Source organism: Chenopodium quinoa, unplaced genomic scaffold (genome assembly GCF_001683475.1).
Source record: "Chenopodium quinoa cultivar QQ74 unplaced genomic scaffold, ASM168347v1, whole genome shotgun sequence".
Lineage (NCBI taxonomy): Eukaryota > Viridiplantae > Streptophyta > Magnoliopsida > Caryophyllales > Amaranthaceae > Chenopodium > Chenopodium quinoa.
Window position 1 is genome coordinate 581315 of NW_018744143.1, and position 72089 is coordinate 653403.

The 72089-nt window shown below is 34.6% G+C and overlaps 5 protein-coding genes and 1 non-coding gene across 6 annotated transcripts; 3 read left to right on the top strand and 3 right to left on the bottom strand.

The window, feature by feature from the left end:
• Window positions 1–1955: 1955 nt before the first annotated feature.
• LOC110693289 (zinc finger MYM-type protein 1-like) lies at window positions 1956–5506 on the bottom strand. Its single transcript, XM_021870447.1, has 2 exons — window positions 4958–5506; window positions 1956–4443 (listed from the first exon to the last, which is right to left on the bottom strand). Exon 2 carries the CDS (start codon window positions 4413–4415, stop codon window positions 1956–1958), a length of 2460 nt encoding a protein of 819 aa, XP_021726139.1. The 5' UTR covers window positions 4416–4443; window positions 4958–5506.
• Window positions 5507–23020: 17514 nt separating this feature from the next.
• On the top strand, window positions 23021–28096 carry LOC110693163 (putative beta-glucosidase 41). The gene is made up of 13 exons (XM_021870286.1): window positions 23021–23432; window positions 23541–23607; window positions 23771–23829; window positions 25112–25187; window positions 25392–25463; window positions 25647–25734; window positions 25839–26094; window positions 26385–26500; window positions 26594–26817; window positions 26907–26938; window positions 27040–27142; window positions 27250–27358; window positions 27440–28096. The coding sequence occupies exons 1-13, from the start codon at window positions 23289–23291 to the stop codon at window positions 27636–27638; spliced, it is 1545 nt and encodes a 514-aa protein (XP_021725978.1). The 5' UTR covers window positions 23021–23288; the 3' UTR covers window positions 27639–28096.
• Window positions 28097–28450: 354 nt separating this feature from the next.
• On the bottom strand, window positions 28451–28523 carry TRNAA-UGC. The gene has a single exon. It is a non-coding gene; the product is annotated as a tRNA-Ala (tRNA).
• Window positions 28524–30187: 1664 nt separating this feature from the next.
• On the top strand, window positions 30188–39229 carry LOC110693164 (mRNA cap guanine-N7 methyltransferase 1-like). The gene is made up of 13 exons (XM_021870287.1): window positions 30188–30669; window positions 31372–31511; window positions 31593–31661; window positions 31755–31826; window positions 31934–32035; window positions 32197–32253; window positions 32664–32802; window positions 34477–34541; window positions 34674–34724; window positions 35182–35244; window positions 37503–37623; window positions 37842–37903; window positions 38409–39229. Exons 1-13 carry the CDS (start codon window positions 30603–30605, stop codon window positions 38502–38504), a joined length of 1104 nt encoding a protein of 367 aa, XP_021725979.1. The 5' UTR covers window positions 30188–30602; the 3' UTR covers window positions 38505–39229.
• A 2823-nt stretch (window positions 39230–42052) lies between these two features.
• LOC110693165 lies at window positions 42053–46569 on the top strand. Its single transcript, XM_021870288.1, has 4 exons — window positions 42053–42664; window positions 44472–44619; window positions 45781–45874; window positions 45985–46569. Exons 1-4 carry the CDS (start codon window positions 42318–42320, stop codon window positions 46284–46286), a joined length of 891 nt encoding a protein of 296 aa, XP_021725980.1. The 5' UTR covers window positions 42053–42317; the 3' UTR covers window positions 46287–46569.
• Window positions 46570–51603: 5034 nt separating this feature from the next.
• Window positions 51604–53083, bottom strand: LOC110693166 (uncharacterized protein At5g01610-like). The gene is made up of 2 exons (XM_021870289.1): window positions 52455–53083; window positions 51604–51878 (listed from the first exon to the last, which is right to left on the bottom strand). Exons 1-2 carry the CDS (start codon window positions 52894–52896, stop codon window positions 51826–51828), a joined length of 495 nt encoding a protein of 164 aa, XP_021725981.1. The 5' UTR covers window positions 52897–53083; the 3' UTR covers window positions 51604–51825.
• Window positions 53084–72089: the final 19006 nt, after the last annotated feature.

Sequence of the window (72089 nt, forward strand, 5' to 3'; positions counted from 1 at the left end):
CCGGCGACCCCACCCCAATCCTTTTCCCCACCAACGCAACCCACCCCCCTCCCTAATCCCTTTCTCGCTGCCCCAACCCCCACCCGGAACCGGAAAACCCAAAATCTTCATCATTTTCTTCACTCTCGCTGCCCCAACTTGCCTTCATCTCTCCCTCCTCACAACTCAAAAGCCACACTTCCTGCATTTTTACTCTCCTTGATGCCCTCCTGCAAGCCACCACCACCCTCTACTGCTGAAGTCACCGCTGTTGCCACAAAGAGCCGACAGTCACTCATTCCATCTCCTCTCATATCATAATTGATGTGTTCTTAATCATATACGCATCAAATTCAGCATCACCCACACAAATGTGGCAAATGAAAATATACTAATAAATAATTGATTCGTGCTACTGTGATTCATGCTCTTGAATTTCAACTCTTTCTTGTGTAATTTGCATACTTGTTCATCATTATTATGAATGCTTCATACCAATTCGCATTTGCGTTGATCAAATTTGCTGCATTGTCTAATTTTTCGCGAAGAACCCTAGAAAAATCGAATTGGGGGGTTTTTGTTTAACAAATGTATTCGCGCAATTCTTGATCCCAAATGATAGTGTGTTGCATTATGAGCGTTTTGGTACTAATTTTGTGCGTTTTGGTGAAGAAATGAACATGTTACCCCTTTCCCTTAAGCTTTGTGCGTGAGTATCAATGGAGTTAGGGGTGGTGACTGCGTTGGTGGGGGAAAGGGATTGGGGTAGGGTCGTCGGCGCCGGCCAAAGCATTGGGCGCTGGTCGCCGGCAGGGGGGAGGGGGGATGGTGGCTGACGGGAGGGGGCTGGCTTGGCAGTTGAGGGTGGTGGGCTGTAAAGGTGGAGGAAAGGGAGGGGGGAGGATGGCAGTTGAGGGTGGTGGGTTTTCTTTTTTTTTTTTTTTTTAATAAACTTAACAGAAACCTAACCCATTCTGTTAAGTGGTAGTAATTTTTAACAACTGTAATTTAGGTGATAGCAAAATAAAATAAAAAATTTAAGGGGTAGCAAAACTGAGATGCATGCCTTTTGGTGGTAGTAAAAGTGAAATTGGCCTTTTTATAATACAGTACTTATCAAGTTTTTATACGAGTAATTATTAATTATTTGTACATGATTAAAGTTATGGAATATATGATAAATTAGACATTAGCAAATGTGCCAACTCAATATGGTACAAAATATAAAAGGTAAGGATTGTGTTAAAAGGAGTGTGGTATGAGAAAAATAAGCAAGAATTCAAAAATATGGGTGTTTAGGTTTTAACAGAAAATCTATGTTTCTAACATTGATAAACATGATATGTTTATCTAGGGATAGCATAGTACTTTCAATTGAGTTGTAAGGGGCAATTTTTAGAACGAAAAAGTAGACACCGTTTTACTTTGTTGAAATCAAGAAAGATAGAGAAAATCCATTAAGCTTTTTGCCAAGTTTGGCTTCAATGGAGAAGAAGGAAAGCTTATCTACAATGGAGAAAACACAATGGAGGAGTGAAACACCTACCCTTTGAAGTTAACCATACCCTTAATTTCTCCATTTTTCTTACAGATTTCGTTAAATTTCGCCGACCACGATAGTGTACAAGTGTTTGCGAGTATTGAAACTACCACCTTATTGTTTGAGTATCATGGTAGTGTACTAGTGTTTGAGAGTATTGAAACTACCACCTTATTGTTTGAGTATCATGGTAGTGTACTAGTGTTTGAGAGTATTGAGACTACCACCTTGTTGTTTGAGTATCATGGTAGTGTACTAGCAGTGGCGTCACCAGGATTTTCGAAGTGTGGGTTCGAAACTTCCGAAATTTGAAATCATAATTAACAAAGGAATAAAAATACAATAATTAAATATTCAGTACATAAATAATTTCAAACTATGGATTACAAATAGATTACACATAGAAAAATGAAAAAAAAAAAAAAAAAAAAAAAGACTACAGAAGCATTCTTCGAGTCTTCATACTTTGGAAGCGTTCCAATACATCATCATCACTAACTCTTGAAAATAAATCTCTTTCAAGAAAAGTGACTAAATTATCATTCAATAGTTGATCACCCATACTATTTCGCAACTTATTTTTTACGTATGTCATTGAGGAAAACACTCGTTCCACGCTTGCAGTTGCAACCGGAAGGATCAATGCTAGTCTTATAAGCAAGTAAACTAAGTTGTAAGTAGTATGCTTATTTGTTTCAACAAGCATCATAGAAAGCTCATGAATACCCTTCAAGTCTCCAAACCTTGCATCTTGGCGCACATCATTAATATAAAATTGAAGCTCATGACGAAGTGCAGTCATCGTCATATCATTAGTTGGAAACTCTTTGGGATATAACTCAGCAAGTCTCAACAACTTTTGCATATCAAATGCCGCAAATGAATTGATCGGGTTTAAGCATGACACACAAATAAGTAACTCCATATTTTCTTCATCAAATCTACTATTGAGCTCTTGGAGTTGTAAATCAATAACACTTATAAACATTTCTACCCGAAATCGATGAAGATTTGAAACTTTGGCAAAGAAGCGTCTTGACCTTCCACGAGGAACATACATATCATCCATAGTAGGAACTTCTACATCATGTTTAACACAAAAACAAACCACAAGATGTAAAAAGTCTTCCCACCCATGGTCCCTCATTTGTTGTAATCCCTCCTTAGTCAATTTAACATATGTCATGGCATTAACAATATCTTGGTCCCCCTTTTGCAGAGCTTGACACAATTTATCAGTAATCCCAAATATTTCGGACATCAAATGTATCATAAATACAAATTCAAATGATTCAAATGTAGACATGACAGTGATAGCCTTCACGCGATCATCCTTATAAATCTTATTTGATCCAATCTTCTCAAGAACTTTAACAATAGTAGCATACAATGCGGTAACATTTGAAACAGTTTTGTAATGTGATCCCCACCTAGTATCACCAGGCCTACCTAAGCCATGTTCTTGGTTTAAACCTTGCCCACTTTCAATTTCTCCTAGTTCTAATGCTTGTAGAATATGTTGAGATTGTATTTCTCTTATCATTTCCCTTCGCTTACAAGAAACACCAATAATATTCAACAAAATAGCAAGTTGATCAAACAACCAAATACAATCATCATTATCCTTAGCAACAGCAACAAGGGTTAATTGAAGTTGGTGAGCAAAACAATGAATATAATAGGCTTGTTTTGTTTCATTCATGATCAAAGTCTTGAGACCATTTATCTCCCCCCTCATATTACTAGCACCGTCATAACCTTGTCCACGAACTCTAGACAAACTCAATGAATATTCCATAAGCAAAGACTCAATTGCACTCTTTAGTGACAAAGCAGTAGTATCCTTAACATGTACAATTCCAAGAAACCTCTCATTTATCTTCCCTTTATTATTGACATAACGCAAGCAAAGGGCCATTTGTTCCTTTTGAGATACATCACTAGATTCATCAGCCAGTATTCCAAAATAGTCATCCCCAATATCATCAATAAGAAGTCTAGTGGTTTCTTTGGCACAACAATTAATAAGTTCTTTTTGAATTAAAGGACTAGTCATTCGATTATTTCCCGGGGCATTACCTAGAACAACCTTTGCTACCTCACTATTATTTTCTGAAAACCATGTTAAGAGTGCAAGAAAATTACCCCTATTCCAAGATTCTTCACTTTCATTATGCCCACGACAAGCTAAACCTTGATTTAAAAGAAATCTAATACATTTCAATGAATAAGTCAAGCGAGATTTGTATTGTAGTTTAGCTTCCTTAGAATAAGTGCAAAGAGATTCAGCAACTGATGTCTTTGGGTTGATAAACATACTATATTTCTCATTAGCCTGATTATGGAAACTACCAATACCACCCACATGAACATCAAATCTACCAGTCTTATTCCATCCTCTAAATCCCCCTTTAATAAAGGAATCATTAACAACCAAAGAATAATCAACTTTATCAGTGAACAAATAGCACACAAAACAAAAAGCCGCATCTTTCTCAACACTATATTCAAGCCACTCATATTTATCAAACCAAGTAACATTAAAACGGCGCATACCTCCAACTTTTCTTTGAGGAAAATTATGTGTGCGTGGATCACAACGTTTCTTTGTAATATAGCCTCTCCTTACGGCATCTCGATCATTAGGAGGATACTCCATAACTGGAATTCTTTTTCCAGGGTCATGTGGAAGAAGATCAACATCATAAATGCGAGTATCATCGGAGTCAACAGTAGTATTAGTGTTCTCAGGTGGTGGAATTGTTGCAGCAATAGGAACCTCATCATCATTAGGAGACACATGTTCTTCTATTGGAGGATCCCTTGAACTAGGTGAAGAACAAGTTGAAGACTTTTGTGACTTCCCGGCACGTTTCCAAAATGACTCTAAACTCATGGTATAATAGGTATATGCTGCTAGTCTGCTGCACACACATGATAAATGCAGAATGAAATCAATGAAATAATGAATGAATGATATATCTAGAAGGCTAATTAAAACTATCGTAATTAAAGATTACAGTCAATTACTCAATTAGTAAACGAAATCTAGACGGCATAAAACGAAATAGCAATTGCAAATGAAATTATGAAAACTAGAAGGCAGAAACGAAATACAGAAAATAGCATATGAATTGGCAGAAACGAAAGGCAGAAAATAGCATAGCATATGAAAATCAGAAAATAGCATACGAAATACAAAAAAATCCCCAAATTGAGAACTTGAGAAGTAAATTAGATAATTATAACCAATTAACCAAACTTCAGCAATTTACAAAAAATTGGCAATTCGTAAATCGTAATGTATATTAGCAATTGAATTTAGCATATGAATTTCAATTTTCAAGTATTCAATGATTTAGCAAAAAAAATCCCCAAATTGAGAAGTAAATTACATTTGCAAAAAAAAAAAATCCCCAAATTGACAAATTCACTTACCCCTACATACACCGATACACCATACACGGCTGTGAGGCTGGGACGCTGGGTCTGGGTGAGTGGCTGGTGCGCTGCCGGCCTGCCGCTGCCGCCGTGTTCTGCTGACTCTGCTAGTCTGCTGCCGTGCTGCGCCGGGAAGAGAAGGAGGAAGAACGGGAAGAGAAGGACTGAAGGAGGAAGAACGGGAACTCGGGAAGAGATTAAGAGAAGGAGGATTGGAGGAAGAAGTTAGGGTTTTGCAATTTGGGGGAATGACTGAATGAGGAAGAGGAAAGCGAACTCTGGAAGCACGAAGCAGGAAAGCTCAGTGCTCAGGAAACAAAATTAAAAAAAAAAAATGTGAGTTATGGGTTTTGAACCCACAACCTCTTGTGTGATGGGAGGTAAAAATAACCACTGGGCTACAACTTTACTTGTTGCCATATAATACACAAATATTCTATTTAAACCTATTTTGATTTTTTTTTTTTTTTAAAAAAAAAAAAAATTTAAATTTTTTTCAAAAAATCAGTGGGTTCAATGAACCCACTTGAACCCACCCTAGTTCCGCCCCTGTGTACTAGTGTTTGAGAGTATTGAGACTGCCACCTTGTTGTTTGAGTATCATGGTAGTGTACTAGTGTTTGAGAGTATTGAGACTGCCACCTTGTTGTTTAATTTGAGTATGGAAGTGGGTTGGGCCGGTGGGTCTGACGGTGGAAGTTAATGAGACAAAGGAGAGAGAATGCTTGTAAACTGGAGTTAATGGAGGGTGGCGGTTAAAAAGGATTTCTCTTTTTGCTTCGTTCCACCATTGTTAATGGGAGAAGGTGGGTCTTCACTTTCTCATTCTTCTGTTTAGAGGGAGAAGCTATACGAAGAAATTAATGGACGTTAATAAAAATCGTCAATGAAAATTGGCGAAAAAGGAGAAATATTATTATTATAAACTGCAGCACAATATTTAAGGCAAAATATTTACCAAAGTGCTATTTGATAAACAAGAAAGAGAAATTACAAGTTAATAAGTCTGAGAAACAGACTTTGTCAATGGTTATTTATTTGGGGATAATTTAGTAATTTCATCTCCTTTTACCTCCATTCTCCCTTCTTTCATTACCGCAAACCACCTTCTTCCTCACCCGACCTCAACTGTATGTAGACCACCACCACCACCACCACCTATGGTGGTTAAAATTTCTACTACGAAGGAGATCCTTCCCCGAAGGGATTGATATGGCCCTACTTGACTCTCTTTGTTACTAGGGTATCGTTTTGTTTCGCCGCAAAGCGGCGTTGAGGGCTTGAGGTCATTGTTGTCGAGAAAGGAAGAAGAAAAGGGAGACGACGGGAAGACAAATAGATCGTCGGTGGGAAGGGTTTCGGGTGGTTGAGGTGGCTGTGATGACGATGGTGGCTAGCTGTGATGGTGGTGTTGTAATTGGGTTGTTTTTAAAATAAAATTGTAAAAAGTAGACTGATTAATAAGTTTTGTTAATCAGACTGATAAATTGGGGCTGCCACAACAAGAAATGTTCAACATTGTTAGAAACCTAAGCTCCCTCAGGTTTTAATGGGGTAGAAATTCAAAGTTATGTTGCTACAAAAGAACAAAGGTCACATATTCTAATTTATATCTCTCTTCTTGTATGTTTTATATAGGGCAAGGGCGTGTGACAAAACACATTCATAGGTGTGCGATAACATTTTGTCGTAATTTTCACTTCCTTCTTAAAAATACATCTCTTAACCTATATTAATTATCCAAAGTTCCAAACCACGACATTCTCTTATAAGTCGTTTTAAAGCCCTATACTCTACGAGTATTTTTGTTGAACTGAAATTATTTATTTTCACTGTTTTGAAATTATTTTTATCGATTAAAAATTATTTGTGCTAATAAAACACATTTTTACTGAGCTAAAATTATTTTTTAGAATTTTTTTAACTTAACTTAATTTATTTTTGCTGAAATTAACTTATATTTATTGTGTCGCGTTAATGAGATATAGTTTTTTTTTAGTCCAAAATTTATAATTTATATGCTATTTTTCTTCATTTTGGAATACAAACCAACTAGTACATTGTATACAGTAGATGAAGCCCGTGTGACGCACAGTTTGTTTGTATTTTGTAAAATAACTATTTTTTTTATTTATATGATAAAATTTGTTATTTTATTAGTGTATCATTTAATATTTTTATTTAAAATAAATTGTGATTTTCCTCTCATCCGTTGTATATTTAGATAAAATTCCTAATCTCAAAAGATAATATAAAGATAATACTTTATGTTTAATTAATTTAAACTTTAAAATCTCATTCACCAATTTTGCTTATGTGGCATTTGAATTATTTAATTCTAAAAGAATTTACAAATCTCTTACGAAGTATTTAATTGGCTATAACTAAAATTTATAATCCTACGTGGCGCGTTAAGAAAATTTAATTCTACGTGGCTTTCTAAAAACTCGGGAAAAAACTCCTCTTTATATATATACTAGTTTTGTGCTCGCGCGATGCCCAGATTGTTTCATATAATCCATTTTGATAATGCAAGATATTTAGATATACGGTATCATACTTTTTGTAGCCAATTGACCAGATTGGTAAATAAAAAAGACCCCTAGCGACAATTTGGTAAAACAAATAACTCCGGCGACAATATGATAAAATAAAAAAAATAAAAAAGTTAACTCCAAGCGACAATTTGGTAAAAAAAAATTAATCTCAGGTGACATTTGGACCAAAATATCTAATTTTTTTCCGACAAAGTCATCAAATTTCCTAATTCAATTCGTTATTGTATTTTTTAAAATTATTTTTTCCATTTTAAAATTTAAATTAATATGTCATCTCCTTTTATTTTGCTATATCCCGATATAAAATTTATTCCCAACCCCTTTTTTAAAAAAAAAATCGATAATACGGGGTAGGAAAATTACGTGAAAATTAATATTTAAACAATAATTTTTCTTCAAATGGTTAATTCCGAAAAAGGGGTTGGAGATTTAGGTAAAAAAACCACGAAAAACGAACTAAATTAAGCATTTGCGAGTAGTTTGTCGGAAATTTTTGTATATTTTGGGTTAATTGTCGCCTGAGATGATTTTTTTTTTTATCAAATTGTCGCTTGAGGTTAGCTTTTCTAACCAAATTGTCGCCGGAGCTATTTTATTTACCAAATTGTCACTGGGGGTCTTTTTCATTTACCAACTTGCCCAATTGGCCTACTTTTTGTTGTTTTGTTTGTAAATAGAAATATATGTTATTATTGAAATAAAAATATTTTTATTGCACTTAAATTATTTTTACTAATTAAAACTTATTTTTACTAATTCCCATATTTTTAAAATAAATTAAATATATTATAAATTGATCTTATTTTAAATAACTTTTTAAACGAATTTTATAATGGAAATATAACCGAGTTATAGGATATTTATTAAAAGTTATGATTAATTTTTTATAAAATATTAGAAGTATATCAATAATAAAACTTTATACAATATTTTATCTTAAAAAAAAATCTATCTATTAGCATCATATGTGTCACAATAATACCTAATTTTTGCCTACGTGGCGCGGCACTTGGCGAAAAACTGGAATGCCAAGTGTCGCTGTCTCGCGGCCTGTCTGCGAGACCGGCTCTATTTATTAGTGATATATGATATGATATGACATGATATGATATTAGATTTGTCATTTTAAGCATGAAAATGAATGATATTACAAAATGTTATAAAATAATTCTTCAATCAACTTATAATCTCTTTATGAAGAATTGGACTTTTGTTATGTATTTAAAGGTCCTTTGAACAAATCTAATATATATAAATAAAGTAGGCATTTTTGGAGAGCATTTGGAGCGTCACGTAAGAAATATACTTATTTCGACCAATAAGAAGAAAGATTTATATTTTATTTCTGAATTAAAAAATTATGTCGCCACCTAGATAAAAGTAACGAATTAGATTTGATATATCTAAAATTTTAATGCCACGTAGATTATAATCCACGAATTAAATTATTTTAATGAAAATAAAAAAGTAAAAATATAGGAAAAGATAAATTTATTAATTCAATACTACGAGTATAAAAAATCCAAAAAAAATATACTAAACACAAATATTATTTAGTATCAATACAAAACCCCATCAAGCGAATTTTGTGTTAGTTTTCAGTCATCAATGTCCGGGTAATTTATAAAACTTATGTTTAAATTTATATTTGTAATTATTAGTTACATTGTATTTATTTAGGATACTTAACGATTATTTGTTTATGTAATGGTATACGATTAGATATTGTATACTTAATATATGGATGGCTTTGGTTATTTTTGGCGATGATGAAAAAATTCCAATGCATAGATTTGATTTTATATCGCAACAATTTTTCATTTATCGGTAAATATATTGATTTATTTTATATAAATGTAAAGATTTAATTTATATCAATTTCAGTTTGGCTAACATTTCACGGTTCAATTTATCCATTGATGTAGTAGGTTGGTTGTGGACGAGTTTGGTGATTCGATCGAAATAAAAGATATGGTAAAACAATGAATAATGATTTAGGATTTATTATTAAAAATTTATCATTTCACATTAAAGATTTTATGTAACGGAAAAAATATCATATTTACAATTTATTTATATTTAATAAATTCATTATAAATTATAGTAAAAAAAAAATATTAAACTTTTGTAATTTTGTCCGAAATTATTAAATACAATAAATCAAATAATTAAAAATCTTAGATGAAAAACCGTACATCACACGGACTTCCGGCTATCTAGTTAAAATATATTTGTGAGTTGAAAGTGTAACACAAATTTTTTAATGCACTTATATTAGAATAAACAACTTGATATCAACTCTATTTTTCTATTTGACAGCACATGATAATAAGAAAATAAAGATATTAACACAGTTGATATTGATTAGCTTGTTGGATGAGTCAGAGACAAACCTCATCTAATCATTTTGAAGGTTTGGATGGCGATTAATAAACAAAGTTTTTAGCAAGTAACATCAAAATCCTTATTTTGGCGATAACCACGACTTTGACAGGTCATTTGAAAATGGAGGGAGGAATTCCTATCAAGTTTATAGTCTTAAATTTGATGTGGTTGATGTATATAAAACAACGGAATTTGAAGAATTTGTAGCTTATCTTTCTCATTAGCTCATGAAAGAATATATAAATATTGGTACAATATTTCTAATCATAGAATAAATAATATACTAGGAAACAAGGATAATCACCAAAATACATAATATAATAATATCTCGAATATATCCTAAAAAATATACCACAAGATATTCTCAAAATATATTATACGATATTATCTCAATACCCGCTAAAGTTGGAGTAGAGGTGTCAAATCGGGTATTCAAGTTAGGTTCAAGTCGGGTCATGCTAGGTTTCAGGTCAAATTCAATTCAGATCATGTCGTTTTTTTTTTTACTTACAAGTCGGTTCAGGTCGGGTTGGGTCAAGTTTGTTTCGGATTACGACAGGTTTTATATCCTTTCAGTTTTGTGTGGGTTTGATTCGAGTCAATTTTGGGTCGGGTAATGTTTTGGGTTCGGTTTGTGTCAAGTCGGTTTATAGACAAGTTTGAAGCAGGTAAATTTCGGTCGGATGAACTTCAAGTCGGGTCAATCTTCGGGTCAAATTTTAGTTAAGTCAGGTCATTTTCAGAATCGGGTATAATACAAAATAGAATTATATAGGTCAAATAAAAAGTATAATATTCCGTTATTTTTATCTATGATAAATTTGATAACATTTTCAACTTAACTTTTAATTAAAAATTGAAATCCACGTCAATTTTGAGTCAAAACAATATCAATGCGAGTCAATATAAGTTGGTTTAACGAGTTGGATAAAATTGGATCGTGGGTCACTGAATTGATCATTATGATTCAGGTAAGTAGCGAGTTATGTTAGTTGTATATTTTTTTTTTAGAATTTAATCAAGTTAAGTGCTATTTCAGGTTCAAATCATTGTCAGGTCGAGTCAAATTGGTTGTCAATCAATATCCATTCGGGTTGGTAACAAGTTGTGACAGGTTATAATCGATTTCAGGTTCTAAACAAGTTGAGTACTAATCGGGTTCAGATCATAATCAAGTCGGGTCAAATCGGTTTTCGGTTAATATCACGTTAATTACAGGTTTGGGTTCAGGTCATAAAGTATCAGGTTTATTTGGTTATCAGTTAGTATTGGGTCTGTTTTGATTCAGGTGTCACTATTTTCATGTATTCTTCAGGTACGGTTCGGATACAGATCATTGCCGGTTCAGGTCGGTTTTTTCGGGTCGGGTCAGATTTTGACACCTCTAAGTTGGAGCATGTGGTTCAAATATGCTCAACTCAGAAAGAAGAAAATCAAATTGTGTTTTTCCTAGAGCTTTTGTAAAAATGTCCACAAGTTAAGAAGAAGTCAAAACATGAGATGAAGAAATCAAGCCTTCATTTATCGCATCACGAATAAAGTGACAGTCAACCTCAATGTGCTTTGTTCGTTCATGAAAAACAGGATTCTCTGCAATGTGTAACGTAGACTACTCACCTTTGGATGTTGCACACCCAAACTCAACAACAAGCCCTTAAGCCACTTAAGTTCACAGGTAACTGCGACCATAGATATGTATTCGGCCTCTGCAGAGGACCCTGACACTGTGTGTTGCATCTTTGTCTTCAACGAAATGGGTGATTAGCCTAGGAACACAAGCCAACCTGTCAAGGATCGCCGAGTGAGAGGACGACATGCCGTCCAATCTAAGTCACACCAATCCTGCAAATTCAAATCACAATCAGCACGCAATAAAATACCCTGACTTGGAGTACTTTTTAAATAACAAACCACTCTTAATGCCGCATCCTAATGCTTAGTTTGAGGTTCTTGCATGAACTAAGATAATATATGAACAGAATATGCCAAATCAGGTCGAGTGACTCCAAGATAAATCAAACGATCCACAAGACGATGGTAGGACTCTGAGTCCACAAGAAACTCGATCTCCATTAGCTAAACCGAGTTTGTGGTTTTGCTCAATAGGAAAGCCACTCGGTTTAGCTCCCAACAAACCGGCTTCAGACACGATGTCTAGAGTATATTTTCTCTGACACAGAAATAAACCTCTTGAACTTCGAGCAACTTCTATGCCCAAAAAAATATTTCAATGGACCAAGATCCTTATTTTGAAACAATCACTAAGATAGGCTTTGAAAGTAGCAAGTGCAGCGGAATCGTTCCCAGATATAATAGTATCATTAACATATACTAAGACATGAATTTGAATATCGACCTTAGTAAATGTAAACAAAGAATAATTAGAATAAGACTGAAGAAACCCATACTCTTTCAAAGCTGTCACAAGTTTAGCAAACCAAAATCTCAGAGCTTGCTTCAAACCGTACAATGACTAACGCAATCGACAAACCAAAGAAGGATCCAACTTTCAAAGCCGGGAGGAAGTTTCATGTAAACTTCCTCATCAAGATCACCATGAAAAGAAACATTGTGAACGTCCATTTGATGAAGCTCCCAAATTTTGGACGTCGCAATAGAAAGAAAAGCCTGAATAGTAGTCATTTTTGAACCTAGAGCAAAAGTTTCATTATAATCAATGCCATCTTGTTGATGATTACCAAAAATGACCATACGAGATTTGAGACGTTCCACATATCCATTTAACATAAACTTAGTCTTGTAAACCCATTGACTACCAATTAAGAGTTCGTTTACCGGGAGGTAAATTCTCCAAGGTCCACGTGCCATTATCCTTCAATGCTCGAATTTCTTCTTTCATTGATTGTCACCAACCATCATATTTCATCACCTCTTCGAACGATTTTGGATCCTTACTCTTAACAATAGCTGCAAGAAATCTCCGATAATTCATAAAAAAAATTGTCACAATTTATATAGTGTGCCAAAGGATAAGGAGTACCTGAAGGATGATCGGAAGACGGAGTAAGAGATGGACTATTAGCAAAGACTGTGGCATCACAAAATCCTGAAGCAAAACTAACGGAAATTTCTGCCGAAATCCACGCCCCAATTCATTCTTATCATTGGGGTGTTGTTCATGATGCTTTTGCTGGGCTGCTGAGCCCGTATAAGTTGCAGAGTACATATGGGCCCGCTGACCATGCTAGGCCTGCTGCTGTCCCAACCGAGCGGACGCAGGAATCCCAGCGGTCTGGGCAGAGAGTTCCTCTCGCTATACACTCGGCTGTCCAGCGTTCGCTGTTTGTAGCTCGTCAATCACCAAAGTGTTATGATGATAATTTATTTCATCATTTGCATTAAATATCTCATCTTCCCCAAAATCAAATCAGTAAAATCATGGTGAACATCTTCAAAATTCTCATTAGTATGCGGTAAAATGTTAACATCTTCCGGGCAAATAAATGGGAAGACATCCTCAACGAACTTAACATCAGGGGAAACAAATTATAAAATTCTTTTGCATCAAGATCATACACCTTCCAACCTTTTTTCCAAACAGTATCCCAAAAACACACATTTTCGGCTTCGACTAGCAAACTTGTCTCCTTTCGTCTTTTGATTGTGAATGAAACACAAACATCCAAAAGTAAGAATAGCATCAAAGGATGGTGGTTTATTGACTAGAATTTCAAAAGGGGTTTTATTTTTTAGCAAAGGAGTAGGGGTACGATTTATTAAGTGAACCGCGGCTAAAACCACACTGCCCCCCCCCCCAAAAAAAAAAAAAAATAGGCAATTTGGCTTGAAATCTCAACGTTCTCCCAACATTCAAAATGTATTTGTGTTTTCTCTCAACTCTTCCATTTTGTTGGGGTGTATCCACACGAGAAGTTTGAAACTAAATTCCAGTTGCAAGGAATCAAGCAAACAATTAAATTATGTACCATTGTCACTTTGCACAATTTTAATTGATTGAGAGAATTGCCTATCGACCATAGCAACAAAAGCCATGAACATTTGAAACACTTCGGTTTTATCAACCAACAAATAAATCCACACAGTTCGGGAGAAGTCATCAACAATTGTTCAATTATAACGAGCCTCACATGACGAAACATGACGATATGAACCCCACAAATCACAATGTATTTCTCAAAAATTCTAGAAGTCTTATTATCACTCAAGGGAAATTTATCTCTATGATGTTTAGCACGAAAACACACTTCACACCCTTTATGTAAACTACCCTTAGTACTACTAACATGAGGAAGTAACCTAACCACTTTCTCGGATGGATGTCCCATTCGTCTGTGCCACAGTTCCAAGCTTGTTGTTGATTCATCTACTAACACATGTTGCACCAATACCGCTTTGCTAAAGTAATATAGTCCGTCTTTCCGAACTCCTGTTCCAATCAACTCCTTCGTTTGGTCCTGTATAGCACACGTATAAGAATCAAATTAGACAATTGTATTTAATGTATCATTAAGTTGAGAGACAGAAAGCAAATTGCAACTCGAGTTAGGAACATAAAGAACTCGAGTTAGTACAATCTTATCTGATGTGGTTGATGTATATAAAACAACCGAATATGAAGAATTTGTATAAACTTTGGCGGCTTATCTTTCTCATTAGCTCATGAAAGAATATATAATTAATAACTTAATACTAAACAGACACCGGGACTGACACGTGCCACATCATGATATCGTTTTTTCCCTCCAAAAATCCCCTTTCCCTTTTTAACCATTTTTTTATTGTTAATATTTGATTCTGAAGAAAAAGAATATTATTCCAACTTTTTTACATTGTTTTTATGACAAATATATTCCTTTTTACTTGGTGTTCATAATTTTTCTATACATACATTTACCTAAATAATTATTCCAACTCCTTTTTAATTATCTTTTAAATGGAGTAAGATTTTGCCAAAAAAAGTAATGATAAATTGATTCATATATTAGATGTTAAAGAAATTACTTTAAAACATCACTTAATTTTATTTTATTTTCAAATACCTCTAGCTAATATTATACTTCCTCCGTTTCTTTTTAGTTGACACATTTCTTTAGTCACGTTTGTCAATGCACAAATTCAACCATTAATATCTTTAATTACCGATTACCAAAAATTATAAAAAGTTGATATTTTGAAAATATACGTCGTGACGAATCTAACAAGACCCCACATGACTATATTTTTCATTACACATAAATCACAAAACACGGTCAAAGGGAAGTGTGTGAATAGTGCTAAAGTCAAAACGTGTCAACTAAAAAAAACGGAGGTAGTATTTCAATTTCAGTACAACTAAGTACTCAAATTAATTAGTATTTTGTTTCTGAAATTTTACTACTGCGTATATATAATCACAAATTAAGGATTTATACAGTATAGCATAACTATAAAATAAATGTTGTGTTTGACAATTATATCATATGTCTAATTATAGGAAAAGCTAAAATATCAATTAATTTTTTTTTGTAAATAACGTAATTAAAAAATCAATATCTTAGTTAAAGCAAAAAAAAATATTATCTTTTGCCGAGATACTTGATTGAGATGATAAATTTATTACGTTCGACATTCATAAATAATCTGCATACTAAAAGACACGTCAGACGTAGTGACAATTGACATCTCCTTTTGTATTTTTTTTTTTTTTTTGATATATATCCATTATCTACAATTAAACTTCTAAGACAATAAACAAAAATGATTAAACTAGAATTATTGGTTAGCTTCAAACACATTTTTTATAGCAACAAAGAATGACAATATCGTATATGTAGAGCATCAATCCATAAACTAAAAATGTAATAATATAGATTAGTGTTGCCCAATTATTGATTGTTCTTGATTGCCTTCAATGATCTGAGTTGTTGTTGTTGTTGTTGTTGTTGTTGTTGTTGTTGTTGTTGTTGTTGTTGTTGTTGTGTGTGTGTGTGCACTTTTGCTAAAAGTTTTAGTGGAGATTTTAGTCTGTTGTTAGATTAATTTTTGATGTTTATTTAAAGGCATTTATAAATAAGTATTTACTAATATTTCCACTAGACCAGATCAAACCAAGCCCACTTGAAAAAATTCTCAAGTTTGGGCAGCCCCAAAAATCCATTTTTGTTTAATTTTTTGCTTTGCCTATTAATATAGATTATGTCGTTATAATTTTTATATATTTGATCTGTATGTTTTCTTAAATTTTATTTGTTGGATATAATTAATTTTCTTTTAAAATATTAGACTTAATGTGCATGGCCCGAGCCTTAAACTAGTGGTACAATATTCTTAACCCTAGAATAAATGATATACTAGGAAACTAGGATAATCACCAAAATACATAATAATATCACGAATATATCCTAAAAAATATACCACAAGATATTCTCAAAATATATTATTCGATATTATCTCAATAGAATCATTAACGGTTCGTTAGTCTTCATTTTTTGTTTTCTAATTACGAAGTTTTTTTTTTTTTTTTTTTTTTTGAAAACTAAAAAAAAAAAAAAAAAAAAAAGAAACCACAAAAAGTGATTAGGACTTTTTTATACGTAGTAATTAGTTTTCAAAACAATAATGAATCAGTTCGTACAAGATAAATTAAGTTTAGATAAGTAAAAATCAAATAGATTACACCCTAAAATTGACTAGTTTCACTCTTAACTTGTACTTTGAAGTATCAACTTATTTAAATTTCTAATTATTGTAGGATATGTGTCTAAATCATTCTAATGTGTGAGTTTCCAAAAATTAAAGTTAGAGTCAAATATTTATTATTTTCTTTGTGATTTTATATACAAGTAATACTTATTTACAAATATAAATGGTTAAAACATGCATTATAAAAAAGGACAAATAAGAAACACATTTTAGAAACGAGTGGTAAGTATAACTAGTTGTAGACTTGTACTACTTTATTTTTAAAAAAAATAATATAAAAAAAATAAAATAATTAATTAATTAACTCTTTCACTCTATTCCTTTTTTGGTGAAAATTTTTTCCTACCTATAGGGAATTTTTCACCTCCACCGGTCCACCCTACATGTGGGTCATGTTTTTAGGCATGGTGGCGCTTCAAGGAAAAGAAGCTAGAGAAAAAGAGTCGCCAACAACTTTTAGGAACTTGTAAACCGTTCACGATTGAGAAGGTTACACCCCATTCACAATCACATAGATTGCTAATTCCATAGTGGTTCGGAACCATGACTGGATGTTCGGGGATGATAGTACGAACTTAATCTTAAAGAGGTTAAACCCGCCCTAAATAGGCCTCTGCTTGATTCTTATTAATATTTTCATGCGCGATTTTCGATTAATATACACACATCAAATTAATCCTAAACCTGTTTAATCCATGTTGGTTGATTATTAATGCACAATTAAATCTAATATTGGTGATCACTTGAATTAAAATCATGTTAAACCTAAATCCAATTATTAATTATCTTACTAGGCGTGATTTCAATTACAAATTCCCTTTAAACCTGCAAAAAGGGCGTGATCAAGCAATAGCAACAAATCATTGATAATCAAGCAACATATAATCATCATAACAATCATCATTATAAGAATATTATCAAAACATCATTAGTAGTAAGATCCTAAGCATGATACTAAACAGAATCAACACGTTATCCTAAACATGATACTAGAAATCAAAATCAAAGTGTTATCCTAAACATGATTTCTATTCAAAATTAAAGAGTAATTAAATAATCAAATTACTTACTTGATGCCTCGACCGTCTTGCTATTAAAACAATACACACGTTAGTAAACTTCAAGAAAACAAAATCAATAAAGTAAATAATTAACTAAACTAATTAAGAATTAAAATATAGATTTGGGACCAAACCCTCAAAAATATCAATCTTTCACGTCGAGGTCGAAGACAACGTCGAGTATGGTTTGGAGTATTCGAATCCGGCAAAGGAAGTATGGTGTATGATTTGGATGAATTAAGGACGTGTTTAGGCTAAAGCTAAGAACATGGGTGTTTTAAGGAATTTGTGTGTAGATGGTGATGGTAATTCTTGATGATTGTTGATGATCTGAAAACGGGAAAAACGACCTCTATTTATAAGGAAAAGAGAGAGTCAGAACGATCAAAAAAAGATCAGAAGTTCTGGACGAAATAGAACTTCTCCATCGCGGCTCGACAGGTTTGTCGCGACGCGTGGGCCTTTGTTGCGGCGCAACAGGGCTGACGCGACGCGTTGGACCTGTCGCTGTGCAATTGTTCTAAAAGATAGCAAAGTCCGTACGGAGTTTAGTTCCTGATGGATTTTCTATGCGAAATATATCCGAACGTCTTTGAATTTGAATAGGATAAGGACTATCATACGAGAAATTTTATTCAATCTCGAATTTCTTTGATCTTTATCTTTTCGGAAAGGATAGATTAGAACCTTCTAGAGGATTCTAGAGGATCCTAACTAATTTAGGATTAGGAATATGATCATATAAGGCCTAAATAAAATATTTGGACTCCATAAAATCATTAGGTAGTACTAAAGGTGGACCTAGGCTCGGATTGGGCTCGGTTTAGTATTTTGGCCATAACTTATTCGTTTTAAGTCGGATTTAGCTTATAATATATCGTTGGAAAGCTCTTTTCAAACCCCATCCAACTAAACAATAATGGAACTGGGAATATGCACTGAAATAATCAAGTTTGGACGTTTTTACAATTTGGGCACGAAATGAATGATTTTAAGGACATGAAATAAATGGTTTTGGATTTGAAGACACGAAATGGATGATTTGGATTAAAAACATTTTAGGTAAGGTTAGAAATATGTTCAAGGCTCAAGGACACTTTGCGCGACTCTTCAACTCTTTGCCGGATTTGTCAATCAAAACGTGAAAGGTACTCATCACTGGGTTTGGTGTTTGGGGAGATACAATCAGGTGTCTACACTACCCTTCACCTAACAATATTTATACATTTTCACTTAAAGTCACCTTCGGCAAAATGTAGTTATAGATAGAGGTGGTTGTTAGTCATGGTACTAATTGTTACTCTAGCTACTTAGCTATCAATGCACTGTAGCTATTACCTCTAAAAATAAATACTTCCTATATTTTTCCCTCTCAAGCTATAGAATTATATTCCATCGATCGACTACCTTTGATTTTCAAAAGCAAATAATTTTAGCTTTAACCACTAAACGTTACCTTCATTACTACATTGCCAAACATTTTAAATTTTTATCATGGAAAATTTGTAAATTGCAGCCACTTAAAGTTCATGTTTTGCAAATTGCAGCCCAAAAGTACTAATAAGTTGTTAATTTCCACCCAATCTAATTTTTTCCTAGATTTACGTGCCGAAAAATGTTCTATTAAGGTTTATATGGGTCATTTTAGTCCATAAGGATCCAAATTAAGCTTGGAATTAGCAAAAAATTAACGAAAGTGCCTCGTTTTCGCGGCAAAAAAAAACAATTGCACATAAATCACTACATTTTTTTATACACAAAACGAGGCACTTACGTTAATTTTTTGCCAATTTCGAAATCAATTTGGTCTCTTAAAATTAACTGAAATGACCCCCTAAAACCTTAACAAAACATTTCTCGGCACACAAATCGAGGAAATAATTGAATTAGGTGGCAATTATTAAGTTATCAATACTTTGGAATGGTTTGCAATTTTTTTTTTAAATGGCTGCAATTTGCAAAACATAAACGAACTTTAAACGGTTACAATTGGCAAATTGTCCTTTTATTAGACATTGATTTGACTAAATCAAACCACTAAAAGCTAGTATTCAAAAGCTATTCTCGAACATCTTTTTGTAATACCCCGTATTTTTGAAACGTATTTTCTAATTAATTAATTAATTATTATTTTCTAAAAAATGTATTTTAGTAATTTATTTTACTATTTGAATTTTGGAGCCAAAATGATATTTGAATTTTGGAGCCAAAAGTATTTTAAACTTAATTATTATTTTTGGATTTTGGATAAGATTTATTATCCATTCGTTTATTTTAAAAAACCGGATTATTTATATATATTTCGGATATTTTAATTAAGCAAAATTATATAATTTTTTAATTAGGAGGTCCGAAAGTTTCTAATGATTGGCTAATAATTTCTAATTTTCCTAGCGTGGAAAATCCGATTTTCTTAGTTAATTTATTTAGTGAATAATTGGTATTCTCTTAATTAATTATTTTGTACAATATATATTATTTATACAATCATTTTTAATCCCTTAAATCTAGCAAAATAATTTCCTAAATTCTACATAAGGGGTCCAAAAATTTGAGCTATGGAAGCTCAAAATTTTCGATCATCTTGGTTGATTTTTGGGTGATTTATTTTGGTAATTTGTATTTTTAATTAACTCCCCTAAATCTATTATTTTTCCTTAATTCTTATTTCCCTTCTCCTAAATATTTGATCATCTTATTTCCCTACCTTATATCATCCTTGATTATTTCCCAAGCAAAGCCATTTGCCATATTATTTTTCATGACAACATACTTTCCATAAATTAATTATTTCTTAGTCACCTTAATGTTAAACTTTCCATAATTCTTTAGCTCTCTTCTCCAAGTAATTTCCTTAATTCTTTTTACCATAATTCTTCCTACATTCTCCTACCATAATTCTTGCATGAACTAGCCTATAAATACCCCTTAAATCATAGCTAAACACTCACACCAAATTCTCTAATTTCTCTCTAATTCTCTTCTCTTCTTCTTGTTTCCTTGCGCCACCACCTCCACAAATCACCACCTCCACCGCCGGCTGCCACCTGCCGCTGATGCCGACCACCACAGCCGCCGGTAGCCACCAGCTGCCGCCTCTTGCCGCCACCTCTCTTCTCCTTTTTCCTTGGTTTTCTACCTCTTCTTCTTTTATCTCTTAATTAATTAATTATTATTATTATGGGGGTTTTATAAAAATTATTATGAGTGTTTTTATTCAAATAAAATCAGATTTTTATTCAAATTTATGACAAATAATTTATAAGGTTCATGTACATACAGTTAGGGGTTTTATTTTAATTGTTGTGATTATTTGTTAGTCTTATATTAATAAAGGTTATATCTATTTGTAGGGTGTGTTTGATCAACGTTCTTGAAGTTCCTTTTTGTGTTGCTAGCAAGGATCAAAGGTACATTTAGGTGGCTAGATACCTTTGATATTGATTGGATTGAATGAGCATGTTTTATACGATTTTTATGATGATTGAATTAAATTGAATTGAATTATGAAATTAAAGCATGTTTAAGGAATTGATTTTGATAAATAAATTGAGGATTGATTTTTATATCATGTTTGAATGATTAAATTATTTATCATGTTTTAAAAGGTTTGATTTTGAAAGCATGTTGAATTTAATAAAAAGAAGTTTGAGTTGTAATTATTGAATTAAAGAGGTTTATTGAATTATTTATTGAAAAGCTTTACAAGCATGTTTATTATATTAATCCCATTATGCGGATTCATTAAAGACTATGGACTTTGTATGACCTAGTCTTTCCTCAAGAATAGTCTTTCCATATAAAGATAGTAGCTTCGGGAGTGTGCACACTTAGAGAGGAATTGGGTTTTTGAAAAGAATTGATTTTTAATAATCACTATTATTGAGTTATTGAGTATTGGAATTATATTTGAGTATATTGAGAATTGATTTTTAAATCATGAGTTGGAATTATTGAATTAATTATTGGAATTGGTTTTAAAAGCATGTTTGCTAATAAATTGAATTTACTTATCTTGCACTTATCGCACTTAGCATATTTTGCTAATTCGTATTTCCTATTTGTTTTGGTTCGCCCTGTTTACCTTAATGGTAAGCAGTGTTGACTATTTTCAGGTGGAGTCAATAAATGAGCACTTGGGAGTCCCGGAATATTCTTCACCTAGTTTAGAACTGTTGGTCTTTGTCTCTATTTTTAAGTACTCATAACATTGGTTACTATTTTTATTAAGTATTAATAAAGAAAGAGATTGAATTTCCACTGCGAAGTTGTAGTTTTAATTAGAAGTTTGAGTAGCCTTACGTAATCACGCGGCGGTAATACGCCTAAGTCTATCTCTATAGTATAATTATACGTATTATACTGGTATTTCCGTAGAGGGAGATTTGGGGGTGTTACACTTTCACTCAATAACTTTATCAAAATTGTTTTTTAAATCCACTGGTCTTTTAAAAATTATACATAGGTGTTGTTCTCTTTACCTTATTATTAAAGTAATACCTATATTGAGTAAAGTTAATTTCAGTTTAGTTCAATTCAGCAAAAATAATTTCGTTAAGTAAAAATAATTCTTAATCAAGTAAAATCAGTAACTTCAAAGAATAAGAATAATAGAGAATTAATAGAAATAATTTCAATTCAATAAAAATAATTTCAGCTTAACAAAAATAATTGTTAATTTGAGTTAGATATTTTCAATCTATTTAACAAAAAGATAAACATATATAACTAACTCGGGAGTTTAAAAATCAGTTCGGACCGAAAAAAATGGTTTGGACAGGACCAAATTAACCGGTCTAGTCTCCAAGTCGAGAAGTTAATTTTTCCGGTCTTTGGTCCAATGCGATCTAAAACACTTTAGAAATGGGTCTTGGATCATATCAATTTTTTATATAAAGTTATGCATTTAAAAAGGTTAAGATTATCCTTAACAAGTTAGGAAAACTTTAATTTTATGAGTGTTTTGTACTTTGTATTAGGGCCTGTTTTGTTTACCTGATAAGTTCAGTTCAGTAAAATAAGTTTTAATAAGTTCTAAAAAGTTAAAGATAAGTTCAAGTAAGTTCAGATAAGATAAGACAAATTCAGATAAGTGAAAATCAGGTGAATAAAACACACCTACAATCCTACATACTTATTGTTTTTCTTATTAATCAATCCGATCTTCGATTCTTGAAACTAAAAATCCAATTTTTGATTTGGTCTAGCCAGATCGTAGACGGGTGAATGACTCTATTAATATAATCATACATTAAATATAAGTTACGTTAAGATCATTCCCAACCCGAAAATAACTCCAACCATTCGAGTTCCGACCCTCTTTCGATTCTTCCCTTCCATGTTGCACCCTTGCACCTCCGTAAAGATAGACCATCACAACTTTAGTAACGTGTACTCAAAGCACACCTCCTCACACATATACGTATATAAAAACCACATGTCCACGTTTTTAAACATTATAGCTTTACCTCCAACCCCCATTTTATACATTTTTTCAAGCAACCCAGAAAATAATTTCCAAACTCTAGTCACTTTTCATTTTATTTTATATTTTCTCATCTTTAAAGCTAAGACAATAAATAAGAAAAAATAAAAACACATTAATTTCTAATATAGTTACATATTTTAGGATTTATGAAAATATCATTTAATACTTAGAAAATGACGCCTTCATCAAAATTTGCTCTGTTTTATGCGGCAAATTGCTTATTTTTCTTCTGTGTAATTCCAATTAATTCTCAAATTATTAGTAGAGCTGATTTTCCAGATGGGTTTATCTTTGGCACCGCTTCTTCAGCTTTCCAGGTTTATATTTATTTTCCTTTATAAAATTTTTTTTACTATATGTTTTCAATTTTTAGTTGACCTTATTTTAATATATTTTATTTAATTTTTGGTACGTTTTTTCTGCAGTTTGAAGGAGCTGTAAATGAAGGGAATCGAGGGCAGAGTATATGGGACACTTTCTCAAGGCTCCCAGGTTTTTTTTATTTTATTTTTATTTTTATTTCAGTAATTTTCAAAATTGATTAGTTGTAAATTTCTAGTTTATATTAAGAAGTTTTTGTTGTTTTGACGATGATTGCCTTACGAATTAATGAGCATTATGTTTATTTGCTCTAATTGCTTCATTTATTTGCTAGGGAGGATTTTGGATTTCAGTGATGCAGATGTAGCTGTTGATCAATACCATAGATTTAAGGTAAGTTTTGTCAAATTTGGGAATTTTTTTGTTGATTTAATTTGAGAGATATAAAATATTCCAAAGTTGCATATAAAAGTAATCGGAGGTAGTATGTATTAAAGTCAAATGTTTATGTGCACTAATTGCTTCATTTATTTTTTACGTTTGACGGAGTAATTAGAAACTTGAAAGAATTGCAAGGTTGTAACTGTTTAGGATATGAGAGAATCTTCTAAATTATTTTTTGATATAAGAAAATGCAGTCAAGTAGGTGTTAGGTTGATTTGTTTGTATTAATCGTAAACAAACATGTACAGTCAAAATGAGAATGTCAAACACAGATACGAGGGAGTAGTGTTAAAGGTGAATGTTATACTCTGCATAGTACTCCGTAACTTACAAGTATACCAATTTTATGCAACTTTACAACTAAATTGGAAATATCAAGATAAAAAAAATAAAAAATAAAAAAAAAGTGTCTTTGTTTTGATGGTAGACTCTGTGTGGATATTATTAGTGACGTTAAAGAGAGAACAATTATTATCATGATAGATGGATAATTTGATAGTGATTTATTTAGAAGTCCAAGTATTTGACATTGTTTTTGTACTTACTCTACGTTGATTGTGATTTTTGGAAGGAAATGTTGGCTAGTCGTTTCTCAAGATAGTAACATGACTTATTTAAAAATATGATATATATCGTAAGAAAGTTTATTATCAACGATCAATATCTTGGTGCATTTAAATATGATGACCAATCACTACAATATAATCTGCTACTCAGTTTGCTTCCCAATAGACATAAGGCGCATAACTAGAGTCCATAAAAGAGAATGCAAAAGTGTGTATTTTGGTAGATAGCCTTCGCTAAATGTCCTTAAAAAACAAATTCTTAGGTTCTTTTATTTAAATAATTTTTAGCAATATTAAATTAATTTTTTATGTATTAATAACTTGTGTTTAGCAAAAATAAGTTCAATTAAGCACATTCATTCCCCCATCCGATAATAATGTATAGTATTGGCTACCTAATTTGAATGATTTTTAAATGAATTCAAGTTAATCATAAGGCTTTATGATTAATAAAATTGTAACAGTCAAGTAGTGGTTTGTTTCATGATAATATAAATAAATATTCAAATGTAGTAGTCCTTTTGTTAAATAAAATTCATGTGTTTTCTTTTCATATATGCTGTACTCATTAATCAAAATTAAAATGAATAAGTACAATTCAAAATTATTAACAGCTTTTTTCCTTTGTTTTTATTCCCTGTTAATGGGCTTATAATAATAAACAGAGCGATGTAGAGTTGATGAAGGATTTGGGAATGGATTCTTACAGATTTTCGATTTCATGGCCAAGAATTTTTCCTAGTAAGATTTCTGTAAAAAGTCTATACCAAAAAAATAAAATTTTGGTTTAGGAGTCCATCATCATACTATACCTTTCTCTTCTTCATTCTTTATGTTTTGTTGATGATTTTGATAGTAAGTCAAATATTTTCTAAAGCATTGAAAAATATAGTCTGACAACTCTTAACAACAAAAGTTAATCAATTTCTTCCTTTTACATCACAGATGGGACAGGAGAACCAAACCCGGAAGGAATAAATTACTACAACAATCTTATTGATACTTTGCTTGAGAAAGGTGACTAAGTTATAATAATGAGCATGTACTCTCTCCATTCGGAATTAGTTGTCAAACTTGTAGTCTAATAAACTAGCTTTGTGACAACTAAATCCGGACAGAGATAATATGTAGTAGTAGATTGTGAAAAAAAAGTTATTACTCTATAACGAAAATGGCATTAACAAAATATCTGTCAATCAGGAATTCAGCCCTATGTAACCTTGTACCATTGGGATCTTCCACAGGCTCTTGAAGACCGTTATGAAGGATGGTTGGACAATCAAGTAATGTGAGTACCATTTATCTAATAAGTATTAATTCACTTGTTGTAATCGTATGGTATTAGAATTCCAACTAATGTGCTTGATGGACCCAATCAAATTGCTTCTCCAGTAAAGACTTCGAGAATTTTGCATCAACATGCTTTGAAGCTTTTGGGGATAGAGTGAAACATTGGATCACGTTCAACGAGCCCCATGGTTTCTCTATCAGTGGCTATGATTCTGGTGTACAAGCTCCTGGAAGATGCTCATTTCTTGGTCATTTGGTTTGTAAGAAGGGAAAATCATCCGTTGAGCCTTATGTGGCAGCTCACAATATCCTCCTCTCTCATGCTGTTGTCTACCATACTTATCAAAAAAAATTCAAGGTAATCAATTACTCCATACATTCTTTTCATAGTAAGTATGTCCTTTTTACTTCATTCCTCTCTTGAAATTAACTTTTTTTATGGCCTACTATACTTTTAAGTTTTGAGCCATACTCCCATTTAAATTTTTCTCTTCCTTTTTGGCTCTCCTAGTTTCCATACAGATTTGAAATTTCTGAGGTATAGATTAATATAAGACGGAAGGAGTTATAATGTACTCCTAGTATATGTCTCATTAGTTAGGATTCATGAGGCAAATACATTAAAGGAAATGCTGTTCATTTTGCTAGGAAAGACAAGGAGGGTTAATTGGGATTGCATTAGATGCAAAATGGTATGAGCCAATAACAAGTAAAAAAGAAGACACAGATGCTGCACAACGGGCTATGGATTTCTCGCTTGGATGGTGATTGCTTTAACTCTGTATATTGTTTTTTAGTAAGATTGTACTGATATAAATTGTATTGTCTGTATAACACTAAGAATGTAAAATGATCAGGTTCCTTGATCCACTGTTCTTTGGTCACTATCCAAATTCGATGCAGGAGCTTGTGGGAGGCAGGCTTCCTGAGATCACACCTGAGATATCCATACTACTGACTAAGTCATTGGATTTTGTTGGCATTAACCATTACACAACATTGTATGCTCGAAATGACAGAACACGATTCAGAAAATTTGTGCTTCAAGATGCCTCAACTGATTCTGCAGTCATCACTTCTCGTAAGTCCCTTTAACATCTATTTCTAGTGATGCTAATTTGCTAACAATGATTTTGAATATGATAAATTTTTTACTATCTTTGAATGCAGATTATAGGTTTGGTGTGCCAATCGGAGAAAGGGTAAGCTCCCTATATATTTCTGGCATATGTACTGCATTATTCTCCAATCATAATCTATACCAATGGTTTTGGCAATTTACACTGTAATGTTCTTCTCTTAGGCTGCTTCAAGGTGGCTAGCCATCGTGCCATGGGGACTGCGTTCATTGACAAAGTATGTGCGGGATAGGTATAGCAACCTACCAATGTTCATTACTGAAAATGGTAAACTTTCTGCTACTCTAGTTTTAGCTCATAGTATAGCATCAACTCTGATAATGTTTCATGTTTACTGTAAACAATTAGACTAATAAAAGTTTAAATTGTGCCAGGCATGGATGAACAGGATGGGCCACATGTAGCCTTAAATGATGCTTTGCAAGATGATAAAAGAATAGGTTTCCATAGAGACTACCTCTCAAATCTCTCTGCTGCAATAAGGTATACGCGAAACTTAGTTCTATGCTTATTTTTAATTTCTATTTTTTGTAGAAGATGTGCTAATTTGATATAAATGTCCAGGCAAGATAACTGTGATGTACGAGGATACTTTGTATGGTCTTTGCTAGATAATTGGGAGTGGAATCTTGGCTATACACATCGGTTTGGACTATACTATGTGGATTACAAGAACAACCTTACGAGAATACCTAAGCATTCTGTCAAGTGGTTCAAAAATTTCCTGAGGCACGATGGTAATAATCTTCACAAAGATTCCTAACTTAATTTGCTTTGTTTCTTCTTCTATTATGTACATCTTTCGTTCTTCAACTTGTATATACATTGGCTCAATGTACATAACAAGACAGAGAGAATACTACAAAAAAGAAAGAAATTCTCAAATGGTCAAGATTGGTACCAATTTTAGGGTCACAAGATGCCATTGACAGTTGATATCTTATCTTCATGAATTATATATGTGATTGTACAAAACCAAATCATTTTGAAGTTGTAACAAATAATGTACATATACTATACACTTGAAAAAAAGTCATCAGACTTTACTTAAATTCATGTTTGGTTGTAACAGGCAATGATTGATGATTTAATGATCATATTTGGCGTTTCTGTATTTTAGTTTCGAAGTAGACGTCTACTCCAAAATTCCTCTAGAGTTATCAATAATCATGCTTCGATGAGTATGGACTTCTCGGGTTTTGTGTTGTTAATCAAACGAACACTTGTACTTGATAATCAATTATGTCCCATAATATTCGAAAGAAGTCAATATATATTCTGGCCTTTTGTTCTTCTAAAAGGTTCTTCGTCAATACACATATACAAATATATCAGTATACAACTGCTGACATACAGACAGTTGTGTTAAAATGGTGTTTTACAAGATTATTCTGCCAACACAACTGAAACAATAGCAACTTAATTAACAAAATGACAATCTTTGCATACATCCAATTACTTTTTTCTCAAGATGCATGAAGAAGATTTTAGACAAAATAATACTAAGTGCCAAACATTGTCTCTATATGCAAAATATTGGATTTAATTTAATAATTTTTATACACGCGCCAAAAATGGAGATGCGGGGGATCGAACCCCGTGCCTCTCGCATGCAAAGCGAGCGCTCTACCATTTGAGCTACATCCCCAATTGCTGATGTAGATTTCAATAAGTATATTTATATCAAGCTTCTGCCACAGCATTCGCATGATTGGGTTGCTTTTTATGAATATAATCATGGATCTCCATATCAATTGGGTTTATCTAAAGGAGTGAATTTGTGAGGATCTTATTGGAAAACTGCAATTCTCAAATGCAGGATTCTTAAATCTATCTCGAAAAGTCGAAATGACCTAGTATGATCTAATATATGTAGTACGGAGTAGAGTCTAAGTATCTAACACATGTACATAAGCATAATTCTTTTGGTTTTTTTACTTGATTTATTTCATTTATCACATACCAATGCATAATTTTATGAATCAATATCTTCGAGATATTATGATTATATCTATCGAGACGATCAATACAAGATTATTGCACATGCTATGTTTTCATAATGTATAATCACAAGAAATGGTTAAAAGAGAGTATGTGAATATTACAAAAGCTATACCAATGGTGTGTTCGATGATAGCATTTTAGGTAGGTAACATTTTAATTAGGTCAAAGCACAATACTTGGAGTGTTGGCAACATATTTTTTTGAGTACTGGTTATTGTTAGAGGTAATTGTGTACTGTTTCAGTAGCATTTCTCAAGCGTTATTGTAAACCAGAAAAATTCAAACTTGCATATACAAATAAAGAGGTAGAAAAATATACGGAAACAATAATTTCATTAATAAATTGTGGGATACAACTCTCATAGATCTCTTGATTCCTCTCTCCAATGGGCTAGGGTTTTGATATTTGTTTGTAGTACAGGGCCTTGTCGGCTTATTACATACTATGGACCTACAATGGACTTATTCCATTTGAGCCTAATTAAACCCTAGAAACGACTCTCTTTATATAGAATGTCGTAGAGTAGTAAACAAGATAGCTATAAAATATTTTACGAGATCTTGAAGATAAATATCTTATATTTTTTGATATTATCTCCTTATTTACATATATCTGACACCTAATAATTAACAAGATTTCGGTGTCAACAGTTATACTTCGTATATATTAGCGTTTTAAAGGAAAACGAATAACATTAGATAAATTGATTTACTTTTTATTAGTATGCCAACTATTGCTTTGCCAAAATATACTATGAACGGATACTTTGACATCTAACATTAGATGACAACTAACATCTACTTGTAAAAGCTACCCACTATCGCTAATTTTGGCGAACAAAGTGTACTTTTATATAGAAGAAAGATGGGAGTGACTAGACGTGATTAAAGCTAGCCCAATCCACTGGCTCGACTCAACCTTGCCCGAAAAAATGGTAGGTTTAATTTTTGGCATAATTTTTTGGCCCGACCTGATTTAAATTTTTTTTTTTTTTGGGGTTTAGGCAACTTAAAATTCACTTTGGTTAAAATTTTGGCTTTGGGCTTGGACACGATTTTTGGGTACGTTCGGCTCGAAGTTTGGGCCGGCTCGACCAAAGCATTGAATTAAAATGGGCCAACTTTTGGGCAAAACTTAGCTCGGCCCGTGATTACCTCTAAAAGTGACTAACTAGTTAGGGGCTAACTCCTTTACCTCCTTGTGGAAAAAAAAAACTACTCCCTCCTTGTTTAAATAAATAAAACGTTTTGACTTTTACGAAGTTTTAGAAATGTTAGTTAAATTTATTAAAATAATAGGTGGTGGGGTATAAGTTTGAAGAGAGAGAAGAAAATAAGGGGTTTTGTGGGGAGAGTAATTTTTTTTAAAATGTATAAGAAGGAAAATTAATTTCGTTTTTGTTAAGTGGACTTTTTTAAAAAAAAATTAATAAAATTGTGAAGTGGAAAAATCAAGTTTCTTTGAATTTCTACGTAATTCGTAAGTCGTAACCGTGGATTGTTCCACAAAACACATTCGGAGTATCCGTAATCAGTTTGTTTCTCTCTCTAGTCTCTATTGTTTGTTGTTTCCCTCCAACTAAACACTCTTTCTCTCTCTGTCACACACACCTGAGCTTAATTATTCCAGGGTTTTTATTATTCTCAATTTCCCACATTCAATTATAATTGAATTAAATACCCCCTTTTTTTTTTTTTTTTTTTTTTTTTTTTTTTTGCCATCATGAAACGTGGCTACGAAGGTTCATCTTCTGGCCCTCCTCAATCTCGATTTAAACACAACCCACAAGGTATTTGTGCATTTTCTGTAACAAAGTTTTGATTTTTATTATTTGATTTTCTTTTTAATTTTATTTAGGGTTATGTATAACATCTTAATTTATAAATTCTTCTGTTAATTCTGTTGTTCTTGTTTTCTTGCTTTACAATTGATTGAATGTTATCTCTGCTACACTTAGTTTGAAAAGTGTTGAGTATAATCAATCTAGAATACTCCAGAAGCTGTGGAAATTACAACTGCAGTTTTTAATTTTTATTTTTTAAGAGAAAGATTTTGCTTTTGCGCACAATTTCCATTATACACTTGGGTGTAACCTTATAACTATAAGGTGTATTAGAATATCTGGAAATCGGAATTATTGTGGTTTTTTTTTTGTTTTGAGGGAACAATTCGTTGTGGCTAATTTCATCCTACACTTGGGTGTAATTTACGTCCTGTAGATGAGAAAGCTATGTTATTCGGACCGTATATTTTACCTAAAGTACCCGTGTCGAACCCTCTCAACACTTAGACATGGGTAGGACACTATTTTTAGTTCAAATTGATGGAAATTTCACGAAATAGCCGAGTTGGACATTTAGACACGTACCCATGTCGGACATGGGTATCCGAGTCTGAGGAAAATAGTGAGAAAGGGTGTAACTTAATACTTTTATATGGTAAGGCTTTGTATATTGGTCCATGGAATAATATCTTGTTAGTGATATTTTAGGAGATGGGGAATTCCTTGAGGATGAGAGTACAAGAATTTCTGCTCGGAATGTAGCTGATCATTACAGTTCAAGAACTAACCAGACATTGGAAGAACGAGAAGCGAGCCCAATTATCCATTTGAAGAAACTTAACAACTGGGTACTCTTTGTAAAGAATGTATAAATGAGATTTTCTGTAGTGTTTGTGATGAAAGTTTCTTACATTTGTTCTGATTTGCAGATAAAAAGTGTGTTAATTCAGCTTTATGCCCGTCCTGGGAATGCTGTTCTTGATCTTGCATGTGGAAAGGTAGCATTGGTTTTATCTTTGTTAGTGATTAAAATTTAATCGTGTGATCGTTCAGCAAAGTTCTAATTGTTTCTATACCTCACCGTGTGTTAGGGTGGGGATCTTATAAAATGGGACAAGGCTAAGATTGGATATTATGTTGGAATCGATATTGCTGAAGGCTCAGTATGTCATAACTTTTACTTCTTCTTTGATCACTATCTAGTCTGACAACTATGTTCAAGCAATTTTTCAATGAATTGCAATGTAGCTTACTTTTAGAGACTGTGCAGATTGAAGATTGCCGTACAAGGTATAATGGTGATGCGGATAAGAATTCGCGTCGTAAAAAGTTTAAGTTCCCTGCACGCCTCTTATGTGGTGATTGCTTTGAGGTAGTTTTGACTGGCAATTTTTTAATTGTGAAGTTCTGTTTGATTACAAGTTATATTTATCTAACTTAAATGTGTCTTTTAGCAGCTCATTATATCATCAACTACTGAATCTTTAATGGACATAGCTAATTATGCTTCTTATTATATGCTGATAATTTCAGGTTCAGCTTGACAGAGTATTGGCAGAGGATGGCCCCTTTGACCTTTGCAGTTGTCAGGTGGGTTATATTTCACAGCTGAGTCACAGTTTATTCTATCTTGTCAAATTTAGACTTCACCAGTCTGAGGGTTTTCTCTGTTAGTAACCTAACTCAGCGTAAGTTATTGCTATTGAATAGACCTGTTAGCAGATTGGCTGCTCTCTTTTCTTTTCCTTTCTCTTTTTTTTTTTCTTTTTTTTTTTCCCCGTAATTCCATCATGAATTTCTCAATTTCATGTAACTTTGGACCTAGGCTAATCTTAATTAAGGGTGAACATTTTGACAGTAAATTGCATATCCCTTAGATTTAGAGTCTGGTCCTTGTCTATTTCCTTATGGATCATGAGTACTTAGGTTCTTAGTTATAGAAGATGCTTTTGTATTGGTAAACTGAACTCCTTTCATTTGAAACTCTTTGATATCTGCAGTTTGCCTTGCATTATTCATGGTCTACTGAGGCACGTGCACGGCGAGCTTTGGCTAATATTACAGCATTGCTTCGACCAGGTGGCATCTTAATTGGAACAATGCCTGATGCCAATGTTATTGTCAAGAAGTTCAGAGAAGGTTTCTTCTTTCTTTTAGTTTTTGCTTCTGTTTGTGACTCTGTGTTCGTGGGAAATAGTGAAATTTTCAAGCAAATGTATTGATTTTCAATATTTTAGCATTTCTCACACTAAACATCACACGCAAAGGTGATCCTATATTCCAAGATAAGATAATACTGTGCAGTCCTTTTTAGCATTTCTGAAGCTAAAATCGTATGTAAAAGTGGTCCTTGACCCTTCTGTAGTTCTATTTCTGTCTGAAATTCACAAAACTTCATTTTACATAATTCTTGCTTTGTCCGAACAATTGTTTGCTTACATGAACTGACTAATAGACTGACTGTGATACTATTTTTTGGTAGAAGTTGGTGTTATGAATATATTTGCTGATGGGTGAGGCTATCAGTTTTTCTGTACTTCTGCCACTACTCTAATAAATTTTTGCTTGATTGATACTAAAGTGCATGGGCAGTGGAAGTTCATGGAAATTGGAAGATTGTAGAGTTGTTTGGTTGAGTAAAACATAGGAATTTCTAGTTCCCACTTAATGGAGGATATTCTTACTTGGTCTTCCCTAAGTAAGTCGAACTTTATATGGGAAATTTACTTCCCATGATCAACTAAAAAACTTTGATCACCTCCTAGGAATTGGAACATGGGAAAATAAGTTCCTATGTTAAACCAAACAACCACTTAGAAACATATAAAGGCAACCAAATTTAATGGAGAGCACAGAGATTGAGCATTGATTCCTACAAACTCTTGTGTATGGCATTATCCACCTCCACCTGGCTCTCAGGATTATCTTTTCTTTACTCCCTTACATCCTAACTGTATATTGATGATAGTGTTTTAAGTTTACACTGCTTGAGTGTTTGGTATGCATAAGCTAATTACTGTTATAAAATTTATTAACTTTTTTGATTAAGGTTTTTATGTTTATAATTTACAAAAATGTTTTTTAATTGGCTGGTAGCCTGGTAATAGCTCCTTTGTTTAAGTTTTATGTTTGAAAATTGAGACTAATAGTTTTGCATTTCTCAATGTTAGTGGTTTTAAAAGATGTTCTGATGAACAATTTTGCTTACTATATTGTGACAAGCTTGACTTGGATGCTTATATGTTTTTATGTCCTTATTTATCCAATATATTGTCAGAACATATATTTATGATGATACATCATACCAAAAGATGTCTAAAATTGTCTATTCCATGACATTTTTCTAGTAGTTGGGCTAATGCATGACATGGAGTTTAGATTATAGTTAGAAAACGAAATCATCTCCGGGGTCCCTACTAATTCAATATTTGCATTTCTTGATTATAAATAATTGATCATGTAATGGTTTTCATGTGGTCAAGTGATACAATTTCTAGGCTTTAGGGATCTACTATATCTGCATATGTGTGTGATCATATGCTGATTTGTTCTCTATTCTTTGAGTTGTACCTTTCAGCCGTCCTTCATGCTGTTGTGGTTGATAAGTTTGCACTGAATTGAAGTATAACAATCCAACTTGTAATGGAAGTTGGAGTAGTTGTACACAGCTGAAACAGGAAGTTATATTAGCAGTGTTGCACTATTTTAGGATGAGGTGTCTTTGTTTAAAGAGTGTTTCATGTTATGCTTCTATTTCGTCCCAAATTATTACTCTGCTTCAGGAGATCCTAATTTTCCTTGAATAACATGCAGCGGAAGGTTTACAATTTGGAAATAGTGTGTACTGGATACGTTTTGATGAGGATTATGCTGATAAGGTGCTTTTCTCTCTTTCTCTCTCTCTTTTTTTTATTTTCTTTTCTATTGCCAATGCTCTTTTTTCATGATTCTTCTATGATGGTTGCTTGAAATCGTCACTTTATATGACTAATAACTTTTTTTGGCTTCAGAAATTTAAAGCAACCAGTCCTTTTGGTATCCGATACAAGTTTCACTTAGAGGTATTGATTTGTCAATTTTTCATTTGACATTGCTATCTTGTGAGAACTCTGCTTGCATGATTATATAACCTGTTTGGGAAATGCTCCATATAATTTCATTAAAATTGTTATGTATTCAAATTCATCTTCACAATTAATACTATCCATTTTCAGAGATAGGTGGCCTCTATCTAACCAAGGTTTGAGCATTCTAAATGACTGGTCTGCTGCAAAGTTTGTTGGGGTTCTTGGGAAACCTATCTTTGACCTCATGAAATAATTTTAGATCTTTATCGATCCAAAAGTTTCCCAAATAGGAGTGGTGTAATCATTTAGGCTTTGTAAGAAAAAGAAGTGCTTTTCTCTGGGTTTGGGTTTTGTAGAAATCTACAGGTTTCAAGGCTTTATCACAACCAATATCTATTTTCTTGCCTTTCTCAGAATTGTGTCTTATGGAATTCCTAATATCCCTTTGCAGGATGCTGTTGATTGTCCTGAATGGGTTGTCCCTTTCCCTGTCTTTAAGTCACTGGCAGAAGAGGTATTGATTACATTATGGCATTCTTTCAGTCAGCATAACATTTTTGTCTCCTTCTAGCCATTCGTTCAAATTCAGAAATGTGCTGGGTTGTTAGACCAATAGCAAGCTTGCTTGTTTGAACAGTTTGTTATTAGGAATCATCTATGGTCTACCCAGTAGCTTTGTTTGCCGACCGCTCAGTATTGAATAAACAACGGTGTAAAGGATATGATGTAAATTGTTTAAAAAAACTTGTTAGCATGTAGAATAAGCTCCAAATGATATTCACATGCCTTCATGTCGTTTTCATGCAAGATCCTAAACCTTTTTTCATTGTCAAACTGTGTGAGCAATTGAGCATGAACCATTTTTCTGAAACCGTCAATTAAAGTGTAGAAGAACCAATCTCACCCCTTTTATGCATCAGAATATCCTCCATGGATGCTGTCTTATTATCTTACTAGGTTAGTACGGTTTTAATGATAAAAAAAAAAAAAAAAAAAAAAAAAAAAAAAAATTACTTGTAAGTGTGTTATATAAATATTTTAAGCAAAACATAATAAATTGTGATCCCTCTCGTTAGATTAATGGAGGTAAAATGAAAGACATGATAATGTTAATTATTCTAATTAACTTCATAGCTATAATAAAAATATTAAAATGTTAGCATTAGTTTTTGATTTAGGAAAAATTGCCCGAAATAATTCCACCTTTGGGGCGTCCGCTAAAAATAATCCCACCTTTGAGTTATTTTTAAATAATCCCACCTTTACCCCCGATCTTTTTTAATGGTCCCAACCGGTCAGTTAACTTGTTATAGCAAGTTACTTGACACGTGTCAGCAACCGATTAGTCCAAAAAATAAAATTAAATTTTTTTAAAAAAAAGTTAAAAAAAAAAACAATTAATTAATTTTAGAAACCACACACCAGCCAAACCACCTCCCCTGCCACCGATCCTGGCGCGCCGACCTCCCCTGCCACCCCTCCCCGGAACCACCCTCGAACCCCCTCCCTCTCTCATGAAACCAGAATCCCCTCCCCCTGAACCACCCTCGAATCCCGTCCCTCCCTCACGAAACCAGGCGTGCCTGAACCCCCTCTCCTGAACCACCCTCGAACCTCCTCCCTCCGTCACGAAACCTGGCGTGGCTGAACCTCCTCCCTCTGTCACGAAACCACGATTTCGGCCTCCCATCACTCTCCCTTGCCTCGATTTCGGCCGCTCAGACCACCTCTCTCCTTCCCCCATCACGCGAGCTCCGATCTAATGGTCTGGTAGAGTATTGCGGTGGCTGGGGCTGGTGGTCTGGTGGAGGGGGTGGCTGGCTGCTCCCTATTTTTTTTTTTTTTTTTTTAAATTCATTTTTTTTTAATTTAAAATTTTAGACAAATTGTATGGTGACACGTGCACTCTAAACCCAAAATAAAAAATTACCTTTTTAATAGGTAACCGGTCACTTTGGGACCATTGGGAGTAGATTGGGGGTAAAGGTGGGATTATTTTTAGCGGACGCCCCAAAGGTGGGATTATTCCGGGCAATTTTTCCTTTGATTTATTATAGAAAATTTGAAGAATTAACGAAGAGTGCAAAATCCAAAATTTACAATCACTACTACAGTAAAATGTAGGAGATTGTTTTTTTAAGGAAAAAACTACGTAGGAGAAAAAAAAAATGTGAAAGAGACCAACCGTCAATTATTTAATTTTAATTCATTTGAATAGAAATTGTATATTTAGTCTATTTAGTCCTAAAAGCTTGTAGAAAAATATATAATTAGTCAATCATTTCCAAACATTAGTTTTACCGTGAAAAAAAATAAATAAATAAAGAGAATGATGTCAATAATAGTTTTGGAGGGAAATTTTTTTATAAGAAGCTGTCACGTGGATAGTTATGATGTCAGTGGTAATTACTTTAATATTAGTTATTATAGATTCATACATCGTAGCTTACACCTTTCCGTAATAGTTCTTTTCCTGCAAACTTGCTTTTACAGATCTTATGGTTATTTTACTTTTATTTCCATTTTCTTAACTATGCAATTAACCTATACGGATGCTCTCAATGGAAAAATTCATGGTTAATCTGGCTTTTTTCAACTCTTACATGTTGAGAAGTAGCATATGTTGCCAGTTGGCACTACCTTATTTTTCTCCAATTTTTATCCACATTTTGGAGATTCTGATACTGTTAGAATGCTTGATCTTGAAATATATATCTTGCCTTGTGGTTGTGGAGGAACAAGTTTCATTGATGCTACTGGTTCTATGTGCAGTATGACTTTGAGCTAGTGTTTGCAAAAAACAATCATCAATTTGTTGAAGAATATTTGAAAAAGCCTGAGTTTGTTGAGCTTATGAGGAGGCTGGGTGCTTTGGGTGATTCCCATGATAATAGTGAGTTCTGTACTTCGTGATCATCTTCCCTCCCGCCCAGTCAGTAGTAATAACTTGTAAGATTGTAACAAAGAAAAATAAACAAAATGCTTGTTGGACATTGAATGGTTTCTTTTCTGTATGCCTCTCCTGTTATGCACAAATTTGGTAACTTAAGGTCTTCTTTTACATGTGCCACTTTCCATAATATTGATTTCTCTAACTGTCTCTGATTTCAGGCACATTATCACCAGATGAGTGGGAAGTAGCTTACTTATATTTGGCTTTTGTGCTGAAAAAGGTAAACCATGTTGTGTTGATTCAGCATTACTATCATACTATGAAATATCTCTCAGATAGATTGCTATAAGACTCTCTACTCTAGCGTAAAAGCGTAAAGTACATGTTTCTTAAACTTTCTATCCACTTTAAGGAAACTGGGGTGTGGTACTACTAATTTTACTTCATACTCCAAATACTTCGTAATTAACAATCGAGATTTAAAAGTGGCCAGGCAGCCTTACCCGAATAGTCGTATACACTCCCCCCCCCCCCCCCCCCCCCTCTTCTAGATATTGGCAGTGTCTCTAGGAGGTTATACCAGAGTACGTTCTGAATATTTCCTCACAGCCTTTTTCCCTTTATGCCTCTAGCTCTAAAAAAAAGTCTCAATTGTCAATTTATCTTTCTTTGGTCTAATCTATGCACCTGCTTTAATCTTTATTATGAAATGCTACTACTACTTTTTGATTAATCAAGTGATATATTTAATAATATTCTGAGATTCTTTTTCTGTTTCATCTTAGCGAGGCCAACCAGACCAAAAGCAAAAGCGAATTGTGAAAAAGGGCGACAGCGATAAGCCCATTCAAAAGGAGGACATCATGTACATTACTAGTTGATTATAACAGGATAGTATTTCGGCTTAAATTCAACTGCGACAGCAATTGCGCCAGGTCCTAGTCAAGATGCCAATATACTGGCAGTAGTTCAGACCTGAAACTTGGGACGTGCTTCAGTTACACGCTTTTCTAATCAGAGATTACACATCAGCTCAGTCCAGTTTAGTATCATGAGCTTCTTCTTGCAGAGGCAGCAGAGCAGGACTTGACAAAATACAGTTCTCCCTGATTTGAGGCAAAATTAGTCAGGTTTATATGTCTGCACATTACAAGAAGACAATAAACTATACTCCACCGATCTCATGGCTCTTTTCTTCGAAAGCTGGTATATTGGTGATAATGTAGCTCTGATAATCTGATTAATTTTTAGGTAATAAAACATAATCATAAGAGTGTTTCGGGTTGAAGCTTAAAAACAAGTGTAATCCTTTAGAGTAGCTGATCTGCTAATAGTCAGGTAGCTTGGTTGCCATACCCCCTCTTTCCTTACTTCCGAGTTGGTGTGTCACTTGTTAGTGTCGGCATAAGCACTTTCTCGGTTATAACAGTTAGTCCTTATAGCATAACCAGGGCGTTGGATAGAAATAGTAGAGCCAAGCCTTCTCTAAAAGAAGCAAGTGCAAGTCCCTGGAAAGCAGCTACTCGTACGGGTACTAGCTAATGTTAGAGGATCTTCTTTTCATGACAAAGGATTAAAACACAATTATGAGGGTGTTTTCTTGTTTTTCTTAAGCTCGTGCCAGTTATAGTTGCCCAACAGGTTGTTTACACAACAGAAACGTGCTATGTTACTCGCTTATATTATTTCCATTTTTTTTATGATAGGGCATATATAAAGGATGAATTTTCTATTATATAAAACACACCACATAAAGTTATCATATCACAAGTTAAATTTAAAATTACACAAAAAAAAAAAAAAAAAAAAAAGGCTTATGATAAAAGTTAAAAAATAATAATTAAAGTTTTGTAGGCAATAAATTATTAATGTGAATTGATTTATTTGTACATTAAAATCAATTATCTTTAAATTCAAACACACTTTTGAATTAATGCAATTAGCATCATAGGAAGTTCAGTTCAAGTACGTGGAATGAGAAATCTGAAGGTATTATCTCAATTAATCTACCAAAGTACAACCTACACTAATACACTATCTAACCACTACCCTTTTTCAGTTTAAAGTGTGACTTTGAGGAAGTCTATGTCTATAATTACTTTTGTCATGAATGACAATAACAAGTGTCTGTTGGAACACTTATACTTCATGTTGGCATAGTAATTGTACCAACATAAAGTCTAAAAATACCAATAATCATGTTAGTATATTTAAACCTCATATTGGGGAAATGATTTTGGCACACCTTTATGTGAGAGCACAGTTTTCTATGCTCTTCTCACATAAGGTGTGTCAAAATCATTTTCCCTATTGGTATAGTAATTATACCAACGGGACTTTATTATTGTCATTAAAGACATGAACAATTATTGATTCAGACAACCAACTCATCGTATCATCTCCGCATCAAAAGCATCATACACATAAAAAAATAATAATAATAAATAAAACTTCGTAAATATACATTAGCATAAGCTTCATATTTAACACCAAACATAGTTTGGTCTAGTGGTAAGGTCCCCCCTCCCCCACTCTCAAAGTGCCTAACCCGCTAATTCGGGTCGGGAGAACCGGGGAGAGGTTTCGGCTTGATAGGGTCTTTTTCCTTACCAACCAAAAACGAAAAAATAAGTTTCATATTTAACAAAATCAATTGATTCATTTGTTATAAATTATTTAACTATTACACTCATTTTTCAAATAATATACTTTCTCTGTTTTTTTTAGTTGCATCACTTTCTTTTTAGTGAATAAATTTTCACTATCTCTCCCCTTTTACATGGGTTCATATTTTATTGTCTACAAGTCCGCAACTTAGAAAATAAACTTTCTCTATCTCTCCCCTTTTACACGGGTTCTTTTTTCATTGTCTACGAGTCCGCAATTTGCAAAATGATGCAAGTAAAAAAAAAACGGAGGAAATGTTATTTTACGTGTATCAAATCCTAAAGTATTTTATAACTCTAAATCGTAAAAATTGTCATTTTTTTGGAAAAATTGCCAAAAATAATCCCAACTTTGCTCCGTCCGTCCAAAATAATCCCAACTTTCGATTATTTTTTTAATAATCCCAACTTTATACTCCATCCGCCCAAAACAGTCCCAACCGATCATCCAACTTGTTATTACAAGTTATCAGACACGTGTCATTTTATTTTTGTTTAGAAAAAATTTAAAGCAAAAAAAAAAAATTAATCAAAATAAACTCAAAAAAATAATAAAATAAAAAAAATAATATATATATATATATATATATATATATATATATATAAATAAATAAATAAAAAAACAACAGAGCCTTGAACCCAGCCACCCTCACTACCACACACCCAACCCAACCCCCTGCCTCCAAGCGCCGGCCACCGCCCAGACACCCTCCCCCTCCCTCGGCGCCGGCACCACCCCGACCACTCTCCTGAAATGTAAGCCTTTACTATTTGATCTCGTTTTGGTCATAGTTACCCATTGTTCGTATAATCGATTAATTTCATAATTTCACTCACATTCTGAACTGGTGTAGAAAAGTCTGAACACCATGTTGCTGCCATATATTTTTCCTTCATATCACTTGATTAATCTGGAATTGTATGACATCAATTGAGCATTTGAGCTTCAATTTACTTGAGCAATTAAGATATCTTGACCAATTGCGCTTCTATATATTACTTCAGAAAGCTTCGACCAATTGAACTCTCAAGTCGACATACGCTCTCCTATTAGGTGGTCATGCGCCGGAAAGGGGAGGGGGATGGAGTGGCGTCGGCTGGAGGGGAGGGCCTAAGGGCGGTGCTAAGGGATTGGTTTTTTTAAAAATTAATTAGTTAATAATAATAATACTAATAGTATTTTTTTTTTTTTTGAAGCAATAATACTAATAGTATTAATATTTTTTTTTTTGTTTTTGGGCCAATCACATGGTGACATTTGTACATTAAACCTAAAAAAACAAAATTACTTATTTGACAAGTCACCGGTCACTTGGGATTGTTTTGAGCGGTTTAAGTATAAAGTTGGGATTATTAAAAAATAATCAAAAGTTGGAATTATTCTAGACGGACGGAGCAAAGTTGAGATTATTTTTGGCAATTTTTCCTTTTTTTTAACTTTTTTGAGGAAGTAAAATTTGTCAAATTAAAATAGCTAATCATACTCCGTATTTTATAATTGTAATATATGGGGTATCATTATATCAATACCTTCAATAGTATAAGATGCACCTTGATTACTATGAGTACTACGCAATAATCAATTAAAGTCAAATTTTCACAAACAAATTACTTTTATATATCTATTTCCCAAAACGAACCAACATTTCTCATCATCTCCACAGAATTTAAATTTTCAACCCTTCAAAAAAAAAAAAATGCTCTTTTTTTATTTTTATAAAATCAAATTCTCAAAAGGGAAGTCCTTCTCACTAAACAAGATATCAAGAAAACTTCTTAAAAAATTAATCAAAGATACACTCAATTCACACGTGGCGTATGTTAACAAGTCTTATCCACTTCCATTTCCATTCTAAAAATCGAAAAAATTCCCGAAAATATCTCTCGCATTTTCCCCAACTTTTCAATTTATTATTCCATCTTTACTTCACTCAATCAAATTCCCATTTTCTCATAATAAATTATTATCCATCCTCCAATTTTCCCCAAGTTCCGTAAACCCTAAAAAATCAATCAATCAAATTCACCATGGGAGGCGGCGGAGCCATGAGAGCGGCGGCGAAAGTCGCCGGAATCGGAGTAATGACCGGCGGATTTCGCGCGAGTGCAGCGGCTGAAACACAGGTGAATTTAGCGGCTCGAAAATCGGTTCGACCGGTTTCTTCTGGGTTATCATCTTCAACCGGTGGATTGACGGTTGAAGAAACGGTTCAGAAACCGGTTTGGGAGATTGATGATTGGGAATTTGCTGGTGGTGAAGATGAATTTGTTGTTGACCGGGTTGATTCGGGTCAACCCAGATTGGTTTTTGGCCCTGTTCCTACTATTGAAGAAACTAAGGAAGCTACTTCTGAACTTAAAGATGCTCTTGATCAGTAAATTTCTATTCCTCCCTTTAATTTTATTGGGTTTATGTTTTTCTTTTTATGATTTAGGATTTTGTTTTGTTGAGTTTTTTTTTTAGCTATTTATCGATTTATTGTTGAATTAAATGATTGTGGAAATGGTATCAAATTCCGTCATGGCTCGTGATCGAATCTCGTCTAAATTATGTATAAAATGCTATATTTATACGGGTGTCATTATTGTTTTGGAGTTGTTTGAATTTTAGTGATTTTTATAAGTGTTAATTAAAGTTTGTTTTGATATAGGAAAAAGGAAGGAAAGATTGTTACTTTTCTTTAAAATGGAAAAGAATGTAATAATTTGTTTTGAATAGGTTTTTTGTCTGCATAAGAAGCTGGTTGTTGATTAGGAATTTCTAGATAAACTTGCCAAATTAGGTAGAAAAGATTTTGTCTTTGGATGATTTTGTGTCCCATTGTAGAATGGTGCTCATGTGGGAAGTCTTTTCGCATTTATAGTGCTGAATTTTTGAATAACTGTTGGAGTTCCGAAAGTCCTGATTATTAGCTCAATCTTTGTGAAATGCTAGTGTAATGAACTGTTATGAGTGGGATAAATATTACTGTAATTTGCTGTCTTGTACTCTTGTGCTCCCTATTTGGGCTTGACAACATTTTTGTGGCTTCATATTCTAGTTCATTTTAGTTGTTCAGTTAGCTCCTTCGCTCTTTGTAGATATGGCGATATGGAACAATTCCTTATGTCCTCCCTAGATAGCTGTCACAGCATTAGTTACAGGGTAATACCTGATAATTTGCTGCTGATTTGTTTGGATTTAAAGTACTCCGTACAAATTACTCCCACTTCTCTTTTGTATGTATTTTTTCCTTAGGGGGTAGGGAAGAATTGGCATGAATTACTTTTCAATTTCTGCCTCATTTGGTTCATGCTATGTATGACTTATAAGTTGGCATTTGGTTAATTTCATAAGTAGCTACTTTAGTCCTTTAGCATACATTTATAATATATTAGGCTTTATTTTCCTTGGCTTATTTTGTTGAGCTTAATTTTGTATAACTTTTTTTCAAACAGATGATGAGAACAAAGCTTTATTGAACCATACATTAGTATGTTAAAAGGAAAATTTTGGAAAATATGAAAAGAGAATTTTATATATGCCGAAAATGTGGATATTGTTGACAGTTGAGATAAAGGATTTAGGTTTATGTTTCCTCCTTTATTTATTACACACTTCACTTAAGTGAATGGAGGAAGAGGATTCTTTGAATAAGTTTCAATAATTTGATGGTTGTAACTTATAAGGCCTTTAGATACCTCATTTTGACTCTAGAAGAGGCTACTCAGTCCCATATAGCTGAGGTTTTGCTTTGAAAATTTGATGCTTAATTTGTTTTGTTTTAGTTACTATGCCTTTTTCCTTGATGATCTCTCCCTCTGACACCCATTTTCTGTGTGCAATCTTACAATTGTGTTAATTTCATCAGAATTATGGTGGTTGCTGAAAACTTCTGTAGGAAATTAAGGGCTGACCTTCTTATGAGATGGAATTTTGTAATATTTAATTTGTGTATTCAACGAAAAATTTATTCCCCTTTTTCATCCTGGATTTCTATTTTGTCAAAAGAATTACTTTGGTCTTTGCAAACGGATCGATAACCCTTTGAGCATTTATGATCAACTTTGGCACAGCATCTAACTATCTAATTATAATGGATATTTTTTTTCCTCTTCATTGATTGTATAGTTTAGAGCTATCAATTATATGACATCATTGTGAGCTGCTGGGTTATTTATATGAATGGTGCTTATTTGCAGGGTATATCTCTCTTCACCAAAATCTTTGGGAAGTGTGGACTCATTCCCATCTTTTCATGAGACTAAAGCTTGCATCACTCAGGAGTCACGTTTGCCAAAAAGTGCGATGCAAGCATTTAGGCTACTCAAAGAAAGCCCTGCTGCCCAGGTATTTATTTATCATTCATATTTTTCTCATGTCTCCTACTCTTTTCAATGCTCATTAGCTGTAGGTATTGTATTTGTTAGTAAAGATTTATCAAGCATCTGATTACATACTAGTCCAAATGTCCAATAAAACTGACAGCAATTATCAGAACTAGTTGTCTTGTTATTTATTACTGCTGTACTAACAGTGATGCTCTAGAAGCTGTTAATGGGGGAGAAATGTATATTTAGGCTTCTCTCTTCAAAGCTGGAACTTGGATCGGTCTTTTCTTGATTATATTTGTTTGGACATTGTAATGAAGGGTAACCGTCTTGTAAAAAGTTGAAGTGGAAACCCAGTTATATTGAACTTTCATTTCGTGATGTTTGTAGCCCAATTTCATGGTGTTAGTACTGCCTCTGAAAGTTTGTCAAGCCGATGGATGGTTATTGAGTCAACGTAATTGCAAGTTTCTGTTATTTGTTGTTGTGTTGCTGGTGTCACATGATCCCCTAAAACATTGGAGTGATATATCATGCTATATGCATTCGTCTTCTTTGTGGTTGAAATGTGAATTTCTGTGAATCTTGGCATTTTGTGTAGTCCTGATATGGCCTAGCTTTGCTATTAGGTTTTGATTGGTCAGTTTCTATGCATAACACTTCTCGCTGCTATCAGAAGTAGTGAGTGTTTTTTTTTTTCCTCCCATCTTAGGAAAGATAACAGATGTGAAATTCTTTCTGTGAGCATAATCTTGGCTAGCAAAAGGGATTAGGTTTGTGTAGCTTTTAGTTATTACTTTATTACTGTTTGCGGCTGAGGGTGATATCTTCCATTCGAGTATTTCTATCATCAAATTTAATAACTGCTAGAAGAGTTCAATAGAATAACTGTGCACAATGAAGAACCGAGGCATTTGTCATTTTGTCCTAATGCTTGACGGGGGGTTAGAAAGGACTAATGCTTTTATTGCTTTAATTCTTGATGTTTTGATTGCTATGACTGCAAAATACATTAGAATCGAGTACTTGCAAGTTAACATCGGACTTTCCATTTTATGAAACTGTCATATGCTCTGACACTTGTTAGCTTGGATGAAACTGTATGTGATATATGTGATTTTTTTTGAGTTTAATCATCTAAATTTAATTGTTTTGCCTCCTTATTCTCTTCCCTTGGCAGACTGTAGTTGCTTCAATTGCTTGTGATCCTAATGTGTGGACTGCTGTTATGCAAAACCCTATTCTCGTGGAGTATCTCGAGTCAGAGAAAAAAGGTAAGAAACTGTCTAAACCCGTACTTCAACTCTTTAGAGTTATTCCCTTTTTTTTGTTTAAAAATATATACACACATTTTAAGTCTGATCATGTAGTACAACACTTGCAGCTACTTTGTTTGAGAGTCCCGAGTTTGAGAATCAAGAGTCTCCAAAGAGTTCTGTAAATTCTCCTGATTACGATGATAATGAAAAGCCTGATGGTCTGATGGCTTTGCTAGAAAATGTAAAACTTACAGTAGTCGACATGGTTCAAAACTTGACTGATATGGTCCAGAGCTGGTTTGCCGTCCCAGAGGTGGATAAAAGAGCTGGATATACTGATGATAGCTCCAGGACTTACTTGGCCGGAGGTTCATTCATGGCTCTTGCCATGATGGTGATCATGGTGGTAGTAATGAAGCGAGGTTAGACTTGAATTCCTCAGCTGTCTAATTTGTCGATCCTTCAACATCTAGTCGTTTTTTGCTTGCAAAGAACTATAACAGAGTTCAGGTTTTATTTGAGTGCTATCAAGTATCAATGCATGGTAAATGTTATGTTAGTACATTTCTCATTCCAGTACGTATATGGATTTTTGAGAAATGTTAGTAATCATCGGAAGATGTCCTTGTACAGTAAAGTTCACGAAGAATAATTGGAAGACTGTTTAATGGGTATATAAAGGAATATTCTGTGCTTTATTTCTAAAGTTTATTGATTACCCTGTTGAGCTTGATTTAAGAGTATGATGATAATCTGTAATAGCAAGGTTTACCACATCTACCAGTATACCACATTACCACCCACATTAGTATTCTCTGTGGGCTGTTATGTTTTATACTTCTGCTCTCCATCTGAAGGATTTGTCGTCCACATAAACCCACCCTATAACCTATAACAGCAGGTCGAACTGATAGTCACCACCGTGGATAGGCCCAAACATTTAATCTCTCATCTGCTTTGACTTGTGATGATCTTCGACGATGTGGATAATTATTTCAAATTGGTTCCCATACATGTGGCCTATCGTTTAGAGACGAAAGGGTTAGCCTGGACACCAAACATGATCCTGTATATGTGGCCTATTGTTTAGGGATGAAAGGGTTAGTCTGGACGCCAAACATGATGCTATAAAATCCGGAATCGACGATAATGATAAAACTAGTCTGGCCACCTTCAGGACATATTGTCACCATCCCCTGAAACTGCAGGTCGCAAGTGAGATGGAGGTTATGTTGTGTTTTGTATGTGCGTTAAGACAGCATTTTAGGAGTGTCAGTGATGGGTAAATTATTTCTATTTTGGTGGTTTCAATTAATTAATTACTCATAAAACTGTAACATTTGATTGAAAGTATAATTGGCTAAGAAAGACAAGATATGAAACAACAAGGGAAACTGCATGGGTTGTCTTAATTGTTGAAGACAAACAGCTCCTTATTGCCAGCTGAATTTGTTGTCCAGCTAATTTAATCAAAGTGGAAAGAGAGAGAAAAACGACATAGACTATGATTATTTAGCATTTTTTTTATTGCGAATTAAATTAATTTAGTGGACTAATCGCTTTATTAAAATACTTCTTTTTGTTATGATAAGTATGATTACTCCTAAATTAATTATGCTCTATTGTCTTCCATGATTACTTCTATATAACAGGTGAATAATTGTTCTTCACGTAAAAAGTTTTTGGTTGAAGACAAAACTCACATAGTACGTACCATGGAGTATATAAATATATAATATAAGTAGGTTTAGGTCTTGTTTAGTTCACCTTATTTTTGCTGATCTAGTCTGGTCTGATCTGATTTGATTGTCTAATTTGATCAAGTGGGGGTCTTGTTAGATGTGTATTAATGTGTCTTTTATTAATATGTAATTTTTATAATTTTTTTCATTACATGATTAAATATATTTAATGCTAAAAAACTGCACGGTAAACGATGATCTGATCTAAACTTATTTTTTCTGATTTGAACTTTTTTTTTTGATATGGTCTTAACTTATTTTTTTGAAATAAGTAAAAATAAGTTGGACTAAATAAAGGCGTTAGTCATCTCAAATCAAATTCATGTTAAGATTTTTATTTGATTTGGGATAATTGAGTTAACTATATACTACTTAATACAATTGTTGTATCTACTAGGCCACTACTTTCGGAATTTCAATAGTGGTAAAAATGCAGATTGATGAAAGATGTACAAATTTAGTATTATTCAAAATCATGTGTTTGTATATACTTTCTTAGTTTCTTTTAAGTTGTAAAATGAATTCTTAAGTCAATATGTTACTCCGTATAATATATCAATCAATCAAAGCCTTAGTTCCATAATTGGGGTCGGCAACATGAACCAAATTTGATTATTCCGTGTAATCATCGACAAAATCTTCCTCTTTCATCCCTTACGATCCAATGCTTCATCATTATGCAAATCCATATCCTTCCTAACTCCTTCTAACCAAGTCATTTTCAAATCCATATCGTTCCTAACTCCTTTCAACCAAGTCATTTTCGGTCTCTCTCTCCCTCGTTTAACCCCTCCATGGTCCCACTCTTCCACTCTTCGAACCGGTGCCCCTTCGGGTCTCCGTCTTACATGCTCAAACCAACGCATACGATTTTCCCTTAATTTGTCTGCAATGCTTGCCATACCTACTTTCTTGCGAATAACCTCATTTCTGATTCTATCTCTTAGAATGTTCCCGTACATCCACCTTAACATGCGCATTTCCGTAACCTCCATCATTTTTTAATGTGCTCCTCCTTAGAAGCCCAAACGTTCTGTACCATAGAGCACATTGGTCTTATGGCAGTCCTGTAGAATTTTCCCTTCAACTGTAAGGGCCTGAAACCGACACAGGTAGGTAGGTAGAGAATACCTAGGGGCGCGAGACAACTCTCTCTAAGGGGGTCGAATTGACCAGGCCCGGGCGACTGTTTACCAAAAACACAGGTCTCCGCAAAGTCGGGGATGTTTCGGTCATATAACACTCTCGTGGTCGCTCTCCATTTAAGCCACCCCGACTTAATCCTGTGGGCCACGTCTTGATCAATGTCACCATTTTTCTTGATGATCGATCCAAGATACTTAAAACATTCACTCATGGTCAAATCCTTTCCATCCAAACTAACCACTTCATTGCTTGTCCCCTTATGAGTACCAAAGCGACATACCAAATATTTAGACTTACTCCGACTCAACTTAAAACCTCTATATTCCAACCTTTGTCTCCATTGCTCCAACTTGGTGTTACTTCACCATGGAACCTCAACTTTAGTTTCATCCACCAAAACAATATCATCCGCAAACAACATACACCATGGAACCTCATTTTGAATTGGTCTAGTTACTTCATCTAGAACCGTTGCAAAAAGAAAAGGGCTTAATGCAGACCCTTAATGCAATCCAATTGTAATAGGGAAATCTTTTGTTAACCCTCCACATGTCCTCGCATTTGTTGACACATCCCGATATATATCCTTAACCAGATCCACGTATCTTCATAGGATACCTTTCTTCAACATTGTCCGCCAAAGTACCTCTCTTGGCATCTTGTCATATGCCTTCTCTAAATCAATAAAGACTATATGAAGATCCTTCTTCCTCTTTACCATATGAAGATCAATGTTATAATAAAATACCAATAATAACCTTAGTGGTGTGGCAAAGATAGAAGATGAGTGGGAGCTGATAATCATTGGGGTAAATTCAGTGACACATACCCATTTACCCCTCCTTTTACACTGTGTGCCTTCTAATTGGTTGACTACTAGAAAAAAAAAAAAAAAAAAAAAAAAAAAAAACATGAAAGTAGGAAAATTTTGATCCAAAGTATGAATGATACTTGTATGCTCTAAAAGATCCAAATTATTAATTAATGTAAGATGATCCCATCTTTTGGAGTTTCATTTTCAAAACAATTCTCATATATAACTAACTTGCTAAATTACAGAGTAGTTAAACTGAGTACGTGATACTTTCTCGTTTAATCTGAAACGAAGGAAGTAAACTCGACCCCAAAAAGTAGATGAGGCAGTTAGAAGATACGAGAAACGAGCGTGGCAGGGGGGCCCAAGTCTCACATGCTCGTTATTTATAGTCACATTTGTCTGAGGCATCTAATGAACTGAATATAATAATGATACAAATACACAACTAGTCAAAAATAAAACAAATGTAGCTAGATAAAACCCAGTTCATATGTAGCCACCAAAAAATATGCTAAAGTCCAATAACTGGAGAACAAACTTGAATATTTGCAATTATACCCCTCTATCAAATCAATTAACTTACAGCTTGCTGTCTTCCATTTGCCAGTCAAATCAGCAATTTGCATTTGTGGGTACCACCTTTTTGTTCACCAAAAAAGCTAATTATACGTTGTCATTTGGGTCCCATTTTCTCAATTACTATATATAATTATTCTAAGTTGGACCCACTTTTCCCGCTCTAGCATGCAATGTTTGTTGCTAAATTTGCAATTATTGATTTTTAGGAGGATCCTAAGATAAAATATTATTGATTATGATCAAGATCTAATCAATTTTTTTTGATAAATTTTGGTGTTTTCTTGCACATGTTTGAAATTTATTTAATGCTATATATAGAAATTTTCTTTCTTTGAGGGAAAATGTTGATATTTTTTTCAAGGGGTGTATGAAATTTTCACTAGTTAAAGTTGATTGATAAAAACTTTCTAAAAAGAGAGCTTATATTATCATGCTCTCAAACACTTTCCTCTTAATGGGTAGAAACACAAAAAGAAGAAAATGTTATAGGTAAAGCAAAATTCATGTGAGAATGTGTACAAGAGTGTGATAGACTCCATCTATTATATTTTACGAGTTCATACCGACATATCTCAAACACATAAGAGTATTATATTTAATCATAATTATGTATTAGTTCTCTTTAAAATCATGTTTTTAATGATTCATCTTTCACATATTCACATTATACTATTAATAAGCATATAATACATCAAAGTTTCAAACATAGACTCCATCTAAACTTGACCGAGAAAAAACCGATTGAAATTAACCTGTAATCTAGAAAGTCCGTGAAATGTTTATTTAAATATGCACTTTCAAATATATAGTTTAAGAATAACTACACCTTAAATTTGCATATAACTCGAGAACCCAAAACCATAATAAAACTGACAATCTTTCAATGAACTTCAAAACCCAAAATTTTAATTGATTATAAGATTGATTCCACTGACACAATTGATATGCCTTCATTAAGTTAAAGTTACATTTCATAAAAGAATAATACTATGTTTATGTTAATATTGAAACATTACACTGGCCACTCTGCAAGAATACCAAACCCTTTGAAATTTCAATAGTCATCAATATGCTTCAATTAATCCACATTAACTCATCCCTTTTCATTATCAAACCATTCAGAATCCTGAATCCTTTTTGTTACATTCATGTTTAATTTCTTTTCCTTTCATTCAAAATGAATGTCATTGAAGCGTTTAGCATAAATGCTTAACTCTTGCGGACTAACTCTTAATACAAGAGTTAATTCGCCGAATTTCGCTTCCATGTAACAACCAAACAGTATCTACTCTCCATTCTTTTTTCAGAATATACTGTAACAGACAAACAGATTCATGTGGAAATTTAGACGAACGATCAAAACTACCTGACGGACTTTCTCGTATGATAGGATTCCCGACTCGAAACTTGTACTTTTACCTTTGATTTGACAAAGTATTTAAACTACGAGTAGCAAGAAATGGTGAAAAAATAAAAGAAAAACAAAATTTCTAGTAAGGAGGAATCTGATACATTCAAAATTTGATACCAAAATTTCGGATCTATACAAGTTATCTAACAAACCCCATTTCACACACCTATTCAAGATCATCTTAGCTCACAAATTATATCATCATTAATCAAACCACACAGTGAGAGAAAGGGGAACATTTTCATTACACAGTTTCATCAAATCTTATTCTTCATCTTTCTGCTCCAAATCCTTTGTCTTTCCTTCCACTATAATTTATTAATCCTGTAAAAACAAAATCATAAAAAAAAACCACTCATTTTTATCAAATTTTAATTCAACTTAAAATAACTACTAAATAGTACATTTATGTAGATTAAGCGTAACGTAAACAAAAACTAACTTAAACTAAAGCACACTCCATCATCAATTAAATAAGATTAGCACCCAATAAAGTTTTGTACCAAAATCAACAAATTGGAGGTCGAGAATCTTTTGATTTAACAAGAAATTTTGTACACCCAAATCAATTACACCCCTAATACTTTGATTAAATATCAACTACACACCTAATTAGACAAATTCAAGCTAAACCCAAATCAATTAAACACCTAATTAGAGAAATTCAAGCTAAACCCAAATCAATTAAACAGCTAATTAGACAAATTCAAGCTAAACCCAGATCAATTACATATCTAATTTGACAAATTCGATCTCAGAACTATTTGCATGGAATTCAAAAAAACACCCGAATCAATTAAAATACCCAAATAAAAAAAAAAGTTACAAAATTAAACCCTAAAAATCATAAAATCAACTAAAAATCAAACAACCCAGAAAAATTAAATGAGCAAAAATTACCTTCTTGAGGTCTGCAACTAGGAGGATCTTCAAAAAGTGACAAAGAAAGTTGTTTTTGAGCCATACCAATATCAAACAAAATAATCCCAGATTTAGGATCAAAAACAGTAATTTCTTTAACAGGTAACCAAATAAAAAGCTCTTCTTGTGATAATCCTTCAACACCCATAAGTTCACCATAAGTAAGATTAGCTTTTACAACACTTTCAAAAAGAACCCTGTTTTCGAATTTTGTTAAACATGGACCGTCAATATAAACTTCTAGAAGACCGGTTTGATCGTTGAATTCGTAAGATTTAACTTCTTTTGGGAGTAAACCGGCTGGTAAACCTTTCTTCTTCAGAAGGTCGTGGACTGTCATGGTGGATGATGACGTGGAGGAGAGAGAAAGTGTGAAACAGAGGATTGTTAGAATTGTGAGTTTTTGTTGCAGAGTTGCCATTTTTATTTTTTGGGGAAGAAGATGAAGGAGGTTTTTTGGGTTTTGATTTTGAGTTTTATTAATTTGTTTGTTAAGAAGAGAGAGAAAGAAGGAGATATTTGGGGAAAAGAGGTTGAGAAATGGGAAAATTTAAATGGGTGTTTGATGTTTATTGTGAGATTACATAATTGCCCTTTTACGGTGGATGGGATTTGAGGTGCAATTGGGAAGATTTATGAGGGACAGTAGGGGAAGGGTGTCTAATAATGTAGATGATGCCATGATTGGCTCTTCCCATCTTTTGATCCATTCGTTCCTGAATACTTGTAATATTGATTAGAGTATGCTAATGTATATATTTAAGTATAATTTTAGGAGTACTCTGTATGTAATTTTATATTTTTAATAAGTGTAAAAGGATCGAAACTATTTCAAGTATATACGTGTTCTATTCTTTTTAAGTGGATGACTTTTAACTCTATTCATAAATTGTACTTTAATTAGTTTTTGTGATTTGTAGACTTGTAGTTACGATAAAATATAGTCATGTGAGATCGTGTTTGATTTGTCTCAACATAAATTTTATTAACATCAACTTTTTTATAATTTTTAATCGTTAAAATTATATATTGGCAACCGAGATGAAAAAGCGTGTTAACTAAATAACATAGGAAGTACCACACTAACATATTCATTTTTATATAATGCAGAGTAGTAAGAACAAGAAGTCTTATGCGTGGCTAATTATTATCTAACTAGACCCTATTCTACTCTATTTTCATTTGTCGAATAGAGCACACCTTTACTCAAGAATTTAATACAAAGAAGTTTTGATACTATGGAAATATACGTTAGTACATGCACTAATTCCAACTACATTTAACATGATAATATATTTTTGTGAGAGGCAAATAGTTAATGAAGAAAATTCTTAATTATCTAACCATTATTTTTGTTTGGCTGTAAACTAGTTTTTAACCCCGGCGATGTCCCGAATTATTGTGAATATATTTAAACTAATTTAAACTTTTATGATAATTAGGTGTATAAAATCTATATATATATTATTAATTTTGAAATTTATGAACATAATTAACTCTTTTAATATACAGTAATATTTGTTGACAGAAAATGTGTCATTAGAATGGTGGTAAAACTTGAATCATAATAAACATAAAGTCATGATTTCAAACATCAATGCTAACAATTAAAATTGGTGACATATGACAAAATTGCATGTCTTGCCATGAGTTTGATAAGGTAAGTAGCTATAGAATTTGAATATTGAACTAAGGTTTTTGAGACTTGTAGATAAAAGTTACTTCCTCTGTTTTTTTACACTTGCAACACACTTGTTATCATGCTTTTTGAGGAGGTGATTAAACTAGGTAAGCGAATGAATTAAGATATGAAATTTTAACCATAACAACTAATCCCTTTCTAAAGTATTAAACTAACCAATCATTGAACACGTGACAATTCAAATGATATATGGGAACTTCACCATAATTCCAATATGACAACACTGACTAATGTAGAAATAATATTAATTTAGGCCATTTTTCCCCAATCTTTAAGAGTTTTCTTCGATAAAATATAAGCAATAATTACTTATTGTGTCAAATATTTATCATTGGAAAAGAAATTACGATTTTGTGACATCGTTAGACACTCAAATCATATACAAGTATGTCTAAAACAGAATACCATAAACATGTTTAACACAACACAAATAGACTTTGACTTAGATAATCAGAATTTGTTGTTTAGTATGAAGTTAGTTATTTTAATTAAATGGTTTTGAAGAGATTGCTTAGAATTGGATTAGAATTTTGGGTGATATGGTAAGTATAATATCCTTAAAATGTATCCATGTAAAATGGAGTAAATTGATATCAATTCAAATACAAACGTATAAATCTTGACCCAAAAATAAACGTTATCAATAAACAATAAGTTCAATAACTCCTTAAAAACGAATTGTTCCTTGAATCCCAAAAATCTCCTAAATAAAGTATTCAATCAATAATCTTTATCACTAGTTCCTAATATGATAGGTAGAAACATTTAAAAAAAAATTGCACAAAAGAAATTTCAATTTTATTAATTTTAGATAAAGGAGTATTATCTTTTCGTTATATATATAGGGTTATTAGATTAAAATAAAATGATATATGGATGGTGGTAAATTACAATAATGTAATCTCACAATAAACATCAAAGGGCCTGAAATATACCGGCGAAATGTTTGGTGATGTTAACTTAAATTTAAGGGTTTTTGTTTGAATGCACCTGAACGATGACGTAACTTCAATAGAGTTTTATGAGCTTTTGAGAATAATGATTTCTGAGTCCACTAAAATAGGAAGGATGTATTCATAAGAGATGTGAGCCCCTTGATGGACTTAGTAGCTTGAGCTTGACCCATTTTACGACTTGAAAGTTTTTAATTTGGTTAATTTAATTTGTTTTATTAGGCTAGTGATAAATCGGCCCAAATATTTATAACCTGAATTGTATTTGATTAGCTCGGATTATTCATTTAGATGGACAAAAATAATTCAAAATGGATTATCAACATTGTTTCGGGGTTTTCTGATGTCCTGCGGGAGAGTTACAACACCGAGACTGGAACCGGCCGCTTGTACCTGCAAAATAACGGAGACTCCTGAGAGCTCCGCCTCCAACGGTCAAGTTAGTACCTGATTAAGGAGTAATTAATACGGAAATTAAAGTGGTTTAGCCTCTCTAGGTGAGAGTGTTTAATGTATAATCCGTGTGTTATTAGAGTTCTCCTCCTTTCTTAATGAGGATTAAGAGGAGTATTTATAGTCTTGAGAAGCGTGCCACTCTCTAGGTTTAGGGTAAACCTAGGGCTGACCAGGCCTCTAAACAGGATTGGGCCTTGGTGGCCGGTTTTCCCATTTGGCATGGGTGGACACGTGGCGTGTCTCAATTGGTCCGCAGAGGACGAATCTGTAATTGACACGTGGCAGGCTCCTATTGGCCTACGTGAAAGACACGTGGCGGAACCTGGTTGGTCCACTTGTCAGACGGTGATTGGTGGATAAAAATCCCCTAATCATTTGCCCCTCACAGGTGGCACGTGACTGGTCACGTGTCGCCTGTGACAGGTGTCGCATGGTGACAGGCGACGGCCTGCTGCAGGTGTCACCTTGCAAATGGCCGAGAGATTTTCCCGCCCAAATTTTGAATTTGGAAGCGACCCTTCGCCTTCTCACTTTGCCTATATAAGGAAGTGCTGACTTCGGTCATTTTTCACATTTGAGAACTTTGCGAGAGAACATTCGGACCCCTGAACTTGCTCTGACACTTTTGTTGCCTACCGCCTGCTCTGACAAGCCGTTTGCAAGGGATTTCAGAATTTCATCAGTCGTCACTCGTTCAGGTAACCGTCGGTTCTCTTATTCTTAATTTTTTTTCTTATTATTATTTTTTGAAATGGCACCATGGAAGCACACGACACGACCTAAGTTAGTGATCAGCCGGTCACCGGGGACGGCTGAATCTAGGACTAGGAGTGCCGCCTGCCCTTTTCTGGACCCATCTTTGCCCTTTATACAAAGTCCGACTGTATCTGTGTCTATGCAGAACGTGATGGCCAGAACAAAGAAGACTGCTAGGATCTCAAACTCGGACGGCTCCTCCCAAAGGGTGCCCATTAGTGAAACATCTGATCAGGCGCCAGATGTAGAAAGGAAACAAAGCGGCTGCCAAGCCGACAGTTCTGAGGGAGGGGGCAAGGTGGTCCCTTCCCATTTTACCGTTGATATGTCCAACTTTTCTCCTGCTCCTTCTGAGGGAGAGGAGGCGGGCCCCTCTGGGAGAGGGGAGGAGTCGTCCTCTTCGGACTCGTCAGAGGACGAGTCCGAGTCCAGGTCTTCTGGCCACGCTTCTCCAGGCTCAGAAGAAAGAAACAGCCGCCTACAAGAGGCGAGGCTTTCTCATGCAGTTGAGAAGGGGAGCAATTGGGCGGAGCCGTCCGCCTCTTACAGAGAGGAAAACACCCCCTACTACTGCACGGTACCCCGGGGCCGGATCGCGGCCATGAAAGACAAAGTGGAGAGCTTTATAGCTAACCACAGAATGGGCCCCGGATTTTTACTGTTTGTGCCGGATCCAGAAGACACTGTCGTCTGGCCGGCTGGTACCAGCTATGATAGCGGCTGCTTTGGCTGCTATGAGGCGGCCATCAAAGCTGGACTGCGCTTCCCATTACATCCGGCTGTTCAGCGGATTTTAGATGGGTATGATTTGGGGTTATGGCAGTTAGCCCCCAACTCTTGGGTAAACGTACTCGGCTATGTGGCCGGGTGTGAAATGTACGGGGTGGAGCCAAGCTTCGAGGCTTTCGCCCACATGAACTATCTCAGCCGGACCCCTAAGTCGGGCGGTACCGGCTGGTATCAATTAACAAGCCACAGGGGCTACCTCATGACCAGAGGTAAGGCGAACAAATGGAAGGATTGGCGGAACACCTTCCTTATCATCGAGGGTTCAGACACGGAGCTGAACAAACGCTTTAACAAGTGGAATAGGGATCCGCCTCTTCTCGCAGGCGGCCGCAGCATGCCGCCTGTTCCCCCAAAGGCTAAAAAAGAGATCCTAGACAAAGGACTCTTCAAAGTAGAGACTAGGGTGAACTCTACTTCAGGGGTACGAGAGCAAGTACCCCTGAACTGCGTCCCGAGCTTTAAGTGGCTCTATGACGAGTACTTTTTGGCCGCCTGTGGCCTCAGCAGTCGGTGCTCTAGAGGTAGCCGGCCTGACAAATACTCTGTTTTTTCACGCCTTGTTTACTTGAGATTTTTACTAACTTTGCTGTTTATTTTTTGCAGCTGACGCCATGAGTAAAATAACAGCATCCAAGACTGCGGCGGCCATGTTGCGGGCCTCTCTCATGCAACAGTCTTGTACCGACTCCCCCAACAAGGGGGCACCCTTGGTAGGCCTCGAAACTCTTCCTCTTTTAGGAGTTGGCTTATGCATATACTAACTTTTTTTTTTTTTTTTTTTTTTTTTTTCTTCAGTCGGGCACTCCAAGAGCTTCTTCCTCGCAACAGCCGGACCCCAAGGCCCGGAGGACGACTGTTGCAAGCTCTCCTGGGTCTTCCAGGAAAACAGTGGCGGCTGAAAAGCAGCCGGCCACTTCTTCTAAAACTCCGGCGGGGCCGCCTAGAAGTATGGACAATTACTTGTAAAAACTTTCACTTGCTTTCTTCTTGACTAGGTCTAACTTGCTTTTTTACGCTTGATGAAGCCGGCCCTCAGGAACCTGACTTGGTAGAGGTAGCCAAGTCCATGATCAAAGCAGTTCCTCCATCTGAAAGGGAGTCGGTCAGGGGTGTCGGCACCCTTGACCTTGATGGGATTGCAGGGGTCCTTGCTGAGGTATACTTAGCATTTTTTGTATTTGAGTTCCAGGACGCCTGTTATCTTGTTTGGAAACTGACGTCTGTTCCCTTTTTACTTAGGCCCTGCTCCGAGTGAACGGCCTTCGCAAGCCGCTTGATCGGAAAAACAAAGAGGTAAAGGCTGCAAAAGCTATGGCCGCCTCTAACTGTGATAAGGCAATGTTTCAAATTGCCCAAAATGAAGTTCTGACAATTGATATTCTTTATTATCAGGCGCAGGCTGCCGCCGCTATCCGGGCTCAGTTAGAGGCGGCCCAGAAGAGGAACAGCGAGCTGGAGGCGACCGTCTCCAACCTCAAGGCCGAGCTTAAACCTCTCCGCCAAAAGATACTCTCCTACGATGCCATGGAAAAATCCTTGGCTAACGTAAAAGAACGCCTGGTGACCCAGGAGAAGAGTCTAACCAAAGAGCTCTCGGAGAAGGCTGATCAAGAGAAGAGAGAGCTCTCGGAGAAGGCTGAGCAAGAGAAGAGAGAGCTCGTCCGAGAGATGATTGAAGACTCTTCCCAGATCCAGCGCATGACCTGGAGCCGCCTCTTCCCCAGTGCCGACTTTGCCTCGTGGGAAAAAACGTACCGCCAGTGTTCTGAAATATATAATCAAGAGATCCTGGCGGCTGCTGAGGACGAGGCGTTGGAGGAGGCCTTGGTTGAGGATGAGCCGGTTGTGGCGCTTGTGCCACTTGGGGGCAAGGCATCGAAAAAGGATGCAGCTGAAGCCGAGTCCAGCAAGAAGAGTGCTGACCAGGCGGCAACTGCTAATACTGAACTGCCCCCTTCTTAAGCTTTATGTATTCTTTCCACGGCCTGCGTGCCGTTTGATTGTATTTACCCGGCCAGGGGGCCGGGGTTCTGAATATTTTTATCTTCATTAATGAAATCATTCTTTGCTTGAAATTTGTCTAAGTGTTGAATATTTGATATTGCATTGTACACTATATCGACTGTTTTGCATGGCCGATTGTAGACAGGTACGGATGGTCCGCCTATGCCCCTGGACGACTGGTTGTCTGTTTCCAAGCTGGGCGATCAGTCGGCCATTTATTCAATCGGTCTGACCAAGTAAATAGTATTACCTAGTCGCCAAGGAATTAAGTAGGATAACAAGCGGCGGGTACCGGTTGTTTCCCTTTATTGCCAATGTTGGCTTTTAACTCGTAATTTGTTAACCTAGCAAGAGTAGTGGTTGAGAGCCCCTGTTTGTTAAAAACAGGCGGACGACTCATACCTTTTAGGCTCCATACTAAGTTTGAGTGACTATTAAGTTAACATAAGAGTTACTTAGTCTTCGTCACAATCTAGATTGAGTAGTAGAGGTACCAGGCGGCGGAGGCCGGCTGATCCTCTTGATTTGCCAATGTTTGTTGGCTATTAACTCAATAGGTTACCTAGTAGGAATAGGGGTTTGAGTGCCCTTGTTTGTTTAAAACAGGCGGACGACTCCAACTTTTTAGGTTCCATACCAAGTTTGAAGGAGTGACTATGAGTTAACGTTGGAGTTACTCAGTCGCCGCCACTTTTGTTTGAGAAGTAGAGGTACCAGGCGGCGTAGGCCGGCTAGACCCCTTGATTCGCCAATGTTTGTTGGCTATTAACTCAATAGGTACCCCCTGCATTTATCCCAAGTAATACAGGCGGTCATCTGACTCAGATGTCAACTGCTACCACTGGTTTGGTTAGTGATAGAGTTATCCTTGTCTCAAAAACGGCTACGTGGTTGCCCTTGGGGACAGTCGTATAGGTGCCGTGTAATTAGTTTATAGAACAATGTTCCACCCAAAAGGGAGCTGCTCTCTGCGACGAATTTCATCCGGAGGGATGCCGTCGGACGCCTGCTATGATGTTGGGACAGGTCGTATTAGTTTTGTAAATTGATCAGGTGGCTTGGCGCCTGGTCTGACTTCGGCCGGTTGCCTTGGTAAGTTCTTGGTGAACGTAGGTGCTAAGTAAAAGAAGGGTAGCCGCCTGTAGGCACAGGGTCGGCCAGGCCCTAATCTTTTTAGCTAAGTATTGTGAGTAAAATACTCAATGGAGAGTAGCCGATTGTAAAGGAACAGACGGCATGCCCCTCTGAAGATAGAGTGAAAAACTCAATGGAGAGTAGCCAATTGTAAAGGTACAGACGGCATGCCCCTCTGAAGATAGAGTGAAAAACTCAATGGAGAGTAGCCGATTGTAAAGGTACAGACGGCATGCCCCTCTGAAGATAGAGTGAAAAAACTCAATGGAGAGTAGCCGACTGTAAAGGTACAGACGGCATGCCCCTCTGAAGATTCTTTTTGGCCGACTGCTTTTTGGAGGAAGTGTTCCCCGTAGATTTCTTGACATAAGTGTCAAGATCACCTTGCTCAGCCAAGCGGTCTAGGTACCGCATGAGACTGATGCAGTCATTGGTGTGATGACCAACGTCATCATGATAAGCACAGATTTTGTCTTGGTTCCGGTTGTTTGCAGAACCCTTCATGGGGACCGGCTTCTCAATTGAGAACCGTCCCTTTATTTCTTTTAGGATAAACTGGTTATCCTTGTTAAACACATACTTTGGGGAGTATGGTTTGAATTCTTTTTTCTTTTTCTAGGCCGGCTGTTTAGAAGAATCAGCCGCCCAGACCTCTTTTCTTTTCTCATCTTTGTTAGACGACTGTTTCTGTCGTCCTTCTCTTTTGTCGAACCTTTTCCCGTCCGACTGTTTTATCGTACACAGATCAGTCGCCTGTATATATGCTTCTGCTTCAATCAAGGCCTCTTGAAGAGTCGCCACCCTTTTTCGAACTAAATCAAATTTGAAGGTAGACCCGTCTTTGAGACCTCTAAAAAAGTCAGTATAAGCTACCTCATCCGGTAACCCTTGAATCTGTATTCTCATCAGGTTGAACCGCCTGATGTAAGAACGAAGCCCCTCCTTCTCGCCCTGCTGAATTGTTCCCAAATCAAGGGTCGTTTTCTTCGCAGGGATATTCATGGCGAAGTTGGAGGCAAATAAGTAAGCAAGCGTCCTGAAGCTGTTTACACAACCAGTCGGCAGGTTGCCGAACCATTGCTGTGCGATTCCCTTGAGAGTCGCTGGGAAACACTTGCACCAAGTGGAATCATCCAACCCTTGAAGGTACATCAGGTTGGTGAATGCCATCAGATGGTCTTCTGGGTTAGTAGTGCCGTCATAGGCGCCTACTAGTACATTTTTTACTTTGGCCGGCTGAGCGGCTTCAGTAATTTCCTTGGAGAAGGCCGACGGCTGTTCACCAAGTCTAAGCAACCGTAGCTGCCAGTCCATAGGTTGGACGTTTTTTGCTGCAGGTCCACCAAATGGAGGTGGCTGCATAAAATACTGTTGTTGCGGTACAAACGGTAGGTTTGGTACCGCCTGGTCGCTATGAAAGCCTGACTGACGGGAGGTGCCGCCTGACTGACTCTCATGATACGACTGGGTATGCCTCATCGAGGTATTTTGTAAACTTTCTTGAAAATTTGAAGTAGAGGCCGACTCTGACAGTCGGTCACTCTTCTTCTGTTCTAACAGCAGACGAGCGTCTGTGTATGTTTTCTTCGACCCGTCCGCCTGAATGTGACGAACAGGTTTCCTATTTCCCGTAGGATAACGGAATTTTGTGAAATCAAGAGCAGGTGGCTCCCGCTTCTTGGATTTAGGATGAGGGGTCGCCTCTCGCCCTTGAACTGGCTTCCTCTTCAGTGAAGTGGAAGGTTTTTTGGCCGACTGCTCTTTGACTGAAGCAGGCGGCTTTTTGTTGATCAACTCTTGAATCTCTCCCTTGAAGTCCCTCATGAAGGTCATGAGTTCGTTCCTTGTGATGGGAGCAGACCCATCAGTCGGCTGTTGCCGAGCAGGCGGTGCGCCTGCTGGCTCGCTTCCTGTTTGAAGATGCTCCCGTTCCCTCCTTTCGGTATGACGGGTACGTCGGGCCCTCAGGGTCCCGTCTGGAGCTGTATGAGTTTCCACTTCAAATTCACTTTCGGTGTCATGGTCCGACTGAACTTGAGGGTCGTTTAGGGGACGCCTCTCTTCAGGAGTCGGTACAGACTTGGATGCCATCTCAGAAGTACTCTCCCCACAGACGGCGCCAAATGTTTCGGGGTTTTCTGATGTCCTGCGGGAGAGTTACAACACCGAGACTGGAACCGGCCGCTTGTACCTGCAAAATAACGGAGACTCCTGAGAGCTCCGCCTCCAACGGTCAAGTTAGTACCTGATTAAGGAGTAATTAATACGGAAATTAAAGTGGTTTAGCCTCTCTAGGTGAGAGTGTTTAATGTATAATCCGTGTGTTATTAGAGTTCTCCTCCTTTCTTAATGAGGATTAAGAGGAGTATTTATAGTCTTGAGAAGCGTGCCACTCTCTAGGTTTAGGGTAAACCTAGGGCTGACCAGGCCTCTAAACAGGATTGGGCCTTGGTGGCCGGTTTTCCCATTTGGCATGGGTGGACACGTGGCGTGTCTCAATTGGTCCGCAGAGGACGAATCTGTAATTGACACGTGGCAGGCTCCTATTGGCCTACGTGAAAGACACGTGGCGGAACCTGGTTGGTCCACTTGTCAGACGGTGATTGGTGGATAAAAATCCCCTAATCAAACATGATTTTAAACCAATTTAATCATTTAATTTAACGTTGTACACTAATAAAATTTTTGTGTTTGATGGCAAGTGTCATTTTAACATGTGAATAAAAATAGATTAAATTTAAAAGATCAACCCAATTATAATTATTTTGAATAAATCTATTTACATCAATTTCTGACTCATATTTTTTTTTTCAGCATCTTTAATGTGAAATCAAATGGCACCATTTGTTAAAGTTATCACCAAGCTAACTCTTGACTCATTGTCTTTAATTTATATGCATCTAGTATAGAGTTCTTATGTTGTATCACTTGGCTTACTAAGTAGCCATGTGTTACAATCTTGCATTAATCGTATTTTATTGTTTTATTAGTTTATAAATCTAAAGTTTTTCTATTACCTTTTAGGTGTGGGTTTTACTGAGTGTAGGTAGTAAGTTGGATTTGTTTTAAATTCAATCATATTTTTACGAGTAAGGCCCTGTACACTTTACCTTAAAAAAATAATATTAAGTAAAAATAATTTCAATTCAGTGAAAATAAGTTCAATTCAGTAAAAATGATTTCGGTTCAGTAAAAATAAGTTCTATTCAGCTCAATGCAGTAACTATAAAGAAGAAATATAATAGAAAATCAGTAAAAAAAATTCAGCTTAGCAAAAATAATTTCAGTTCAGTAAAATTAATTTCATTTCAGTTTAAATAATTTAAGTTCAGCAAAAATAATTTCAGTTCAGTCAAAATAATTTAAATTCAGCAAAAATAAGGTGAAGTGAACGGGACCTAAGCTTTCCAACTCTTTATAAGTTTTCCATATACTATTAATAATAGTATACTAAATAAAAGATGTCTAATTTTAGTCACAGGTTCGAGAGTTGATACAACAAAATATTTCTCGTGAAATTTATTTCATAGTTAGGAATGAGTGAGTGGAGTGACATTCAAATCTTTAATTTTAATTTGGGATTGAGTTAGGATAGATTATTGCTTGATTGCATAGATTAAGGCCCTGTTCCGATTTATTGAACTGATTCGAACTGTTTGGGGCTGAACTGAACTGAAATATTTGACTAAGGATTAATGATTTTTAACTATGGATTAGTAATGATATTAATCCACTAATAATTATGATAAATAAAATGAAGTTCAAAATTAATCCACTAATAATTTATTTTTTTGTTTAAATTTTTTATTTTCATGTTAATTAATGCCAGTGAAATTAATCTACTGTAATAATTTGGCTGTTAAAAAATGAAACAAAAACAAACCAAAAAAACGAAGAAAATATCCAAAAATAAAAAAAAATAAAAAAAAGGAAACAAAGGCCCAAAACTACGCACTTCCATTATTATTATTATTATTATTATTATTATTATTATTATTATTATTATTATTATTATTATTATTATTATTATTATTATTATTATTATTATTATTATTGTCGTCGTTGTTGTAATATATACTAAAAATATGAAATTTGGCTTTAATTATCATTAGCAATATCATTAGACATAAAGATGAACTTAAAAAGATCGGCCCAAAGGCATGTCTAAACTAAATTGTCACTAACAATATCATTCTCTAAATCATATAAAACAAATAAATTAGTAGAACTGAATTGATTGGAGTTGAACTGAACTAAACTAAAATTAAGCTGAACAGAACATGCCCTAAGAGTAATTATAAGAAGTCAAAACCCTAATCAGATAATCAGGATTAGAGATATTGTTTAGCTTTATATCCGCATTCATATCAAGTATACAAATACTGATGTATGTGCGTGGATACGAATTGATCCCAAATTTTGAATACCTGACAACTTATTCTGAATGTTGACGTTACAACATGCACAATGCAATGAAATGAGTCATACTCACAACTTCAATTTATGGAGTTGTTGAGGTGATTTAATTAAAATGAGGAAGCATACGTAGATAAGTAAATTGATTATCGTTAGGGGCCCTTGATTATGGGAAAGGAAGGCATTATATAATTTGGTTAATTGCATGATTTTAGGGATTTGATATGTCATCAATAGTTAAATAATTAGACATGATTTTGTCCTTAATAAGGAGTATGAAGGAATGTTGTTTTAAGTAGAAATTACTTTGCTTTATTATGTTTGCAATAGGTACATATATTTTTTGGTTGGCCTGCCTACACTTTGATTGATGTTTCTCTTTAGTCAAATAGTTAAACACTTGAATGTGAGTAGTATGCGTACTCTTTAAACAACTTAATTCACTTCTCGCTATTATTTAAAGTAATCATCTACCGACTTTATAAATTATGTATGATTATTTAACGTAGATTATACGAACTTTTGATTTTCTAACCTAAAATAAAGTCAACCATTGTAATATTTTCATACAAAATGGCGTTGTGTTTTGCTTGAATTAGCTCAACTTTTGTGAACTTATCATCTTATCTAAAATTTGTGTAGTTATGACGTAAACTTTTTAAACTTATCTATGTGAACTACTAAGTTGAACAAACCCTTATTGCTTGTAGTGATGTATCAACTTCATTCTCTGTAAAGCTATGTTAACAAAAAAAATTATATGAATATATCTTATAGGATGTATGACGAAAGGTCGGTGCGGTAGTCCGCATTCAATATTTTGTGCGGCAATTAGAAGAACAAAGCAAGCTCTCTCTTTTACTTTCTCTCTTCCCCATTAATGGTGGTTTCTCCGACGATTTCCCGCAGCGCCGGTGTTGACCATTGTCAATGTCATTTCTTTCTCCTCAACTCTCCACCGTCGATTTCCTCCGCGTTATTTAACAGCGTAGTTTCGTCCGCTGATTTTTTGTTTTTGATTGAATCTTTGGTAGTTTGACTTGTTTGAGGGTTGACTTTGTGGATCTCTGGTTTGTTTTTTTTTTTCCTAGTCAATCGAAGCAATTGTATTGAAAAAAAAATGGTTATTAGCGGCAGAAATTGGATGAAATGGGTATGTTTTGCTGGATTGATGTAGTCGAGGCCGAGGTTGATTGAATTTGAGAATCTTATTTAATTGAAGCTATATTGCATTCATTTTTAAAAGTTTATACGAATTAGAATCGTTGATTTAACTTTTTAATTTGTAATTTTTTATTTATTATTTTTATAAAATAAATTTCATTGTCTAGATGATATCGATGATATCCTTTATAACTGGATGTGATATCATGTATATCAACCAACAAAAGGAACATATCACCCAATTGATGTCTGATATCAGCCAAAATTAGGAACATATCAGACATTAATAAAATCATATCATTCAATAAAAGGAACATATCAGCTAACAAAATAAAGATACATATCAGCCAACAAAAGGAACATATCAGTCAACAAAATATACATATCATCCAACAGAAGGAATATATTAGCCAACAATAAAGCATATCGACCAATAAAAGGATGGAATCAGCAAACAAAAGCAACATGTAAGCCAACAAAATAAACATATCAGCCAACAAAATGAAACATATAAGCCAACAAAATAAATATATCAGCCAACAAAATAAAGATATAAGCCAACTAAAGAAACATATCAGCCAACAAATGAAACATATCAGCCAAGCCTACCGCACGTAATTACGGTACAACAGTTCGCACACAATACCTTCTTAATATAATTACGTGGTTTTAAATGAAATTAGGTATTTCAAGTCAATTATAACGTTAAGACAGGAAATATCCAAACGCCTCCACTTTGGTGCAGGTGGGATTCACATATGCCACCACCTTTTAATTTGGCCATGGATCAGAGGTGGTTTGTGTTAGGCGGTGATGTTGGTCAAGTAGTGGAGATGGTGGTTAGGGGGGGGGGGAGCAATGGGGATATCATGCGGTTGTGGTGAAGGTCCTGGCTTATTATGTGAGGTGAGGTGGTAGTTGTGGTTGTGGTGGGGCAGGCGCAATGGTTAGCTAACAAGAAAATAGAGGACGATGAAAATAAGAGCGGTTTGAGTAACAATTTTGCGGCTAATGCTACACCCTAGCCTTTTTCTAAACATCAAGAACACGAGCTAAAAAATCTATATACTATTTGTGCCCAAATTAAGTTTTTTCTATCACCGGATTTTGTGAATACCTAGTCCTATAAAACAATTTTTATAACAAATCAATTTGCCTCTAATTTTAAAAAATTGTTATCCTAATTACTACTTTTTCCCTTTTATGTATTTAGTTACCACTTTTAATGTAGGCCATATATGCCAAATTGCCAATCATAGAGTCATGCAGCTTTTGCGCAGCCTCAGTGGCAAAATCAACCTTCGTGGCTCAATGAAATACAAATTGGATAAAAAAGGAGGGCTTAGGTCTCCATCTTGCCAACAATCGATAGTGGGCCGTAGTAGTGCTAAAGACTTAAGAGCAACCCATCGTCTAAATACCTTTTTCAACATCATTTTATGTTGAAAATTAGAATAGTTACACCCCATTTCCCTGTTAAACATTTCAAAATTGTTACTTTTTATGAAGGAAAAAAGTGCATATTTGGACAGTCTATTCATACTAATATCCAAACCAGGGCCGTCTCCGACGATTCGGAAGCCCTGTTCTAATTATATTAATTGGGCCCTAAAATATTTTTAAGGACCATTTTTAGGTAATAAACATTACTATTACATGACCTTTTTTTTTTACAAGATATAGAGCCTCAATATTACTAAGTTCTTATTACTACGGAGTAATAATAATTCGATGAGACAATAAACAAAAAAAAATTATTTAAAATGTATCATCATTCTAACATTCTTTGAAGCAAAATTGTCTCGCTGATGTTAACTGAATAGACATTACAATTGAGAATAGATTACTCCTTTAATTTTCCTTAAAAAATAGTGGTAATCTAGTACAATTAAATGAATTAGCCATTGAAGATGTGATAATTAAGGGGTTCAATTTTATTTAGAAATTCAAAAACTAAAGTCAAAAGCATTAATTTTGTAAAGAAAGAAGATAGGAAGAGTTGGGTTTTGTTTGGAAATGGGGTAAACTTGTTTTATGGGGAAGATGGAGGTGGAGATATTTTACTAAAGTCAAGTGTTGAACCGGTTTTCCAAATTTTGGACCCTGACTTTTGGGCCCTATTTCATGGATCCGAAAAATCCGGGTCTAAGACGGGCCTGATCCAAACCAAGTCCGAAAAAGCCCACCTCAATTTAGCGAATTTGGACTTTTTTTTTTTGGGTGTGTTTAGAGAACTATGAGGGCAGAAAATAAGAATTGATCATAGAATTGAAACCAGGATGGAAGTTCTAACCACGTGGCCTTTCCTTTACTCCCACAGTTTTGGACATTAATTGTTCGATTATACGGTATAACTTTTGATGAAATTTAACTTTTGTCAACTTATAGGATAAAATTGTTCATCCTAGATGTATAACATGGACTTGGATAATGTATGAGTAACAAAACGTAACTCCTATCTCAGTGAAATAAGGAATAACTAAAAAATAATTCTCTTTCAGAAAATCATAAGTACTCCACTATTTTTAGAATTTATGAGATACACAGTGAAAAGTAATACGAAGTAGTTTGAAAAATCAATAGCTATATTTTACATGTAGCACTTGATGGCAAATATAAAATAAATAACAAGAGAAAATTACATCAATGGAGACTATTTTTAGTATGTAAATTATACTTTTTTTTTTTCTTTTTTTTTCTTTTTTTTTTTTTTTGGGTGAACAGTATGTAAATTATACACTTGTATAAAAAACGACATAATAATATATCCTATATATGCTTCTTTTTTATTAAGATTTTTATACATCATATGCATACCAATACATTCTAATTTATACGGAGTATGATGCAAGTATTTAAAAATAGAAACCATGTAAAAATTATTATCGAAGAAAAAAGAAGGAGAATACTGCGGAAAAAATGTTTTTTGAAAACTATGTTATAGGCTTGGGCCACGATGATAGGCATCGAGGGGTACATTAATTAAATCTAACTATACAATAAGCATTTGACAAGCTCAATGATTATGGACTTTTCTATATGTCTTCTACTAGTTTTGAGCCCGGGCGATGTTCAAATTGTTGATAAAATTTTAGGTTAAACTTTTGGATTAAATGAAAAATATGGACATATAATCCTTTTTGATAATGCAAGATATTTAGACATAAAATATCATATAATAGTGTATTTTTTGTAGTTTTGTTTGTAAATAGTTATCTATGTTATTAATTTATTATTGACTTGAATTATTGTTATTGAACTTAAATTATTTTTACTGAACCGAAAGTATTTTTACCAAACCAAAATTGTTTTTATTGATTAAAACTTATTTTTTACTGATTCTCTATTTTTTTTAACTAAATTAAATATATTATAAATGGATCTTATTTTAAAGAACTTTTTGAAAGGGATTTTATGATGGAAATAAAACTGAGTTATACGATATTTATTAAAACTTATGATTAATTTTGAAATATTAGAAGTATAGTAATAATAAAACTCTATACAATATTTTTTTTATCTTAAAAACATCTATCCAAGAATCGCTTACTTAGCAACATATGTGTCACAATAATACATATTTGTCGTCTACGTGGCGCAACACTTAACGAAAAACTGGAATGCCAGTATCGCTTTCTCGTGATCTGGCTGCAAGACCGACTTTATTTATTAGTGATATGATATAATAGGGCTATTAGGCCATATAACATATTAGTAAAATCACCATTCACTCCTGGGCCATGTCTAGAATTGACACAAATTGAGTAAACAAAAGGAGAACTTGCTCTAGTTGTGAAAGAAAAGGACTCTAGGATCTTCATTTGGTAATGGTGGCCACTTCAATAGTTCGGGGTTGCAAGTTCAAGTCCTCCCTTAACTTATATGGGGACTCCACCTCCTTCGCCTTCTTTAACATGCGTTGAGCTAGCATTTTTTTTTATTATATTTTTTTATTTTTTAAGGTAAGGAGAAGAACCCTGATCATACCTCAATCCTCATGGTTTTTTGGTCCGATATATACGGGTCAGACACTTTGAGAGTGAGGGGAAAAGGGTAAGGGGTCCCCACCGTCAAAGTGTCTCTAGTGGGGATTGAACCCCCCAACATCAAGGTTGGAAGGTGCAATCCTTACGAGTAGACCAAGCTTAGCTACCATATGGACAACATATTTAGCACTAACTCTATACGCACATGATGTGTACGTAATTGTTTGGACGACAACGTCTAAAAAGCACAAAAAAGAATACTAAAATAATAATTTAAACAAAGTAAATATAAAAACATTATTACAAATCAGATTGTATGAATATGGGAGCACATATAGGACCAATTAGAGGTGGGCATGGACCGTGCCGGCACGCAGGCGGCACGGGCACGGCACGGTGGCGACACGGCCCGGAACAAGCCCGCCGCAGGCACGGTGGCCCAGCCGTGGACAATTTTTTTGGAAAACGGCACGGGCACGGCACGACACGGGTGGGCGGCACGATGTTTGGCCCGCGTGCCAGCCCACAAGAACGGCCCGCAGGCACGGAATATATATATATAAAATATATCAAAAAAATATAAATCAATTCTTTTTTTTTAAAAATATATATATATATATTAACGTGGCGGCCCACTGCCCGGCACGACACGACACGACACGTCAAGCACGTGGGCTGGGGTGTGCCAAATTGTGGCCCGGCACGACACGACCCGTGAATTGACAGGCACGGCACAGCCCGGCACAAGCCACCACTAGGCACGGCCAGGCACGGCACGACACGGTGCCCACCTCTAGGACCAATACACTTGTTATGTTGATTTTTTTTCCTTTTATTGCTAACTTCCTATTGTCCTAACTTTTAAATCCAATTGATCTTGAATTTTCAGTTAGAATGAACTTGAAAAAGATTCCGAATCTTTAATCTAATACCTAAATTTTAGGTTTGGGCTAGGATGGGATTTCAAGTTGGGCCACATTTGACTATTTACTAACAAAGTAACAAGTCATATTTCATAGGCCAGCCCTTATATTAAGGTCCATGTACACTTCAAATCTTCAATTCTCACCCTTGAGCCATTTTTCATCTCAGTACATGGTTTAGCCTCTACTAGTTGAGACTCAATGATAATCCTGAACCAAATAATGGACAAATTGATCCATAAATTAAACTATTTGACACTATTGTCACTATTAGGCCCAAATTTATATAAAAGAGAATTATAAGATCATCATTCCTTTATTTTCAGCTTCATTTATGGCCCACTTATATCTCCCCCTCTCCCCCCCTTTTTTCTAAATACTGCGCACTTCATATTTTACGATTTTCAATGCATATCTTTGATCATGTACACATTCAATATGATGAGTAAAAATTCTATGAAAATTTATATTTAGATAATATATCAAGTTGAATATAGTGTAACAGATTCACACATGATATGATTTTAATGTTTATAACAGTGAATTTTATAGTCAAAGTTTTATAAAGTTGACCATAAAAGTCAAAATATAAAGAATAAAAAGAAACGATGGGGGTATATTATACGAAGTAATATATTGCGACGGATTGAATTTATGGTCATTTTAAGGAATTAGGTCGAGAAAGATCATAATACCTTTCACATCTGATCTTCACCAATCCTACAATCCACAATATAGTACTACTCCATATATATGTGTAAACCTGTAATATACAATAAATAGAAATAGAAAAATATATGGAACAATAATTATTTCATTGATGATTTAAGGGTTAAAACTCTCGTAGATCTCTTGATTCCTTTCTCTAAAGGGCCTAATTTACCGGGGTCTTATCGACTTATTTCGGCTATACCTAGCTTGTACCGAGTCTTATCGACTTATTTAGGCTAAACCTATAGTGTTTGGTAGTAGAGAGGAGATGGGTTCTTTGTGAATTATTCCATCTTATATTTTTTTGATATTATCTTCTAATTTAAATATATTTAACACCTAAAAATTAACAAAATTTTGGTGTCAACAAATGCCCCCTCGAAACCTGTTGTGGAGATTCGACATCGTATGCAACTTTGTCTCAAAATTTTTCTTGTAGAATTTGAAAGCAAATTTGACATGCCCCTGTTGATTCCACAGATTTTGAAAACTTGGAGAGCGGAGATGAAGAGAGAAAATACCGGGCGTGCCAATTTGTAACCTAAAAATTCAAACCTGCAATATACAAATAAAGAAATTGAAAAATATATGGAACAATATTTAAATTAATAATTTTTGGA

Bases quoted from the DNA above. Each gene is read 5' to 3' on its own strand.
- LOC110693289 (XM_021870447.1), bottom strand. From the start codon at position 4,415: ATGAGTTTAGAGTCATTTTGGAAACGTGCCGGGAAGTCACAAAAGTCT.
- LOC110693163 (XM_021870286.1), top strand. From the start codon at position 23,289: ATGACGCCTTCATCAAAATTTGCTCTGTTTTATGCGGCAAATTGCTTA. The intron at 23,830-25,111 runs GTAAGTTTTGTC...AATAATAAACAG, and splicing joins ATCAATACCATAGATTTAAG to AGCGATGTAGAGTTGATGAA. The intron at 26,939-27,039 runs GTAAGCTCCCTA...TTCTTCTCTTAG, and splicing joins GTGTGCCAATCGGAGAAAGG to GCTGCTTCAAGGTGGCTAGC.
- LOC110693164 (XM_021870287.1), top strand. From the start codon at position 30,603: ATGAAACGTGGCTACGAAGGTTCATCTTCTGGCCCTCCTCAATCTCGA. The intron at 34,725-35,181 runs GTATTGATTTGT...ATCCCTTTGCAG, and splicing joins GATACAAGTTTCACTTAGAG to GATGCTGTTGATTGTCCTGA. The intron at 37,904-38,408 runs GTAAACCATGTT...GTTTCATCTTAG, and splicing joins TGGCTTTTGTGCTGAAAAAG to CGAGGCCAACCAGACCAAAA.
- LOC110693165 (XM_021870288.1), top strand. From the start codon at position 42,318: ATGGGAGGCGGCGGAGCCATGAGAGCGGCGGCGAAAGTCGCCGGAATC. The intron at 42,665-44,471 runs GTAAATTTCTAT...GCTTATTTGCAG, and splicing joins CTTAAAGATGCTCTTGATCA to GGTATATCTCTCTTCACCAA. The intron at 45,875-45,984 runs GTAAGAAACTGT...CAACACTTGCAG, and splicing joins TCTCGAGTCAGAGAAAAAAG to CTACTTTGTTTGAGAGTCCC.
- LOC110693166 (XM_021870289.1), bottom strand. From the start codon at position 52,896: ATGGCAACTCTGCAACAAAAACTCACAATTCTAACAATCCTCTGTTTC. The intron at 51,879-52,454 runs GTAATTTTTGCT...TTGTTTTTACAG, and splicing joins TAGTTGCAGACCTCAAGAAG to GATTAATAAATTATAGTGGA.